The 72089-nt window shown below is 43.1% G+C and overlaps 1 protein-coding gene across 4 annotated transcripts; it reads right to left on the reverse strand.

Moving 5' to 3' along the window:
- Positions 1–3434: 3434 nt before the first annotated feature.
- Positions 3435–32104, reverse strand: Sc5d (sterol-C5-desaturase). Of its 4 annotated transcripts, XM_060372101.1 has the most exons (7): positions 15738–15885; positions 15288–15398; positions 13722–13806; positions 11964–12181; positions 10792–10924; positions 8076–8176; positions 3435–7709 (listed from the first exon to the last, which is right to left on the reverse strand). In XM_060372101.1, the coding sequence occupies exons 4-7, from the start codon at positions 12171–12173 to the stop codon at positions 7257–7259; spliced, it is 897 nt and encodes a 298-aa protein (XP_060228084.1). In that variant the 5' UTR covers positions 12174–12181; positions 13722–13806; positions 15288–15398; positions 15738–15885; the 3' UTR covers positions 3435–7256. The 4 variants fall into 4 exon arrangements, with proteins under 4 accessions (XP_060228084.1, XP_060228071.1, XP_021483379.1 ...); XM_060372088.1 differs by lacking the exons at positions 15288–15398; positions 15738–15885 and adding an exon at positions 32049–32104; XM_021627704.2 differs by lacking the exon at positions 15288–15398 and having other exon boundaries at positions 15851–15988.
- Positions 32105–72089: the final 39985 nt, after the last annotated feature.

A 72089-nucleotide genomic window follows, 5' to 3' on the forward strand; every position in this document is an offset into this window, starting at 1 on the left:
CAAACAGAAGATCAGTCTTGCAACACCAGTGTTGACACCTACATGAGTTTCTCATGATCTGAATCCATTAAAAAAATCTGCTGGTAACTGGACTTCAGTTCTCTTCAGCTCTTAAACATGGGGTCATCTCTCTAGCCTCAGTGAAGTCTCCACTCTGAGGTGAGACTACCCTTCTTTGGATGCCAGGATCCTTCATTGTGGAGTCACACATGCAGTGGGCCCAGAATTTGGAAACACAGAAGGAGATCTGACAGGAAACACAGGTATGGTGGCCAGCTGCCTCAGGCCGGCCAAGTAATGAGGCAACAGCTGAACAGCTTCCTCATCCCAAGGCCTAAAAGAGCCACTATCACACTTTCACCTTCTAAGTCTCACTTGAAATTGCCATGTACCATGCTGAAAGTGATCAGGAAAGCCTCTGTGAGAGCCACGACCGTGGCTCAGATGAGGAAGCAATGTCAAACTACCATAACGCTGGTGAGGAGCAAAATCCCACCGAAGTCAGAGTACTCAAGTCAATAGCAAAATTGTGAGCTATAGCCATAGCAGTCCTCCGGGGGAACTTTGTTGCACCAGATGTTTATATTAATAAAGGCAAATGTTAAATCAGGGATCTGAGCCTCCATTTGAAGGAGTAAAGAGAGAAATGAGCAACCAAAAGGTAAAATAATTGAAGGGGGAAGTGGAGAACAGACTTGATGAACCTTAAGATAAACAACTAAGGAAAATCAGTGAATCTTGAAATTGGAAGCTTAGTCCATCTGTGTTTCTGCCACAATATATATGGAATGTTGGCTGTTTTGTTACTTTATTTGAGACAGGATCTAATGTACATCAGGCTAGCCCTAAATGCCTCATGTAGCCAAGGATGATTTTGAACTTCTGATCTCCCAACCTCTACCTCCCAAGTTGTAAGATCACGGGCACACATTACTCTTAGTTTTGCTGTAACAAAAGCTGAAAATGGAATTTTATTTCTCAGTTCTGGAGCTGAGAGCCCAGTCTTGCCTCCTGAATGATGTTGTGAATGTTTTGTCCTCCAGAGATGAGCACAGGTCCTCAGAAAGGCTGGGAAAGGGTGGGGAACGGATCTCGGGAAATGTTCTCATGGTGTTTATAGCCTTGACCTTACTTTAGGACTTCTTAGGCTTCTCAACTTGTAGACCTTTCCACCATAGAAATTTTTATGTGGCCTTGAGTATACAGGCATATTAAAAAGGCATACAAACCAAGTATCTAATGATGATAAATCATAAATAAATTCAGTTAAAACACTGGTAGTTTAGGAGAACCGGTTTAGATAGAATTTTACCATTTATTGAAGAAGAAAGTAAGTGTTTATACTAATGACATGGATGTACTTATTTTTACATGAATAATTTTTACATGAATAGTGAAAATGATTTTTTCAAAGTTGACTCATACTTTAGTTTAATTTACGTGTATGTGTGAGTGCATGCCACGGATGCTCAGGTGCTTGTGGAGGCCAGAAACTGGAGTAATAGAGGGGGTGGGCCACCCAACATGGAGGCTGGGAACCAAGTTTGGATCCTCATCAGTGCTGAGAGCACCGTTCCTCATAAATACACACCACAAGCACTTTTAGGGCTATTTCAGAAACTGTTAACACTTCTGTTCCACTCCCAAGCCCAAATTTACTCCACAATTTTTATGACACTCAAGTGAGCACACCGAACAGCAACTTTGGAAAGCAAACATTTTGACACACTCCAACCAGAAGATGTGCTGGTTTGATATTCACGTTGAGGCGTGATAGTAGTAAAACACCAGAAGTCTCTGTGTTCCAGAGACCATTAAGTGTGAGCAGAAGACTTTGTCTGCACTATAAACACGTTGGTTCTAAGACACAGTAGGCTAGAAGCTGAGCCAAGGTGCTCAGGCGTGTTTGCTGGGCATGCACTGGGCAAAGTGTGTGTCATCTAGACTCAAGGCTGCAGTCAACGTGCACAATGTGCTCCCTGGCATGATCTTTTGCCTGACCACACCCAAACAGAGTCATGTGACATGAACTGAAACTTCTGAGATCATCAAATCATTAGGAGTCACACCCAAACATGGAGGAGAACGTACCTCACGTAGCCACAGCCGTGAAACCTAATGAATTTTGAACTGTCACATGGGAAGGGAAAGAGAAGAGAGGGGAGAGCTACACAGTGAGATCCTGCCCAGAAAAATGAACAACAACAAAACCTTACCACAACTTCCAGACATGCTTTGGGGAAGGTTAAGATGTCTTAGAAAAACAGGAAATGCAGTTGCAAGAAAGACAAAAGTTGTCAAGTTGCTATTAACCTAAATTCAACATTTTTCCTTATAAGACATTATTATGAAAAGACAAGGCAGATTGGAGTAGATTCTTTAATAAATACACAGAAAAATTTGTGTCACTACATAAAGAATTCTCATAAATCAACAAAGCAAAACCGGGAGTGCGGGTGGTGTGTTGGCTAGTTTTCTGTCAACTGGACACAAGCTAGAGTTATTTTGGAAGAGGAGACATCAATTGAGGAAATGCCCCCCATCAAATTGGTCTGTGCTATGTTTCCTTGATTGATGAGGCAGGGCCCAGCTCACTGTGAGCGGTGCTGCCTTAGGCTGGTGGTCCTGGGTACTATAGGGCAGTTTTTTTAACAAGCTATGAAGAGCGAGCCAGTAAGCAGTGTTCCTCCAGCAGTGTTCCTCTGCCTCAGTTCCTGCCTCCAGGTTCCTGCCCCATCTTCCCTCAGTGATGGAAGTGTACACTGAAGAGCAGCTTTGGGTCAGGATCTTTTACACAGCAACAGAAAGCCTAGCTAAGACTGGTTGGTACATACTTGTAATCCCAGCTCTCAAGAGGAACGGTTGAGGCAAGTTCAAGGTCAGCCTTTCTACACTGAGAATCCAGCCCATCTGGGAAAATTTAGCTAGACTGTGGCAAATATCATTACTAATACTAACACTAAGACTCTGGCAAATATTACTGCTACTGGTAATAATAATGAGGATAATAACAGACTCTGGCAATTACTACTACTATTACTAATAGTAGTAATAATAATTACTACTAATAGTAATAGTAATTACTACTACTACTAATAATAATAATTTGTTTTTTTTAACTGGCCAAAAAAAATAACAAATATTACACACACAAAAAAAATGCATGAACAGGTTTTGTTGTTTTTGTTTTTTAAAAAGTGTTTAACTGTACTACTCACAGGAAAATGCAAACTGATCCACAGTAATGCCTTGAGAATAAAGACTGTCAGTAGTGTGAGTGAGGCTGCAGGGAAAGCGAGGTTCTCAAGAATCCGGCTGACAGTTTCTTATAAAAACTGGACAACAACACAAGAGATACCCTCTCTTGAGAAACCAAAAAACCAAACCAAACCACCACTAACAAAAAAATGAAATGAAAACACAGGTCCACACAATTTGTTTATAAATGTCTGCAGTAGCTTTATTCAAAAATAGTCACGCTGGAAATAACTCAAATACCCATCAACAGATATACAGATTGGCCAATTATAGCATATTATTTAGCATAAGTATATCATAATTGGAATACTACTCACCAATAAAAAGAACAAACTATTGGTAAATACAACAGCACACATGTCAAAACATGTTAAGCTTAAAAAAAATAAAACCCTCAATACAGGAGTATATCTCATCTGATTCAACTTAAATGTAATTCTAGAACAGGCAAAATAAATCCCCAGGGACACACTAGATCAGTGGTTACTTGGGGTGTGTGTGATTCAGGGGGCACCGACTGCAGAGGGAGACAATGCATGCTGTGATGAAGAAAATGTTCTGTCCTGACTTTCAGTGATGGCGGCATTGGTATGTCAAGGCTGAACTATACAATTAGGGCAGGCACATTTAACTCTATGAAAGCAAGCATACTGCCAGAATAGACAAGAGCCATCGGCCCAGGGCCCGCCTTAATAGGTGGATGTACACCAAGTTTCTATTTGTTTCTTTAGCAGCATGTTGAATTTTCATCCAATGAATGGCTGACTAAAATTACAATATTCAAGGAGATGGACATAAATGGTGGAGGAGAATAACAAAAGCTATGAGATAGCTGGCTCCATGAGAGGGCACAGATGGCTTCAAGTCAAATGACTAACTTCTGATACCATCCCACTTTTAGGTGGTTACCTCCGAGTGATGGGATGCTGTCCAGGTACCTGGACACAAGTCTGACCAGGGGACTGAATCAAAATGGTAAGTCTCTTACCAAATTTAAGAAACTCTCATTATAAAAAGGCAAATGGTTACAAGTTCAAGAGAATTTGATAGGCTCAACTTAGGAGTTCACTGTTAAAGAACCCAGAATACAACTTATTTTTATTTTCTACTACACTTAGAATTAATAAAAACCTCCCATTTGACTTTAGAGATATAGGAAGAAAATATTTTTGTGAGGCTGGGGATGAATCTGAGGCCTCAAACATGGAAAGCATGGACTCTACCATTAGCTACATGCTGGCCCCTGAATAATTAAATTATCCTCAATGTATTTTCACGAAGCAAGTATATATTAAGACAAGTTTTTATGAATTTTTTTTCTTCCTATACCAAACCCTGCCTTGGTGGTAATGCCTATTATCACACACTTCCTGTTCTTCTTAAGCAGTTTATTCTATTTTTGGGAAAAACAAGCTTCTAGTTTGTCTCTCAATTTTATTGTGGACTGGTTTATGACATGCAATGCTACAGCAACAAAAATCCTAGCTACTTTACCTCTTCAAGGATAATTCACAGTGAGTAATATCTTTTCAATTTTACTTACATATTCCTGTAACTCATCTCAGTGTCTCTACCCTCCAGTGTGAAGGGGAGATAGCCTCCTCCACCATCCTCCTATTGGGGATCCAGCAAGAAGACTAAGAATGACCGTCACTGAACCCAGAAAACAGAAGCCACCATTCTCCGTGCCTGATCCTATTGGGAGACAGTGACTCATTCTCTCTGAGATGGGGAAAGCAAAGCTGGAAAGGGCACCTGCTGTGACTCACACTTCCTAACCCCAAGGCTCTTAGCAACTCCTGAGGTGTTGCTGAAGATTAGCAGCGCAGGTGTGCCTCTGAAGTTTTCTTTATTTCGCACATATACACGATGCCCTCTGATCATACCCACGCTACATTTTCCTCACCCAACTTCTCTCAGATGCCCTCTTTCAATTTCATATATTCTTTTGCTTTATAAGCCAGAGTCGAAGTAGAGATGCCCCTCGCCTTTGGGGTGCAGAGACACCCACTGGCCCAAAAGCAACTTAAGAGATTGCACTACTGCAAACTGACTCTCCCTTCCCTGGCAGCCATCAACTGTCCATAGCTCTTCAGCTGGAGGTGGGACCCGGTAGGGCCCCACCCATCCATCACCCCACCCGCCCTGGGATGTTCACTGATTGGATTGTGTACAGGCGTCCACAGGGGCAGTGTGTTTACAAGCACAAAGGCTCCTCATGTCCAGAGTCTTGTGGCATTCTTCCCTGGCCGCTGCTCTCAAAATCTTTCTGCCTCCTCTTCCTTCATGTTCTCTGATCCTTGGAGGCTAGGGGAGAGAGATATGTCCCATTTGGGGGGTTAGCCTTTTCTTGATGCAGTATCAAGTGGTGTGTATTGAGGACCATTTTGCAACCACAGCACACTGCTAAGAGCTGGATGTCAGTTTCATCCAACAGCCCAATCAGTCCTTGACTTAGTGATGCTTATGTATTCAAAACCCAGGTGGACTGTATTTCCAGGTAAAAGGAAGTCTAGATCCTAACTTCTCGTTTCTACTCCCTCAGAACACTTTAGAATGCCAACTTAATGAGAAAGGATTTGCTGAGTAAAAGGCATCCTTGCAGTAACACTTTCATCCTGCACAGCCTGACTCTGAACATCTAGGATGCTCTCAGTTTTTAATGCCCCACATCACCTCTATGCCTTCAAAGTGACGCTAATTTATACAAAGGATGTTTTGTTCTATAACACTTAAGTGGCTAATAGCAGTTGTGACTAACTTTTAATGGTTTTTGTATAAATAGGCAATAGAATATCTTTACAAGAACACATTTCCTACCATTGAGAATATACTTATAACCCTCACCTTTCTTCATGAAGGTGTTTTTGAGGTTTTTTGTTTGTTTGTTTGTTTTTTGTTTTTGTTTTTTTTTTTTGCAGAGGCTGTAGAAAGAGAAGACAGAAATAGAGGATGAGGTTTCAAAGCGTATCTCAGGTAGATTTAAGTACTTGGCAATTATTCCCTTCACAAAAAAGTTAACTTTGTAACTTAGACATATATCAAAAGTACAGTGTATCCGCTTTCTTAAAAAGAAAAGTGTCACCTCCGTGCCACAAGTTTGGGAGATAACGTTATCCAGATTCATGTCTCTGGGCTTATTAAACAGTGGTTTTAAATGGCCCACATCAAGTGGGGCAGTGGTGGCCCATCAATCCCAGCGGGGTGAGGCAGATCTCCGAGTTTGAAGCCAGCCTGGACTACATAGCGAGTTCCAGGACAGCCGGGACTATGCAGAGAAAGCCTGTCTCAAAAAATAGAAAATAAAAAATGATGACACTCATCAAGATCTTTAGTTAAATAATCTCCTATCTAGACTGAATCATGGAAGAGCTGACATTCAAAAAAAATTACCATTTATTTATTCATTATTAAAATCTGATAATGCCTCCAAGTAAGGTGCCTATGTGTAGGAAGAAAATACAATCTTATTACATCAGCCGTTAAGACAATCATATACATAGTCACTCATGTATTAGATTGTTCAGGCTGATGTTCCTATTTGATTAAAGCCCTGCAAGTCCTCTACTCCCACTGCAGAGCCAGCCGCTCCTGGAACAGGAGCCATCTTTACATTAGTATTTCCAGGCTAGTCTCAGTTTTGTTAAGCACAATGGGTACTTTTTTTCCTTAACGAGTATGAGTGGATTAAGGCAAAAGGACGCAGACCAGCTTCTTCCGTAGCTTATTTTCTATCATCTTTAAAGTTGTTGTTGGGCTGTACAGGCTGCAGAGCTGCTCACTGGAAAGACACAAGTTGTTCCTGGACCAATGTCTGACATATTAGTCATGAGATTACAATCTCGGTGCTCCCAGCATCTTCCCTCAGTTTACCACCAGAACCATTCCTCAGCACGACACGCCATGCTGACATTCAAATGACACCACTTATTTGCTATGTATCTTGACTGTGTGTAGATAATTTCCTTATTGAGAATGGCTAATAACTGGGAAATAGTCTATTTATTCTTTGTAAACTCTCCGTTGCATAATTCCTTGCTTTTACAGCCATTCTCTGCATGGCTCTTGGAGTCTTCTGCCATCTTCCGCACGTAACTATGCGGTCCCTTCCCTTCAAAAGAGGAGGGGTGTTTAAAAGAGCCCCCAATTCTATCCCACAGTGTGAAATACTGTCCGTAGTTATAGTCAAAGAACATGTGGTGGTCCGTGTGGTGAGCTGACCCGTTAATAAACGGCCTTAGGATCTGGGGAACACGGAAATCACCATCGTGAATAGAAATTGTCCAGACATTAACCAAGACATATAAACCTAAGTAGACCACCTTGTGCAGTGGAAAGACAAAGGGGTATATGTGGTAGGGCAGACTCTGAAGGAAGCCGTCCACAGGGTGAAAAGCGTGGCTTGCAAATGGAGTGGGGATCTTCCACACATGATGAGGCTTATGTATGCGCTGAGGAAGAAAGGGATATAGTTAGAGCCACGAGCTTCACCTGAGGCGACAGCAAACTCAGCTTCCTTTCCTGGTACAGACGTGATCTACCTGGAACTGGCAAAGTCACTCCTTCTTTGCCCCCAGTGTTGAAATTATAAAACAGTCCCTCCAGACACACATACACACACACACGCACACACACACACACACACACACACACACACACACACTACAAATAAAATGTACACAGGACCTAAAATGATTGATGACTAGATCCCTTCGGGCCTTTGATACAGGCAAGAGAAACTCCCAGAATGTAAAGTACAGTATTGTAACACTGAAATGTGTGACATCTCCCCTTCCATCCCCTTTAAATAACTCTACCTTGTAGACCAGTCTGTGGTGCAGGCCCCTATGGATCCAGTAGATCAGCATGTCCGTGAAAAAGAGGAAGGATACCACGCTCATAATGAGATGAATCCAGCCTAAAAAAGACCATGCAGAAAAGACCATGCAGAGTCAGCGTTCCCTTTCCACATGTCCACACAAATGCAAAAGGGCATCCAAAACTCAACCTGATCAACACATTGTAGGTTCGTCTCCTTCTGCTACCTAGAACTGCTTACGTCCCTCACTCCTCACCTAACAACTTGAAATGTTCTACCTGTCATTAATTTTGTAATCTTTAATTGAAATTTGGCTGCTGTAGAGAACCATAAAATTTGCCCATGCAATATTTTTTTTATTTTATGATTTAAATAATCATCATCATCATAATAACAACTTTGTTTTATTTTCCAAGACATGGGTTCTCTGTGTAGCCCTGGCTGTCCTGGAATTCACTGTAGAACAGGGGTGGACTCAAACTCAAGAGATCCTCCTGCTTCTGCTTCCTGAGTGCTAGTATTAAAGGCTTGTGCCACCAATCCTAGCAGTTAACTTTATTATTTTTAATTATGTGTATGCATGTGCACGTGAAGGGCAGAGGCTCTGGTTCCCTTGTGGCTAGAGTTACTGACAGTTGTGAGCGACCTGATGTGGGTGATGAGAACTGAACTCAGGTCCTCTTGACTGCAGATCTTTCCAGCACAAGTATTTCTTAATTAAACTACAAAAATGCCTATGAGACAGGACATTCCGCTGTTTTCCTTCATATTAGCATTCCTAAATCCTATCATTGTACACTACCGCCTTGTCTGAGGCCTAATTTTCCACTAAATACTGTCACTCTAGACATTCGACCCATAATCAGCCCCTTTCTGGCATTTCCAGCCTCATCCTCCTGGGACTTTACTCCAGTGGCTCTGATGTACTCAACCTCCCCCAAGGCCTGAGGCATCTATCTCACCTCCGGCTCACACTGCCCTCTCCCTGATTTTGTTCATTCTCTCACTCACTGTCAAAGCCTCTTGTAATTAACCACCTTCTACTTCGAGAGCAGAGCTCTGATAAGGCACGCCCGGGCTCAAGCCTCTGACCTACCACCTATTTGCTGAGCACATAGGCAGATTCTCCACACTCTGTTCCCCAGGTGCCCCTTTCTAAGAGCAGCCTAGCAACAAGACCTGCCCTGCAGAGCCGTCGAGGAAAAGCACTGGGCTGACACAAAGCCGAGCGGAGAAGTCCTGCTGGCACATGTCAACCTCAATGAATGCTATTATTCCTTCCTATGTTCTGGGTGCCAGGAATGTGTCTTGAAGTAATTTCAGAACTACATACGAGTCAAGTCAGAGCAAGACTGCTTTTAAAAGAAAAGAAAACAAAACGAAACTAAAGCTCTAAATGTACAGGTGTAGGGGTCAATTTCTAAATTCTGGACAGAGACACAAGGAACTATAACTGATATAGTCCACGACAATAGTTACAGATATGAAACAATGAGCACTTTTATTACAACCATCAGAATGTAAACTCCAGGAGCAGTATTGCCTTTCTGTGATATAATCAAGGGAACAGCAGGCACAGATGAAAGACAGGGCAAGACAGACAGGAGGGAGGACCAGACAGACGTGAGGGAGAATATGGCAGAGAGGAGGGAGAACAAGACAGACAGAAAGGACAACACATAGACAGGCGAAAAATGACTTGTAGTTTCTAGGCAGCAGGACAGCAGACTGTGATTTGCACATACTACTGGAATTACTTTCCCAGCAGTGTGAAGTAACAATCATAGGAAATAAATACAAGGGCCCATCCCAGGTCAGTATTTCCCTTAGACACAATGTCATCCAACACTGACTGTGAAAATGACAGTGAAGTTGAGAAAGTGCAAGTGTGTAGCAAGACACGAACTGCAGAAAGCAGAAGTGAGACAACTGGGCAGTTTGAAAGAAAGAAGAAACAGGCAGGTTTGGCGTTTAAACATAGTAAACACAGTGGAGGCACACTATGCAAATTTAAAGCCAGCCATGGCTACCTAGCAAGACCCTGTCAAGAAGGAAAAATTGAAAGATAAAGGAGGGGGCAGAGAGGAGGGAAGGAAGGAAAGCAGAAAACAAAGGAAAGGTGAGGAGAAGGGAGGAGGGCAGGCAGGCTAGCTGGGGAGACAGCTCAGCCAGTGCAGCACTGAGGACCTGAGTTTGATCTTTAGGAACCACACAGAAATGGCAGGTGTGGTAATATGGATTTGGAATTTCAACACTGGTGAGGTAAAGACAAACTGGGGCTACCTGGCCAGCCAGTCTGGATTAAGTGTAAAATCCAGGCCCATGAGAAACCCCGTCTAGACTTGGCCAGGAGCATATGCCTTTAGTCCCAGCACTTGGGAGGCAGAGGTGGATGGATCTCTGTGTGTTTGGGGCCAGTCTGACCTACTTAAGTGAGTTCCAGGCCAGCCAGGGCTACATACTAAGGCCCTGTCTCAGAATAAACAAAACAAATCAACAGGAGGTAAAGAGTAATCCTGAAGGTGACATTTGAGGTAACCCTCTGGCCTACTGTGCCCATGAACATACATATGCACATGAATGAACGCACACATGAACACATGCACACACGCACACACAAGAATAAATAACAAACAACAGACAAAAAGGGGGAGAGATGGGCAGAGAGAAAGGCCACACTACCTTGTATTTAGACCCTCCCGGTATCCACTCACCGTTTGGAAAGTCTCCTATGTCATCGTAGAGTTTGCTGTAGCCCCTCAACTCCAGCAGGAACAATGAAATGGTGGGGATACTGATCCATGGCAAAGACTTGACAGTGTACATGATCTCTCGAGAGACCTGATTCTGAAGATGAGAGGTCCAATTATTTAAAAGCCATAAAATCTGTTCAACAAAGCTGTCATGAAGTTGATTGGGGATGGACTTTTAAATAGTCTCGTCTGCGCCTAGGCCCAGGCTCATGTCAGTCAAGAATATCACTGAACTATGTTCCTACCTCTCAAATTTTCTCTCTTTTCCTCTGATTTTACTTTACATTTTATTTTTAACTGTGTGTACATGTGTGTGTTTATGTGGAGATATCTGCATGTGAGTGCGATGTCTGCAGAGGCCAGAAGATCCCAGGGAGCTGGTGTTTCAGGCAACTGTGAGCTGTCAACATGGGTGCTATGTGCGGAGCTTGGGTCCTCTGCAGAAGCAATATGCACTCTTAGCTGCTGAGTCCACCCTTCAGGTCCACTGAATTCTCTTTTATACTAAAAGTCTTACTCCCAAACTTTTCGTGTGAAAATTTTATTGCATGGGAAAGTGTAAGAAAAGCATTCCTTGATGCCAACCAAAGGTGGCAAGTACCGTGACTTCTGAATTCTTTTCTCTTCACCAAATCTGTATGAGCTTCTACTTATGGAATAATATTTAACTGAGTTTCCCTCCCCAGCTCCTTTCAGTTCATGGACTATCTGACTAATGATCACAGAAAATTGTTCCAACCTGATTATGAAACAGCCTTAACTGTTGAACTTAAATCCCCAGCCCAGCCAGAGAAAAACAGAGATGGTAAAAGCACCTTTCAGCTTGCAAAAGCCAGAGAGTAAAATATTCACATAAGCATAATGATTACATACATACATTTATTCATCAATATTAGCAAAGTCATTCTCATCTATGTACCTGGTGACGAAAGATTCCAGGCTATCAGAAAACAATGAGATCCACTTATTATTTAGAATACAAGAAAGAAAGAGTGATTAACCCCTTATAAAAATACCCAACACTTTCAGGGACTTGTTTTCAAAAAGCTTTACTTACATAAAACCACCCTAATTAACTAAAAACCTCACAAATAGTTATTTGTATGATAACAGAAGCTAGAAAAACCTCTTACCTTTAAAAACTGCGGATGCTTCATTAACGAATGATCATAGACTAAATAATAGCTGAGGGTTGCACAGAAGAAATAGAGAATATAAGCCCCCAGGTTGGTGACTATCAGGAGACTAATAGTTTGCCGGATGATGTTGTCCTCAGGCCATGTGGCTGGGTAGACGTACGGGGTGAAGAAGTAGTAATCTGCAGCGCTGAGAACGAGGTCCATCGCGGCCCCTGCAGGACAAGCGTGTGGCAATTCACTCCTCTCATCTCTACGTTTCAGAAAAGCTGTCTGCGGTTTCCAGACTAAGAACAATCTTAGGTAGCATGTGTGTGGCTGTCAGCTACATCTTTGGCAGCAGAAGAGGGTATGGAGATGTATCGTTCCTAGTCTGACCTCTTCATAGTATAAACAGTGTTGAAATTAGACACTGGTCACACAGCACAGTCAGGATTCCCAAGCGACGGAGCAACATGGTACAAGATACCTTTGACAGGATTTCTTCCCCTTTGTTTATCATCCTACGTTTTGGCTTAAGCACTAGCTATTGCCACAAATGTCTTTAGCCATCCATGCTGCCATGCTATCCTCACTCACACTTAATGGCCTTCTAGCACTTTCCCAAGCATACCACCAGAAGCAACATGATCAGCATTTAGCATTTCTTCAAGAGTAGCCTCCCCTGGGTTATTTACGGCCTGATGCGGCTAAGTATCACTGTCTTTTTAATGTTGGACAATCCTTCAGCTAGGCTGGGTAGAAGGCTTAGTCAACAAAGTGCTTGCCTTGTGAAGACAATGACCTGAGTCTGGACCCCCAGAACCTGGGTGAGGAACAGGGCATGGTGGCTTGCATCTAAATAATCCCACAGATGGCAAGATGAGAGGGAGAGATAAGAGGACCCTGGAACTTTCTGCAGTTGGCTCAGCTGTGCTGTGAAGCCTCATAGAGAGTTTTAGGCCAGTGAAAGGCTCTATCTCAAACAAAAGATGGAAGGCGCCCAGGAACAATAACTGAAGTTCTCCTCTGACGTGCACACACATACACACACACACACACACACACACACACACACACACACACAGAGGAAACTCTTCCAATCATCCACTGGCTTATCACTGTCTGCTCACATAATAAACATTACTTTTCAAACATTTATTTTTATTTTATTTTATATGCTTATTTGTCTGAATATATGCCACATGAAGGCTGGTGTCTGCAGGAGCTAGATATTGACTCCCCTGGGGCTGGAGTTACAGGTGGTTCTGAGCTGCCTGATATGAACGATGGGAACTGAACTCGGGTCCTCCGCAAGCGTTCCTAACTGCCAAAGCACCTCTCCAGCCCTAGTATACATTTATTAATGCTGATCTACCAATACCGTTTTACTCAGTAATTCTGAGAACAGCTCTTTATGGATGAGCTGTTCCAGAAAATCATGATTGCCAGGCCTATGTTAACTATGCAGGACCTAAACACTTGCTTTTCTAAGCATGACACAACTTAGTGAGAAAGGCTGTCCTACAGTTACAGTGGAGGAAAAGAAAACGCTGTAAACATTCTTTTTAATAGGAAGGAGAAGAATGTCCAAAAATCTTGTCTAGGAATAGACTTCCAGGTATTTTTCATTGTCCCGTTTTCTTTGTTTCTAACCCCTCCCTTCTTAATGCTGCTCTTAGCACACACCAGCCTATTAATACGCATTGCCATTCCTGCATTTACATAGTCTGGTTTCAGGATCAACGCAGACACTGGTGATCCAGACAGGAATACCTGGTATGTGACCCAAGAAGCAGTGGGTGCGTCTGTCAGTCACTCGGCGTCAGGATCTGTCATCAGCTGGGTCCCGGTGCTGAGGCTGTGCGAAAAACAAAACCAACTGTTTGGTTCTCAGGGCTTCCAGGCTCTGAGACAATTGCTCCTGTACTATGTAAACTCTTCCAGGCACAGTAGTTCCAAGGAGAGACTGTGTGTGGTAATCTGGTGCAGGTTGCTCAAGTGCTCCCTGTAGGTACTGAACTGGGTTGTACATCCTCAAACGACGGAGGGCAATGTCAATTTCTCCACAATCCCCGGGGTATCTTCAACTCAATAGGAAAGAGAAGACGCCTCGGTGCATGTTTACTTTGACTCATGTTTACCTTGAGTGGTATTAAGCACAACTTCATGTAATTTGTAATGAATTATAGTTTTTCTGTGAGTGGGTGGTAGCTTTATCCTTTCCTCACTTCTGCCTGGGATCTTTCAGTTTCTTCATTTAAAAAAAAAAAATCTTTCCTACCCCTCCTCTTCTCCCTCCATCTCCATTACGCAAGCCATCCTTCCTCCACAGTTCTCCTAGGAGCCTGGACCATAGGCTCGCACCCACCCCCAGCTAGGAGCTTATTTAATAAGAAGCTCAGCCCTTTGCTTTTTGGGATGAATCAAAAAGTTTTTCTCTTATTTCACCATGAAGAGAAAAATTCACATTAAATATTAGGTGTTCATTTCTCCATCATATAGGCCACTGATAATTCGATAAACAACTTAACAGGTAACCAATACAATGTGGTGATAAACACCCACACGTTCATATGATTTTGTATGTCATTTTAAGGGATAAATCCCTCAAAGTCAGAGAGGCCGCATGGACTCTAAGTTAATTAGAGATTATTGCTTGAAACTGAAGTTTACATTAAATCTTATACTGCCTTTGCAGAAAAAAATTTTTTTTTCTTTAAAACATGATTCTCAATTAAATGAGCCTGGCTGTGGTTCAGTGATGCTCCGCTGGCCTAGTATGTCCAAAGCCTCGGTTCCTTCCCCAGCATCAAATAAGTAAATACACTATCATACTTAAATGCCTTTAAACGATTATATTTTTCTTAACTGGAAAAAAGCACAGAAACAATTGCTAGTATCTATCTATCTATACATTTTTTTAACCTACATATTACTTTAAGCCCCGCCCACCTCCCCCTACCCCTTTCCTTAGGGTACTGGCTGTGTGGCTTGGAACTTGAACTCTTGGATTCCCTGCACATCTCATCTGGCTTTTATACATTTGTGGATGTAATGGTTAAGTTCTCTCATCTAATAATGTATGTACTTGTATAACCTTAATATGCGGGACAGTGAAGGCAGGAATAACTTAAATCACTTTGCTCTGTAAGGAGTCGACGTGACGTAAAGCCCAGCGGCTGTTTCTTCTCCAGCATTACCCCTCTAGAGTCACACATACGGCTAAGGAATTCTGAGTTCTCCACACTGATACATTACATAATGAATACGAAAAGCCGGTAAGAGAGCAAGGGTCAAATGGCAAGCACTTTAACAAAACCGATGATGATACATACCCACCTAGCCCACAAAGTGTCCACCAAGTAACTTCTCCACCGAGGCCATGTTCTCACTTGTACCACCTTCAAATTGATTCGGCAATAAAGCAGGGATGCCAGTATGCCCGACTATCTAAAGATGGTTCAAGTACGCAAGCTGCCGCTTGCAGTCCTCAAAAAGGCAGGGAGCGCCGGCCCACCCCCCTCCCCAGGTCGCGGGGAACTGTGTCAGACACTGGTTCTCAACTTCAGGACTTCTCCTGTCGCCAAGCAAAGCACCAGCGCTTTCCCTCTCCCCCTGGATGTGGGATCCCCAACAGGTAACCCCCAACACCGGTGAGAAGCCCGCTCTCCCGGGCCGGTGTCCTTCCCTGTCCTGCCACAGCCCTGTCTTCATCGCAGGCCCCTGGGCCCAAGGTGTCCACGGGCCACCACCCCGTGCCATCTGCGCTTTTGGCGGGGACGGACACACCTGCGCCGAGGATGCCGTACACCTGGGGAATGCCCGGAACCTGGGAGATCCCTCGCGGTCGCTCGCAGGTCCTTCCACTCGCGGCTGCCCAGAGGCCGGCGCACGGAACCTACCTGCAGGGCCGGAGCTGCCCGGTTCGCCGCCGCTATATCGCCTACGGGAGGCTGGAGACGGAGAGCCCCAGACACCGCCTGCTCGGCAGAGCCCCGCCCCCGTGCAGGCGGCCCGCCAATCAGCGGCCGGCGCCATAAGCTGATGTGACGGCGGATCGCGCGACCGGGACCGGCGCAGCCTCGGTGGTCACGTGGTCGCCGGGCGCGGGCCCCGCCCCCTGTCCTCTCGGCCCCGGCAAACCAGGCGCTGGGGCGGCGCGTCTGGAGGGTGCTTAGGAGCTGGATGCTCTCCCGCCCACTTTCAAGTTGACGAGATTCATGCAAACAACCTGGCGTGAGTGTAAAATAACCCTCAGCGTGAAGGAAGATCAGTGACGTTTCCTATGACGTTAAGGGCAGAGTCGTTTGTCACATTCAGATGGATCAAACAGTCATCGATTTTCCGTGTTTTGTTTTGTTTTTTTCCGACCTTTCCGGGGAAAGTTCTCTTATGCAGCATTAGAATATGTAAATTGAAAAATATGTGTAGCGTAGTAAGTGAAAAAAAGCAGTTATTAACGGCAAAAAAAAAAAAGAGAAAGAAAGTTATGATCTGGCCGAACCTGTTTACGTAGGTGTTTAAATACTGACAAGACGAAAATATAGATAGGAAAAAGCAAATGCACTTAAAAGATCAAGTTGGCTAATTATGACTCAGGACTCCAGAGTGCAACGCATTCTTTATAAAACACAAGAGCTCAAGAGCTCGCGAAGGTGAGCGCTAGAGATTGGCTGTACCAGCAAAAAGGAAAGGAACCTAAGAAGGAAGGGCAATTCAGAGGATTTGCCTGTTTTGTTTGTGGTAACAGGGCCCTTCTGATCGGTTGCTGGGTTTTTTGTTTTGTCTGTGCTTTTTGATGGAACGGGCAGGGTATTTCAGAAGCCATGGTTAAGTGGTATTGCGCATGAGAGACTATTCTGGCTCTGTCTGATCCCCTAGAGCTCTAAGGCAAGAGCCTAGTTCAGAATAATGACTGTATAAATTTCGCTTAACAAGTGCTTGTCAGGGTTCTCTAGAGGAACAGAACGGATAAGATGAACACATACATCAAGAACTCATGCAACCAGCTTATAGTAAAGTAATAGCAGTTGTCTCACACCTGAGGGGCTAAGACCCAAGTAGTTGTTCCATCCTTGAGGCTGGCTACCGGACCAGCCCGAGCAATCCTACAGTGGCTGTCTCACATTGGAAAAATGAACTGCCTGGTACAAAGTCTGTCCACCAGGCTGGGTACCTCAGCAGTCTATCACAAAAAACCTGGGAGGTTCCTGGAGAGGAACTGGTCCTTAGTCAACATTGGAAGGTTGGAAATACTGGTTTGGGTATGAACAAAAGACTCTACAACAGCAATGTCAGAGGCCAGGAGAAGATGGAAGGCCAACCAGGCAAAAGGGAAATAATCTTCCTTCTTCCCTGCCCCCTCCCCCTTTTTTGAGACAGGGTTTCTCTGTGTAGCCGTGGCTGTCCCGGACTTGCTTTGTAGACCAGGCTAGCCTTGAACTCACAGAGATCCGCCTGCCTCTGCCTCCCTGAGTGCTGGGATTACAGGTGTGTGACACACACACCTTTTAAGTCGGCATCTATTACCAGAAATGCTGCTCACACTTAAGGTAGCTTCTTTGAGATCAGTTAAACAATCAGGGCAATGAGGCTCCCTACCCAGATGATGATAGTTTGTGGCAAGCTGTCATTAGAACCAGTCACCACGCTAAGCTAGAGCAAACCCGTGCAGGGTTAGATAGGAATATGTGGGTTCTAGAGGTGTGCTTCAGGATGAAAGTTTTAGGTTTCACTTTTTTGCAGGGGAGGGATCTGGTACTTTAACTTTCCCCTGGGGCTTCAACTATTGTGGTTCCCAAAGTCCCATCTCCCATCTCCTACAACATCTGGGCGATTGCTGGAAATGTAGATGTGGGTATTACGTTTCAATCTAAAAAGAAAAGCAACCTGGTGATTTCCTTTCTGATTCATTCTGTAAACAAGATGTTAACCCCACACCCAGAGGAGCCTTCCCTCGGTTTATGGAAGAAAGGGCTGTCCAACGCTAGAATGCCAATTGAAATGAAAGCCAGTTCAGTTTCTAAGCACATCGTGTCATTTTCTCATCTAACATTCCTAGCATGCTTAACCTTGGTTAATCTATTGGATTAACAAATAACAGGGGGCCAGAGAGATGGCTCAGTGGGTAAAAGCACTGATTGCTCTTCCAGAGGACCTGGGTTCTTTCCCCAGACCCACATGGCAGCTCACAAACACGTAACTCCGGTTTCAGGAAATCTGCTGCTATTTTTCTGGCCTGTGCAGGCACTGGGGGCACCTACAGCGCACAGACACACACCCAGACACACACACACACACACACACACACACACAAACACACAAATTAAGAAGAAAAAAAACCACCTAAGAGGTTATCGAGGCATAGAGCATTGCATAATTGTGAGGGCATTTCTATCAAATCTTGAGGGGTCTGACTTAATAATGGCATCATCCACTGATGGATGCAGAATTTAAGGATTTTGGGGAGACACTGGTGACGGAAGCCTCACCCTGACTTCCTTTTCTCTGCTTCCAGACCACTTCCTCCTCACCAAGATGGACTGACACCTCTGAAACAGCAAACCAAAGTTAAGAATTCACACTCTCAGCTGATTCTGTAAATTATTGTGTCCCAGTGATTCGAAATCTGACTACTGTAATCACCTTTGCTTGACTGGATTTCACATTAAAAAAATAAACATTTCATAACCAACTGGGAAATGTGACCAGCCACTGTTCCTCTGGCTTAGAAGAAGCACAGCTCTTACTGACTTCCTGGGGTAGCTAAGTTGTGCTATTTCCCTCATAACCACAGTCATTGAAGTGTGTACCCTTTGACCTGGCATCTTGGTATCAAGAAGAGAAAACAGTTTCCATATGAAACTTAAAAGAAACAAGAATAAATGGTGAAATAAGGGCACATGTGTGCATACAGTGTGTATGCAGTATGTGTGTGTATGTATAAATGTGTGTGCAAGTGTGTGCATGCAGAGGTCAGAAGACAACCTTGAGGAGTCAGTGCTCCCCTTCCACCCTCGTTTGAGGAAGGATTTCTCTTGTTCCTGCTGACTCCATGCTGCATACTCAAGGGTAGGTGGCCTGTGAGTTTTTTCAATCCCCAACACCTACATAAAAAGCTAAACATATTGTTACATAATTGTAATCTATCTCCAGGGAAATGGCCACAGGAAGAACCCTGGGATTTTTCTGTCTAGCAAGCGTAGCCTAATAACTGAGTCTCAGGTTAGTGAGAGACCCTATCCACAAACACGGTGGATGATTATAGAAAAATGACATCTGAACTTGATCCTTGACCCCATACACACCTGCATGCACACACACACATGTGCACATGAACACAAGACAGATATTATACAGGGGCTTAAACACCAGAGAGGTGAGTCATTAGATAGTATTTTTTTTAAAAAAAGCTATCTAGCACAATTGTTCTAGAGAAACAGGAAAATAAAGTTACAGTTTGAATATGGGTAGCATCCCCCAAGGCCCATGTGTTAAGGCCTTGGTCCCCAAGGTGGTTCTAGGAGGTGCTGCAGCCTTTAGGAGGTGGCATAATTAGAGGTTCATAGGTCACTGCAGACATCACCTATGTGTATATTTGAGGGCTTATTAGAGTGGCTTACAGACCGTGGTCTAGGTAATCCAACAATGGCTGTCTTAGCAGTCCCAACCAGGTGCTGGAGGCCTGGAGGATTCCTGAAGGGCTGCTGGTCTTCAGTCTACACTGAAGAAATGCCTCAGCAGCAGAATAAGTGAACTTGCTATGGAGAGTAAGGGGAGGCAGGCAAAAAGGAAAAGCTTCTCCCATGTCCTTTTGTGGGGACTGCCACCAGATGGTGTGGCCAAGAGTTAGAGTATTTCTCCCCTCCTCAAATATTCCACTCAAGACATCTCTCACAGGTGTGCCTAGCTGCGTGGGTTTTAGTTGATTCCACATTCAGCCAAGTTGGCAACCAAAATTAGCCATCACACCCTGGAAGGGAGCTATGAAACCCTGGCCCATTCTCCCAAGCCCCTCTCTGCCTTCTGTCCCCTGATATGAGCAGTTTACTCCACACATGCTCCCGCCCCCCTCCATTGTCATCTGGCGCCATCACCACAGTCCCAAGGCTTCAGGATACCCATTTAAGGCTGGATACTTGCACACATGTGCTATACAAACCTTTTCTCTTGACCAGTTAATTGACTGGCCGAGGAATATAAAAACTTGGTACCAAACAACAGGGCCATTATCATTCACTTAGAGATGTAAGGGGCCTTCGGGATTGATTTATAAGAAGAGTATGAAGGGCTCTGGATGACCAAGCTAGAAAAATCCTAAAGTGTTATTAAGAAGATTGGGTAGATGGTTCCATGTTTAATAGCATATACTGCTCTTCTGAAGGATCTGAGGTTATTTCCCAAATACCTAGCTCAAGCAGCCCACAGCCACTTTTAATTCCATCTGCAGGGGATCTGATGTAGGCTTTTGGCCTACACACACACACACGCGCGCGCGTGCGCGCGCGCGCGCGAGAATATACACAGAGATACACACATATACAAGATTAAAAATAAAATAAATCTTAACAAATCAATAAAATCACTGTTAAGAGGACCTTAAAGTGGGACAGTTGTGGCAACTTTGAAGAGCAGATTGCTGATAACATTGTGAATAGCGAAAGCCATGCGGGCAACATTTCAGATGGAAACAAGGATTGTTTGTGGGACTGAAGAAAAGGCTCTTTTAGTGACAGCATGGAGCAATGTTTACCCACACCGGAGCTATGTATGAATGGCTAAGCTTAAAGGCAGCGAACTGGTTTGCCTGCCAGAGATATTTTTTTCTCTATTGTTTTTCATTTTTGAGTAGTTTTTTGATAATGTACAATATATTTTGATCATATTCACCTCTCCCCAGCTCTTCCTATATCTGTTTCCCTTCTCAACCTACTCAACTCTGCCCTCTTCACCTCCCCTCAAACCCATTAAGTTCAGTTTGTGCTGCCCATATACTCTTGGATGTGTGGGTGGGGGGCCCTTAAACCCTGAAACCTGTAAATAAGCCTGAAGCAAGAGTGAGGTCCAGACCTGTCCAAACCCTGAAAATCTCATCTTGAGACCAGCAAGAGTAGAGATTGTTTCCTCCCTGTTCTTGGTCTGTATGTCCCAGTGCACATAGTCTTGTGACCCCCATCTCAGCCACCCTTGAGGGGGTCATGTGTTCTGGTGACCAGGTTTCAGGTTTCCTCATAAGGATGTGCCCAGCTCGCACATGGAATTCCTCTCCACACCAATGAATCATTCCAGCACGTCAGCCCCAGGCAATGATGTCCACTCACATGAAAACCCCTACTCATGTCCCCAAGGTTTGCATAGCCCTTATTCACCCCCAATAAAGAAGAGCTGAGTCACTGGAAGAGCTGTATCTAACCCACCTGCCTCACTAAGCTTTCTTCCTTTGAGTTCAGCATCTGTATGTATTAGTGCCTAGACACCACGAGGGGAAGAAACAGGACCTGGGTTCCAGAATGACATGTGGGTAGAGGGTGTTCTACCTACGGATTGCCCTTAAAGACACCTGACTCTCTCTCTCCCAGAAACTATTAATTGCCCAGAGTTCCTTAGCTGTGGTGGGACTTCATGCCAACTTCCCCTCTTCACGTTGGAATTTTGTCTGGCTTGAGTTTGTGCAGGCTCTGTGCATGCTGTCCTACTGCTGTGAACTTATATGTGCAACTCCCGTGCTATGCCCTGAAAGTCCTGTTTTCTAATGCTCATCCACCACCTCTGGCCCTTATCATCTTCCCTCCCCTCTCTTCTGCAATGATTCTTGAGCCTTCAGAGGAGGAGATGTGATATAAATGTCTCATTTAGGAGTCAACATTACTCCATCTCTTATTCTCTGCATCTTGACCAATTGTGGGTTTCTATGTTAATCATCATCTACTGCAAAAGGAAGTTTTTCGAATGAAGGTTGACAAATTCTTGAATCCATGTCCATGCCACATACCTTACAGAGAATTTAGGACATCAAAGCAAAGGAATTACTGGCTGCTTTCAGCCACATTCACAGTGATATTAGAAAGACCAGCAGTTTAGTCCCTGCCCCAAAATGCATAAAGATGTGAGTAGGGGGTTGCACTTACTAAAGCCTTAGCAATTTTGCTGGCTAGTCTTAGGTCAACTTGACACTTCAGGACAATAGGAAAGATGCTGCAAGAGCTCCCCAGAAATCAGCAAAGCAACAGCAAACACCCCACAAGGTGCTAAATTGAAAAACACAGATATTTCCAAGACGTTCTCCTGTAGACTCATTTCAAAATAGAGATCCAGGGAACCCCAGTGGGCCCTTGGGATTTTATTTATTATATTCAGCAATAGCCATAAACTAAATGGAGCCAGGAATGGCTTTGTTGCAAGCAGCACACTTTGGTGTGTCTACACCTACTAGCTTTATGGCTGTGGCAGACTACAAGAGTTACACAGTCATGACCATTTCAGGAAGATCTCAAAAACTCTAGAAGATCAGCCAGTGAGTTGCAGAGCTGAAGTTCCTCCAGATAGTCTCTGCATGAGTGTTGCAGGGTGTTGTGATGGGCGTCAAGTGAATGCTGCAGCGGTGACTGCAGGGAGGAGTGCCAGTAATGTACAAAGTGCCTGCCAAAGAAAGCTGCACCCAGCATGCAAAGGCAGCCCAAGACGTCAGCCAAGATGACAATTGATTTTAACTACTACAAGTATCAGCAAGTAATATAGAAACATAAGCATACCAAGGACATGCACATGGACCCACATGAAAATAGGCTCAAAGACTATATAGCTGTCCTTTAGAGTCACCATTTGCCCATTTTTAAAGATTAGATTGGCTCTGGTTATTTCCTGCATAGCACTAGTAACCTTTACTCAAAGAAAAAAAAACAACAACTGTGCTTCCAAGAACATCTTTCAGAATTTCCTTAAGTTAGACCGAAGGTCAGCAGGTGCAGGTTGTTCTGTAGACATCAGGCAGTGTTTTCAAAAGCTAAGCAGTAAAAGGGTGAGTGTCCTCAATAATGGGAATTTTTTCTGTAATATCAATTTTAGGTCAATTTCTTTTTTTTACATTCTAATTTATAGTTACTTATATTCCCTGTGCAGTTCTGTGTCTAGAAGAGAAAGAAAAGGAAGAAAGAAAAAAAATAATGTAAACCTGGAAATCTCACACTTCATTCTCACCCTACCCTAGGCATCATTATCATTAGCCTGTTCTGTGCTGAAACTGGGATACTCATCATGAGTTTCCAACCTGCACTGGACACCATTAGTTTATCCACAGTAGCGAATTACTGGGCAGTGAAGCTGGCACTTGGGAAGCAGAGGCAGGCAGATCTCTGTGAGTTCATGGCCAGCCTGGTCTACAAAGTGAGTCTAGGACTGCCAGAGCTCTGTTATACAGAGAAACCTGTCTCAAAAATTAATTAATTAATTAATTAATTAATTAATTAATTAATTGGCACTGAGCATACCAGTGGCTTGGTGGCTAATTTTCAGATGATGTCCTTGGATACTATCTTGGAATATAGCAAATTTTAACGCACACATGTATTACAAATGAAGAAATAAATCCTCATACTTATTGACTCTATGTAAGAGAGTGTTCATGAGTGTTTACACACATGTGTACCTCTATGTTACAGCACATGTGTCATGGACACATGTCAGAGGTCAGAGGACAACTTGCAAGAGTTGGTTCTTTCTTTTCATCATATGGATTCCAGGGATAGAACTTAAATGTTCAGGTTTGACTGCAAGCACCTTTATCCATAGAGCTACCTCAATGGCCATCATTTGGTTTTAAAAACATAGTTAGATACAGACAGCAGCTGGGCAAATGAAAATGCATGGACTCTAGAATAATTTATGTTGGTCTTAGAAAGCTACGGAGTTCTCTCCTCAAACTACCACTTGGTGATAAGCCAGAAACAGACAGAAATCAGTCATAGTGGGTAAAAGACAAGCATTGTAAATGCAAAGTGAGGAAACAGTCTCGGGGAGGAGGTCAGCAGGAGGCTCAGAAGTACAAGCCACAAGTTTCACAAGGAGCCTTAAAGTAAGAAATGTAGGGAGGGAGCATGGAAAGTGAACAAACTGGGGCACAGAAACAACTGTTCTTAATGTGTTTGGGGTCCAGGGTGTACTGTTTCATGAGGCTTGCTCCTGAGTGTTGCCCCATGTCAGTTCACCTCAACAGGGTATCAGGTGGTATCTCTTGTAGGCAAAGGATAGCTTGGGATATTGATGGATCAGTCCCTTTCACCATGTCCCCCTTGACAGTCATGCATTGTTTTCAGGAACAGGGAAGGGATGGCTCCAAGGACATCCAAGTCTTTGGCCCTCTGATGACATTCATCAACTACCACTTGAGCCACTGGCCTGAAAACAAATGTGAAGAAACCAAATCAACATGTAGGCCAAGAGAAGAGCTGAGCAGCTAAGTGCCAGTCAAGGGCACTCACCAACTGCTTCAGAAAATCCCTGTGTGGGCCATCAGGGATGTCAGAGATCCTGCAGTGGCAATGGGAGAGAGAGTTCCACATTGCCACCTGTAGAAGCTTGAGGAATTTGGTTCAGAGACTTTCACTCAAGTGAAGCTGAGATCTTCAACTTTATCACAGGAAAGCATTTCTGGGTAAGTCAGTCTGAAGCAACATTGAGGCTTGTTAGAGGCTCTCAGGCCTGAGGAGAAGAGATGATAATCTGGGAAAATGGCCACTGTACAAGCATCAAACCTGAGTGTGAGTCCCCAGAACCCATTGATAGAGACAGCTTGACAGGACCAGGAGATATAGGAAGGGCAAACACTCCAGTTGGCTTGTCCAGCATCCAATGTTCTGAAGCTGCTCTGTATTTCAGGACATGGGTTGTGGATGCTCTAGGCACAGAAAAGTGAGGACAATTCAACAGGGAGGTTGGCAAAGCCAGGGTGTGCTTGTTGGCCCACAAGCTACAGTCACCTGGGAAGAGAGAGCCTCAGTTAAGAAAATGCCTTCATCAGCCTGGCCTGTATGCATGTTGTTGGGGGAATTGTCTCCATTACAGATTGAGGTAGGGGGCAACTCATTGTAGGTGGTGCCATCCCTGGGCAGGTGGTCCTGAGCTGTTTAAGAACACGGAGTAAGCCATGAGATAAGCCTGTAAGCAGTGCTCAATGATTTCTGCTTACATCCCTGCCTGGGATTTCCTCAGTGATGGACTGTGAGCAGGATGTGTAAGGCAAATAAATTTCTTTCCCAGTTGATTTTGGTTATGGTGTTTTATCACAGTACTAGAAAACAAACTAAGACACGGGCCAAGGCTTTTTACAAGTGAAATCTTAGTTTCCAGGTCATTACCAGCGTAATTTCCCAATGTTTCATGACTCAAGTATGTGGTGTGTTCAACAATAGGGTCTAACCATCAAGTTCTGAATGGCAACCAAGAACAATGGCAATAGTCTATATTTTTTTGGGGAGAGGAGGTCTATAGAACCTCGCTTACCAACAACTCCAAAGTAGGTAATCCATTCCTGTCACTGGGTTTTTATTTGTTAGCCTGTAATATCCAGGAAGGATATCATACCCCATTATAGAGTAACTCCATTTACATTCTAAACACCTTTAAAAGAATCATGTGAAAACTTACTACTGTAGAAATATATGCACATGAACATATAAAAACATTTACATGGAATCAACCCGGCTTTTCTAAAATATGCCATTAGAAACAGCTTTGCCACCAGGATTTATAACGTATTTCTCAACGGAGAAGACAGCAGGTGATAACTCTATCAACTTCCTTGTGTTAGTTCATTTACATGTCATTGTGACAGCACACTTGACAAAAGAAATTTAAAAAAGGAGATATGGTTTGGTTAATGGTTTAAGGAGATATGGTCCATCGGTTGGTGGGGAAAGTGGTTGTGGTTCCATCTCTGGCAGTGGGAACTTGCAGCACACATTCTGTTCTATCTCAGAAGATCAGAAGACGCAGGGAGCTGAGGCTGGTACGGTGGGTCAGGCTCTAAACTTTCAGTTCCTCCCCTCAGCGCTCACTTCCTCCAGCTAGCTTCCACCTTCGAAAGGTTCCACAGCTGTTCCCTACTGTTGTATGACAGACTTTTCCCAGGGAAATGCAGCATGCACGCACACACTCACTCAATATTCACTCGCTCCAGAAAGGGAACCGATGACAGATCAAGGTCTGCATACCACCAAATGTGACTTGGTGATCCACTGAGTTTCAATGGGGTTAATATGGGGGAGAAGTTACTTAGAGGAACAGAAATGGCTCAAAGACAACTGAATCAAAAAAGCACAACCAAGCAGCTTTTCAAAGCTGGGAACCTGAAGCACACCACACAGCCTGCAGGCAGCTTAACAGGTTTCGGAGAGTCCTTTCCAGGTATGTCATTTAGCTTGAGCCTCTTCCAGATAGCTCTTTGTTTCTCCTAGGCAGTTTGGCTCTTTTCTTCCTGGTGCCTGGGCTTGTGTGAGATTGACTCTCAGCAGGCTTTACTGTTTATGTTCAGGATGGAGGGACCTATCTGGTTAGTTTCAGGGACTTCCTGAAGCTATCTCTGTTGTTTACTTCCTGTCTTAATGGAGCCTCCCTGCAAGATTGAATACCACCCTCCAAACGTCCTGTGTTATCACCTCACTGTAAACATTCCTGCCCTCTCTAACCTGTTGTTTCACTTTCCCTTACATTCTATGTCCTAAGAAATTTCCTTTCAATGTACAGGACTTTGTCCTTGGAAGAAAGTGCCACATAACACCCACATCATCACACATAATTAGCTGGAAACCCAGTGTTAGAACATTAAAGCCTATGGAAGATGTCTCCTATTTAAGCCATAATATCCTCCAGAAGGTACTTGCTTCACCATGAAGCACTCAGAGACTATTGGCCATTGGAGCCATGTGAGGAATGATAAAAGAAGAGGAGACATCCTTGCGGGTGAATCAGAAGTAGCACCATAGTGTAAAGAGCAGAATGAAGCAGTCCTTTGCCAGAAAGACAATGTGAATGGACGGGTGTCAGGTGTCAGCATCCCAAGACCAAGCTCTCAGCACAAAGGAGATTTATTTGGCCCTGAGAGACAAAGGGCAGGGTGGAAGAGACAAAGACAGGAGATAAAGGATAAGGGTGAAAGGGAAAGAAACAAGGGATATTGTGTGTGCGTGTGTGTGTGTGTGTGTGTGTGTGTGTGTGCGCGTGTGTGTGGCAAAGGACTGCCTCCATATAGAGAGGAGACAGACCTGGCCCATAGGCAACTGGCAGTTTATAAAGGTAAAAGGGGAAACCCTGTGTTAGGAAGAGGTGTTTAATTTTATTGGGCATGTTAATTAGGCCAAAGGGGACTTTTGATTACTGGACTTCAATACTTTGATAGGTGGACCTTGGTAATCAGCATCAGGCGTTGGAAGTGGCCAAATAAGAAAATAGACTTTGGTGGCTAGCTTTAGGAATGGAAAGTAAATGGAATAGTAAAGCAGAGGAAATGGGGGAAAAGGCCAAGGCCTTCCAGAGACGTGTTTGCCATGCTCAAACTAGCTAGAGTCCTTTCATTACCACTTTTTTGTTTGGCTATTGGGTCGCTAAGTGTTGGGTAAGTGGGCATCAGAGTTCTCTCTGACAGCTTCCTGCTGGTTTTGGAGTGTCCTTGATAAAGGGCCCAAGGAAGCTGGGTTGCTAGTCAAGGTCGGGAAGAGCAGTCTGCGGTGTCAAATGGATGTCCAGGTTTACTGTCAGGTGTGGTGAATGTCAGGTTTCATCTTCGTGAAGGCAACATGGTCTTGTGAGTGAGCATCCAGGAGTATTGAGAAGAAAGTGTCTCCAATATTTAGGACTGAAAGGTGAATGGTGTCAGAGATAATGGAGAGGACATTATAAGGGTTAGAGGATGTAGAGGGACAGCCGCAGCATTGATGGAGGAAAGGTCCTGGACTAAGTGGATGAGTCCAGTAGGTTTTCTTACTGTCATCATGGGAGTACTATAAGGTTAAGAGGTGGTAGAGAAAGCATTTGGATAAAAGAAAATGAATAAGGGGTTTAGGCCTCAGAAGCTGGTTAAGGGTAGAGGATATCGGGGATTGGAAATATAGGCAGGTCTTTGGGTTTAATCTAAAGAGTCTTCTGATGTGCAGCAAGAGAAGGGAAGTGACTGACTGGATGGGACTGACTAGAGAAGGACACAAGATAAGAAGGGTTGGAGAATTTTGGAGAGTGAGAAGGTGCGCAAATGGAGGCCAAAGAAAGGAAGAGGAGGGGTGTGTTGCCATGATGGAAAATTAAGTTCATGCCAGTTTTGAAGAGAACATCCCTTCCTAACAAAGGAATAGGACATGAGGGTATAAGGAGGAAGGAAGGAGGAAAAGAAAACCTTTGAAATAACAAATTAAAAGGGAAGAGTCTGGAGGACTGACCATACACTTCAACTATGGATGAGGAAGAGGGGTGAGTGGGACCCCAGAGTTCTTTTAGGACTGAGAATGTGGCCCCAGTATCTAGAAAGAATGTGAATAGGTGAACTGACCCTAGGTTTCTGGAAGATATATTTAGTCAGAACTATAGTAGAGCCTGGGCCTGGCAGTGAGGAAGGGCCCCATCAGTCCTTGAAGGCTAGGCCTAGCAGGTATAAAAGAGGTGGCAGAAGACTGAATGGCACCCCAGGCTATGCCTTGGAGGCAGTCCAATGCCCAGTGACACTGTTGTTGACACACTTAGCCAAGGCTGAGTAGGAGTGTGAGGATTTGTACAGGCACCAGCCAAGTGACCTTTCTTGACACATTTGAAAGCAAGGACATAGGGGGCTCCTTCTGATGTGGCCTTTTTTTCCGTGGGGTGATCTCAACAGCAGGAATTTGATTGAGGGACTTAGCTAAGAGTTGTTATTTGTGTTTTTGGTTGCATTCATCATGATTGTGGGCCTCTGAATGCTGGGGTCAGAACTTCAGCCTGCAGTGCAAGTGGGCTCATAGCCTTTATGTGTAGGCAAAAATAAACAAAACAAAACAGTAAGTCATAAGGAGTCGTTGGCCATCAGGGAGTCTCAAAGTCCAGGTCTATGTACTGGAGCAGGGCCTGTGTAAGGTGTTGGAGAAATTGAGAGGAATTTTCAGACTACTTTGAATTACCTTCTGGACCCATATGAAAGTTTATTGGTTTAAGGGTTACTTCCTTCATGGCAGAGAGACAGATAATAAAATGGTTTCTAGCCTAGCTGGTCTGTCTGGCCTTTGTGAAATCCAGTTGGCTGGAGGAGATTGTTGGTAAGGCAACTGAGGAGGAGGAAGAAGAGGGAGGGCTTGGAACACAGAAAGGAGAATGCAGAGACATAGAGGATCTTTTCCCGCTCACTACTGTTGAAAATTAAATTCTACAGAGATTTTCTATGATGCAGCTAGCTTCTAAATAATTGATTAGAGACCTATTCATTTATTTAAGCAAACCTTAACACAATATCTGGGCAGATACAATTTAAACCAATTTTCTAAGCTAGACTGGCTACCTCCCAGCTGGATTCCTTGACAATGTGTCGTCCTGTCTAGACTGGATCTGCTTCATCAGGCCGTGTCCCCTTTCTCCATCTTTATCTCCTTCCTCTCTCTCTCTTCTCTTGCTTCCTCCCCTCAACCTAGTGGTCCCTGCCTCAGCCCCCTGTCCTGGGGATAGAAGTTCCACCTGTCTCTATTCTGCTAAGTAATTGGCTGTCAGCCTTTTTAATTAACAAATCAGAGATAATTTGGGGAGCAGAGTTTACACAACATCATTTGGTGTACAAGAGAATGCACTCATCTGGACTGCTATCAAATCTTGGGGGCCAGTAATGAGCATTTGCATACATAACACCAGGCCAATCCCCAACATTTCCCCCTTCTTCTCTAAATAAAAAGGCACTTTCTCTTACTTACAAACTATATACAGTGAGAACCATTATGAAACAATTATGAAAACTATCATGTAATAATTACATTCACAATGCCCATTCCATTTGTATTTGGCAATAGGTGAAAATACTCTACTATCTATCCTGTCTTGGTGAGTATAGAGTTTAGAGTACTGTACCAAATGTGTAAAGATCCTGAATTGTGGCAGCCTTTTTGGAGTTAATGGCAAATTTGGAGTTAATGGCATCTGAGCAGTGGAATTCGGCCTCTTGGCTCTGGCTATATTCCAAAGTCCAGTCTCTCATAAACTGACGTTGGTGGTCCTACAGCAGACTGCTCTGACCCTGAGAAACTGTGCAACCATAGTAACCAGACAGCAGGCTCTGTGTAACCTTGAGTAAGCTCTCCTATGTTTTGACCAAGTAAAACTCCTACGTGAGAAACTGCTTGTGCTTTTTTGCCTACTTAAGTGTTAACCTGACATCCATTAAATCGACACCTGGATCAACATATAGACTTGGTGTCCTTCTCTGTGTCACCCTGTCTCTCTCTCTCCCAGCCCTCTCTCAGGTGGTATTCAGATGTCACTGCTGGCCAGTGACACTGAATAATGTTAGGATCCAGAGAGCCTTTAGGTGGCCATTCAGATTGAATATCTAGCAGATATAGAGGTCTAGCCTGGGTGCTACAGTGGACAGCTTAGAAGAGTTGATGTCTGCGCATTTTTAGCCATTTGAGATTCTGGAGGAGACATCCCAAAGTGAGTCAGTCAGAAAGGAGGGCCCAGAGCCTGTTGCCCTTGGTGGTCGGTGGGACAAATTGGAAAGACCAGGCGTTCCTATGTGTCTTGAGAGGCCAAAAATGAGATCTCAGGGACCATCCAGACTATGTCACCAAGAGAGAAGCCCCAGTGGGTCTGAGGAAGCATCTGGGAGATCTGCTGAAAGGTTTTTAGGAGAGGGAAGGGCTCTGAATTCCAGTGGTGCAACCACCAAGAGTGAAAGGAGATTCCCCCCTCCACCCCACCTGATTCACCTTTCCTTTACCACGCACTCACAATGTAAAAACACACAAAAAAGCATACAGAGATATAGCCCAAAATGAACAAAAAAAAAAAAATAGCAAAAAAGTTAATGGTGGGTCACACTGTCTACTCCTAAGATAGCTAGTAGAATGATTATTAGATATAGATTATGGGGGGGCCAAGATGGCGGCGCCAGGAGAATACTGTGTCTGAGAAGCAGGACAACACACTCCGTGCAGCGACCAGGAGACTGAACTCTGGGCCCTAAAACTGCAGCGATTGTGTTTCCCAGGTGAGGGGAGGCTCCCACAGCGTGGGAATTTGTCGGGTCCACTCTCGGCTGCCCAGCCAGAACCCAGAAGAAATCCCGGGTAACTCGGGCTTTGGGTCTCCAGACTGGTGCCACAAGCCTGCATGTCCCGATCACTTTCCCAGGCTGATTGGTGGGCACAAGGGTGCCTGGGACTGGGAGTCCCAGTCGCAAGAAAACCCCACGGGGAAGCAAAGTGGCGAGTCTGATCACGGGTCACCCAGTCTTTCCCTGGAAGGTCTCTTGGACCGTGGGTACCCACCCCCATCACAACTGAGCTCCCGCTACATGCGGAGAGCAGCTGCGTGCCCAGCTCAAAATCCCTACTCCCTCCTGGGAAGAGGCAGGAGGCGGCCAGCAGAATCTGCCACAGACCACATTGTCTGTACCCCAACCCGAGATCGGGGCTGAGAAAACCCAATCCTTTTGTGCACTCCCCCAAACGCTGCCATAACCCTGCCACAATGGAGCGGAAGGATAAAGAGGCGCACAGCGGCTTCACAGTGCCGGAACTCCAGTGCTGCCGGCTGCTCCTAGCAAACAAACCTCAGCTCGGGATCTGGGACTCTGGTCATTCTACACGTCCTGAGATTCTCCTGGGTCCAGTGCAATAAGGTCTACCAGCAAGTTCTATGACTGGCGCCCCCCATCCCCCGACCCCTGGGAGAGAAACCCCGGCTCAGAATCGGACCAAGAAGCCCCAACCCCTTCTGGCACTCCCCTGAGAGCACCTCCATAAGCTTGCCCTAGCAGAGGGGAAGGTCAGAGGTGAAGGACAGAGAGGCAGCCTGCCAAGGACACAGCACCCTCTCTCCAGCTCACCCAGCAGCCCCTAGCAGAGAAACCCCAGCTCTGGATCTGAGGACACTCAAACCTACCTGGTACTCTCTCGGGATCAGCAAACATAGGTTCTACCGCCAGGCTGCTTCTGGCAGAGAGATCTGGGCCTGGGATCTGGGATTGAGAACACTCAACCTAACTGTTTCTGGCGCCACCCCGGGACCAGTCAACATAACCCCTCCTGGCAGAGGGAAAGGACAAAGAGACAGCACACAGGAAAGGTAGACACCGAGTCCTGTGGCCACAGTGTCACAGAGCTGTTAGCCTACCCGTGCACTCTCCTTAGCAGGACCAAATCAGAGAGTAGTGAGCAAGGGGAACCCCTGTGCATTCCAACTGGTCCTGAAAGAGAGTGAGTGAGCCTTCAAGGGAGAGTTTGCCCCAGACCCATGGCCTCTCCACAGAAGCAACCAGACGAGATCCCTGCCACCCACACCCCTAGTGTGGGCATCATAGGGATTCTTGGGATAGCGACCCCAACATTGAAGCCTCTGCCTTGCGGGTCCACCAGTGTAATCCAGGCAAACAATCCCTGGATCTCAGACAGAACTACGTAATAGTGGCTTGCAGGCCACTGCAATAGTCAGAGAATCCGCACATGCACACTGCACCCACTAAAAGCACACGAGAATAACACCAGCATCACATTCCTTACTTAGGCAAAACTGAAACCACAGTGCACACTCCCAAACCAGTGAACCTCTCTCATCTTCCTGAAAAAACAGTCCAGAAAACAGAAAGAGACGATCATAGCCCGAACTACAATCTCGAGGAACAAACAGTGAGGATTATAAATAACCAGATGGCTAGAAGCAGACGTAAGAACAATCCCAACAAAAATCAGGACATAATGACCTCACCAGCAACCCTACAAAACAATGGACACTTCAATTCACTAGATATACAAGAAAATGACCTCAAAACTATGTTTCTCCAGCTATTAGAGGCCCATAAAGATGAAAGGAACAAAGCCCTCAGAGAAATAGCCAAAGAAATCGAGACTAACCAAGAGGAAACAAATCGTGCTCTCAGAGAAATGACCACGAAAATTGAGGCAAACAAAGAAGAAATGCACAAAGCTCTCAAAGAAATGTCCACACAAATGAAGGCAAATAAAGAAGAAATAAACAAAGCTCTCATAGAAATACAGGCAATTATACCCAAAGAAGTAGAGGCACAATTAGTGATACATAGAGAGGAAACGGACAAAAAAATAGAAGCTGTCATTGAAAAGCAGGACTCCACATTCAAACAGATGAAGGAAATGGTGCAAGACATGAAAACAGAATTAGAATCAATAAAGAAAACACAAATAGAGAAAAACCAGGAGCTGGAGAACATAGAGAAAAGATCAGGAACCACAAAGGTAAAAGGAAAAGATCAGGAACTCTCAAAGACAAAATAAAATCAGAAAAGTTCCAAACACAAAACATCCAAGAAATCAAGGACATCATGAAAAGACAAAACCTAAGAATAATAGGAGTAGAAGAAAAAGAAGACATCAGGCTCAAAGGTCCAGAAAATATTTTCAAGAAAATTATAGAAGAAAACTTTCCCAACTTAAAGAAGGAAATGGCCATAAACATACAAGAGGCCTACAGAACACCAAGTAGACTAGACCAGAAAAGAAATTCTTCACATCACATCATAGTCAAAACACTGAACCTACAGAACAAAGAAAAATTCTAAAAGCAGCAAGGGAAAAAGGCCAAGTAACATATGAAGGTAGACCTATCAGAATCACACCAGATTTCTCAACAGAAACTATGAAAGCCAGAAGGGCCTGGACAGAAATCATACTGTCCTTAAGGGACCACAGACTCCAGCCCACACTACTATACCCAGCAAACCTTTCAATCAACATAGACAGAGAATTCAAAATATTCCAAGACAAAACCAAATTTAAACAATATCTACATAGTAATCCAGCTCTACAGAAGTTACTAGAAGGAAAACTCCAAACCAAAGAAACAACTATATCTAAGGAAACAGAGGAAATAGATAACTACACAACAACAACAACAACAACAACAAAACACAAAAGAATACAAGCAATGAAACTCAGTGACACCACCAACCCCACATCTAAAGTAAGTAACAATTGTCGGTCATTAGTTTCTATCAACATCAACGGACTCAACTCCCCAATAAAAAGACACAGACTAACAGAATGGTTGCGGAATCAGGATCCATCATTCTGTTGCATCCAAGAAACACACCTATGCAACAAAGATAAACACTACCTCAGAGTAAAGGGCTGGAAAAATGTTTTTCAAGCAAATGGTTCCAGAAAACAAGCAGGAGTAGCCATACTAATATCTAAAAAAATAGACTTTCAACCCAAGTTAATCAAAAAAGATAAGGAGGGCCACTATATTCTCATCAAAAGAAAAATCCACCAAGAGGACATCACAATTTTGAATATCTATGCCCCAAATACAAGAGCACCTACATTCGTAAATGAAACAATATTAAAGCTTAAATCACACATTGATCCTAATACCCTAATAGTGGGAGACTTCAATACTCCACTCTCACCAAGGGACAGATCAACTAGACAGAAAACAAATAGGGAAATAAAAACACTTACATAGACCCTAAATCAAATGGACCTAATAGACGTCTACAGATCTTTTCATCCAAACTCAAAAGAGTATACCTTCTTTTCAGCACCGCATGGAATCTTCTCCAAAATAGACCATATAGTTGGTCATAAAGCAAGCCTCAACAGATACAAAAAGATTGAAATAATCCCTTGTATTCTATCTGACCACCATGGACTAAAGCTGGACCTCAACAATAACAGAAATAACAAAATGCTGACACGCACATGGAAAATGAACAACTTGTTACTCAATGACAGCTGGGTTAAGGAAGAAATAAAGAAAGAAATTAAAGACTTCGTAGAATTTAATGAAAATGAAGGCACAACATACCCAAATTTATGGGACACATTGAAAGCAGTGCTCAGGGGAAAATTTATAGCACAAAGTGCCTGCAAGAAGAAATTTGTAACATCACATACAAACAACTTAATGGCCCAACTGAAAACCCTAGACAAAAAAGAAGCAGATACACCCAAGAGGAGCAGACGGCTGAAAATAATCAAACTCAGGGCTGAAATAAATCAATTAGAAACAAATAAAACTATTCAAAGAATCAATGAAACAAAAAGCTGGTTCTTTGAGAAAATCAACAAGATAGACAAACCCTTAGCCAAACTAACTAAAAAGTAGAGAGAATCTATCCAAATCAACAAAATCAGAGATGAAAAGGGTGACATAACTACAGACACTGAGGAAATTCAAACAATCATTAGGTCATACTACAAAAGCCTATATGCCACAAAATTTGAAAACCTAAATGAAATGGACAATTTTCTTGATAGATTCCATCTTCCAACATTAAGTCAAGATCAGGTAGAAAGACTAAATAGTCCTATATCCCCCAAGGAAATTGAAGAGTCAGTCACAGTCTCCCCTCCCAAAAAAGCCCTGGGCCAGATGGTTTCAGCGCAGAATTCTACCAGACCTTCAAAGAAGTGCTAACACCAATTCTCCTCAGACTATTCCACAAAATAGAAACAGAAGGTACATTACCAAACTCATTCTATGAAGCGACAGTCATCCTGATACCTAAACCACACAAAGACCCAACAAAAAAAGAGAACTTCAGACCTATCACTCTTATGAACATTGACGCAAAAATACTCAATAAAATACTTGCAAACCGAATCCAAGAACACATCAAAGATATCATCCACCATGACCAAGTAGGCTTCATCCCAGGCAAGCAAGGGTGGTTCAACATACGGAAATCCATCAATGTAATCCACCACATAAACAAACTGAAGGAGAAAAACCACATGATCATCTCCTTAGATGCTGAAAAGCATTTGACAAAGTCCAACACCCATTCATGTTTAAAGTCTTGGAGAGATTAGAAATACAAGGCACATATCTAAACATAGTAAAGGCAATATAAAGCAAGCCTATAGCCAACATCAAACTCAATGGAGAGAAACTTAAATCAATCCCACTGAAATCAGCAACAAGGCAAGGTTGCCCACTCTCTCCATATCTCTTCAACATAGTACTTGAAGTCCTAGCCAGAGCAATAAGACAACTAAAGGAGATCAAGGGGATACAAATCGGAAAGGAAGAGGTCAAAGTGTCACTATTCACAGATGATATGATAGTATATATGAGCGACCCCAAAAATTCAACCAGAGAACTCCTCCAGCTGATAAACACCTTCAGCAAACTGGCAGGATACAAAATCAACTCAAAAAAATCAGAAGCCCTCCTGTATACCAAAGACAAAAGGGCCGAGAAAGAAATCAGGGAAACAACACCCTTCACAATAGCCACTAATAACATAAAGTACCTGGGGGTTACACTAACCAAGCAAGTGAAAGACCTGTTTGAGAAAAACTTCAAGTCTCTGAAGAAAGAAACTGAAGAAGATATCAGAAGATGGAAAGATCTCCCGTGCTCATGGATTGGTAGGATTAACATTGTGAAAATGGCCATCCTGCCAAAAGCAATCTACAGATTCAATGCAATTCCCATCAAAATACCAACTCAATTCTTTACAGACCTTGAAAAAAAGATTCTCAGCTTCATATGGAGAAACAAAAAAACCAGAATCTCCAAAACAATCCTGTACAACAACAGATCATCTGGAGGTATCTCCATCCCCGATCTCAAGTTGTACTATAGATTAATAGTAATAAAAACTGCATGGTATTGGCATAAAAACAGAAAGAAGGATCAATGGAACCGCAGAGAAGACCCAGAAATAAACCCACACACCTATGAATACTCGATTTTTGACAAAGAAGCCAAAACCATTCAATGGAAAAAAGACAGCATCTTCAACAAATGGTGCTGGTCCAACTGGATGTCCACATGCAGAAAAATGAAAGTAGATCTATATTTATCACCCTGCACAAAACTAAAGTCCAAATGGATCAAAGATCTCAGCATAAAACCAGATACTCTAAAGCTGTTAGAAGAAAAAGTGGGGAACAGCCTAGAACTCATTGGCACAGGAGACAACTTCCTGAACAGAACACCAACAGCACAGGCTCTAAGAGCAACATTCAATAAATGGGACCTCATGAAATTGAAAAGCTTCTGTAAAGCAAAGGACACCGTCATCAAAACAAAACGACTGCCTACAGATTGGGAAAGAATCTTCACCAACCCTCTATCTGACAGAGGGCTAATATCCAGTATATATAAAGAACTAAAGAAGCTGAAAAGCAGCAAACCAAGTAATCCAATTAAAAAATGGGGAACAGAGCTAAACAGAGAATTCTCAACAGAGGAATATCAAATGGCAGAGAAACACTTAAAGAAATGCTCAACCTCATTAACCATTAGGGAAATGCAAATCAAAACGACCCTGAGATATTACCTTACACCCATCAGAATGGCCAAGATGAAAAACTCAAGTGACAACACATGCTGGAGAGGTTGTGGAGAAAGGGGAACCCTCCTCCACTGCTGGTGGGAATGTAAACTGGTACAACCACTCTGGAAAGCTATCTGGCACTTTCTAAGACAATTAGGAATAGTGCTTCCTCAAGACCCAGCTATACCACTGCTAGGTATATACCCAAAGTTTGCTCAAGTACACAAAAGGGATACTTGCTCAACCATGTTTATAGCAGCTTTATTTGTAATAGCCAGAACCTGGAAACAACCTAGATGTCCATCAACGGAGGAATGGGTACAGAAATTGTGGTATTTTTACACAATGGAATACTACTCAGCAATCAAAAAGGAGGAAATCATGAAATTTGCAGGCAAATGGTGGGATCTAGAAAAGATCATTCTGAGTGAAATATCCCAGAAGGAGACAGACAAACACGGTATACACTCACTTATATGATAAACATAATGAAATCTATACACCTAAAAAAGATAATCAAGAGAGCGGACATGGGGTAAGATGATCAATCCTCGTTTAGAAAGACAGATGGGATGTGCATTGAACGTATGACAGGAGTCTACTGAGCGTATCTGAAAGACTCTAACTAGCAGTGTTTTCAAAGCAAAGACTCATGACCAAACCTTTGGCAGAGTACAGGGAATCATAAGAAAGAAGGGGAGTTAGTCTGATACGGAAAGGATAGGAGCTCCACAAGGACCAAATATATCTGGGCACAGGGTCTTTTCTGAGACTGACATTCAACCAAGGACCATGTATGGATATAACCTAGAACCTCCGCTCAGATGTAGCCTGTGGTAGCTCAGTAACCAATTGGTTTCCCAAAGTGAGGGGAACAAGGACTATTTCTAACAGGAACTCAATGACTGGCTCTTTGGTCTCCCCACCCCCCAAGGGAGGAGCAGTCCTGTTAGGCCACAGAGGAGGGCTTTGTAGCCAGTCCTGAAGATACCTGATAAAACAGGATCAGATGAATGGGGAGGAGGTCCCCCCCTATCAGTGGACTTGGAAAGGGGCACAGTGGAGATGAGGGAGGGAGGGTAGGATTGGGAGGGAATGAGGGATCGGGACAGAGTTAATAAAATGTAACTGATAAGAAAAAAATAAAATTAAAAAAAAAGATATAGATTATGTTGAGAATGTCTAGTCTATCTAAATTTTAACATCTTACATAAATAGAAAAAGTTTTAAATATTCATTTTATTATTTTTAAAAAATTATGTGGACGTGTGTGCATTTGTACATGAGTGCAGGTGTCCTCAGAGGCCCAAAGGATCTAATATGTAGAGCTGCAGCTATGGGCGGCTGTGAGTTACCCAGCTTGAGTGCTGGGAACTGAACTCGGGTCCTCGGCAAAAGCAGTGTGGACTCTTGATTGCTGGGCCATCTCTTTTGCCCAGAAAGTTTGTAAGTAATAATGTCAAATAAAGAAAAGCAAGTCTAAATTCATGGATCAACAACCATGATGAATTATTAATTAACAGGTACTCTAAAAATTCACTTACAGTGTATGATATATTACTAAGTTTGTGTGTATGTGTGTGTGTGTATGAGAGAGAGAGAGATCTTAGAGCAGTTAAGATGCACCTTATATACCAACACACACGAACCTCAAAATAGATAAATGGAAAAAAAAATGTCAGAAAAAAAATACATACAACTTGATGATCTTTTTTTTCAACCATGTTTGTAACAGCTTTATTATTTTTTATTTATTTATTTTCTTTTTATTATTAGTTACATTTTATTAACTCTGTATCCCAGCTGTATCTGCTCCCTCATTCCCTCCCAAACCCTCCCTCCCTCCCTCATCTCCTCCCTGTCCCTTTCCAAGTCCACTGATTGGGGAGGACCTCCTCCCCATTCATCTGATCCTGTTTTATCAGGTATCTTCAGAGCTGGCTACAAAGTCCTTCTCTGTGGCCTAGCAGGACTGCTCCTCCCTTGGGGGGAGGGGAGGTCAAAGAGCCTGCCATTGAGTTCCTGTCAGAAATAGTCCTTGTTCCCCTCACTTTGGGAAACCAATTGGTTACTGAGCTACCACAGGCTTCATCCGCACAGAGGTTCTAGGTTATATCCATACATGGTCCTTGGTGGAGTGTCAGTCTCAGAAAAGACCCCTGTGCCCAGATATATTTGGTCCTTGTGGAGCTCCTATCCTTTCCACATCATACAAACTCCCCTTCTTTCTTATGATTCCCTGCACTCTGCCGAAGGTTTGGTTATGAGTCTTCGTATCTGCTTTGATACACTGCTAGGTAGAGTCTTTCAGGGGTCCTCCGCGGTAGGCTCCTGTCCTTTTACTTGTTTTCTCCTATGTCCAATGCACCTCCCATTTGTCTTTCTAAGTGAGGATTGATCATCTTACCCTGGGTCCTCTTTCTTGTTTATCTTCTTTAGGTGTATAGATTTCATTATGTTTATCATATCTTATAGGACAATATGAATGGGTATATACCATGTGTGTCTTTCTCCTTCTGGGATACCTCACTCAAAATGATCTTTTCTAGATCCCACCATTTGCCTGCAAATTTCATGATTTCCTCGTTTTTGATTGCTGAGTAGTATTTCATTGTGTAAAAATACAATTTCTGTATCCATTCCTCCATTGAGGGACATCTGGGTTGTTTAAGGGTTCTGGCTATTACAAATAAAGCTGCTACAAACACGGTTGAGCAAATGTCCTTGTTGTCAACTTGATGATCTTAAAGTCAAATCAACCTCTCTCTCACACACACTCACACAGAAACTTGGTAATATGTACTGTAAGTAAATATTTGGAGTACCTGTTAATTTATAATTCATCATGGTTGTTGATCTATGTGCAAAGAAGAATGAAATGAGAGAGAGCACTGTTGGCCTCAAGGATTTATTTAGTTATAGTTCGTTCCTTAAACTTGGAGATGTAGACATTCAGCTGGGCAGGCAGCTCAATAGTATAGCATTTCAGTAGTCAGATATTTGGAAAGCCATGACTTTGACCCTCAGAACACACACACGCACACACACACAAGCTCAGACATCACCAAAATCACCTTGTCTCAGAGTTGGACATGTAGCTCAGTTGTAGAATGCTTACCCTGAATAACAAACCTCTGAATTTGTTCTCCAGCACAGGGTAAACAGGGCATGTTGGCTTACATCTGCAATTTCAACAGAAAGCAAAGGCAAGAGGATCAGAAGTTCAAGGTCATCCTTGACTACATAATAAGTTTGAGGTCATCCCAGAATACATGAAACCCAATCTAAAAAGGAATAATCCCAAATAAACGGGAAACCAAACATTTTGCCTCTGCAGATACTTGTTTTGATTGGCACTATTTAAATACATAAATACATTTTATTCATTATTTTATACAAGTGATCTTTTGTTTGTTTGTTCTTTTTAAAAACCCCAAGGTTAAGTATTGTTTTAAAAATAGTCTAAATCCATGTCAGAAAGCCTTCTTTAGGAAATTGGTGCTTTTTCTGGGAAAACAACATATCAAATGGGTCCATCTAGTGGTGAGTACGAGAACTCCAGTGTGCCTGATGTAAGGCTGTGTCTAGATCAATACAGACACAACAATCCTTCATCTATAAAGTGAATAACAGCTTTACAGAAACATGGTAAAACTCTTCACTTCATCCACAGCTTGTTTAATGATTTAAAATCAACTTCCCACAACTCTGAGATCCCCCAAAGCCTTTGATTTCCACCATTCTTAGCTCTTCCTGGAAGGATTTTCCCCTCACTTCAGCTGTTAAAGCACTTACCTCCTGTGTGACATGCTTTCTGGTGGAGTGAGGGATAACTTCTTCCCACATGTTCCTTCATCTGTACGTAGGTGCTGTCCTTACTTCCTGTCCTTACTTCCTGTCCTGGTCTTGAGGTGTATCCACGCAGTTATGCAAGGTTCTGGTTACTCTGTATGAGCTTTTTATTGAATGCAGTGAGCAAGGTGCAGAGCCCTACGAAGCATGTGCGCCCACATGGGCATAGCAGATTCCAACTTCTCATCATTCCTTTGATGGCTTATTTAAAGAGAGTGAAGGCTCCTGCACGGTAATAATTCGGATCCCAGGCTTAGAGTAGGGTTTAGCACTTCGCAGCTGTAAGCTCAGCCTGTGGGCAGTAGAAGCAGGGACATCGGGAATTCAAGGTTGGTCTTGGCTACATAGAAAGTTTGGGCACAGCTACATGTAACCAAGTATCAACGACAACCAGCTAACCAACAAACAAATCAAATAAGCGTTGGTGCCGACGCCTGGGCTCAATCCCATCTTGACGCTTATTAACAGTGAAACCTTGCATCACTGACCTCTACTCTTTATTCTTCAGTTTACTCACTTGTTAAATAAAGGTTGTAGTTATATTAATCTCATATGGTTATTGTGAAGATGAAGTGACTGCTAGGTATCACATAATTATAAAAATGCCAAGAATATAATAAGCAGTCAATAAAGGTTAGCTATTACTGCTGTGTCTGCAAATCTGAAAACATTAAAGTTGTGTGTTTGTTTGTTTGTTTGTTTGTTTTGCTTTGGGAGCCGGGGACCCAGATCCTTAATGTGTTGAAAGAGTTTAAATCAACTTTCTGCAATTTTTTGAGCCTGGAAGGGCTTTGATTTCTACTATTCTCACCCCTCTTGGAAATATAGGCATGTACTATGGCACCGGGCTATGTTATTTTTTAATGGGGTGGGAGTGCAGGCGGCGGATATTTCCCTTTGTCTTCTTGTTATATGAAGAAAGTCTCTAATATGACTTTCATGTTTCAGATAGCGGTGCTGATGTTTGTGTAAGCTCTCTGGTCTACCACATTGCTGGATATACACTCCCTAATCCCTCAATTCACCCTATCACCCCGAGCTTGGAGTGTCTTAGGAAAGTGTCCCAGCCATTTGCTTTTGATTTCTATCCCCCTACCTCTTCACTCCGTGTTTTCCTGCTGCTTTGGGACAACACTTTAAATTCACTAATTCTTGAGGTTTGGCTAGGAAATAGAGGAAGAAGGCAAAATGGGAAAAGTGCCTCTGCATGTGTATTTTTAAATAATATATGTATTTTAAAAATGTATTTCTTGCAGATATTTGGTATTTCTAAAACTGAATAGACTACCTCTGTGTTCTACTTCTGAATTTTTTAGAAGTCTGGCTGAGTTGAGCCTTCCTGGTTTTAGCCTTGTCCTCTCCTATGGGACTTGACGTGCATAAAAACTGCAGCTGCTTTGCAACTTAGCACCCCCAAAAGATTCATCTGCCCCCCCCCCAAGAAAGAGATTTCTGCCAAAGATAAGAAATCTGTTTGCTTAGTTTGAGATCTCGGGCCACCTTTGCATCTCCACACCTGACCAGATGACTACATGCAGTTTGCAAGTTGTGTACTGAACAGGTTTAGACAGTACCTTTCATACCATATTCACCACAGATTTGTATTTCTTGAACTAGAGTACAGAGGCAGGAGTCACTCAAATCGTGGGACTTTCACAGCTCACACAGAGACATAACAGAAGCTAGAAACACTCGTGCACACAGCATTGTGTTCCCATATGCTCATCCCGTGGAGGCATGTGAAGCATTTGTGACATGGGAACTGGGAATTAGAAACCTTTTAAAGTAGTGTCAGCCAGGTATGTGGTGTAAATCGCAGTAGAAAGGTGTGCTGAAGAATTCAGCATAACCGAGGTCTATTAGACATTTCCCTTCTATACTGTCCGCTCATCCAGACTCAGGGGAAAAACTGGTCAAGGACACAGCTCTTAAGCAAAGCGCTTTCTCCCACACTCCAGCCAAGTGCCTGAGGGCACAGCCAAGAGGTTAAACACTACAGATTTTAGATCCAAGATGCTAGTGGATATGGGAGTGTATCTCCACTACCCCCAAAGCAGAATAGAAATATGGAAGGAAGGGGTGTGCACCCCCTTTCCTCCTTCCTCTCTTCTCGTTTATATCATATTGCTTTGAAAGTTACCATGAAATAAAGAAGCAAATTTTTATGTCATGATTTGAAAGAACACAGAAATAGTATTTATAGATGATATTAATAAACTTTAACCAAGCAATTGAAAAAGCTTTATGACAAGAACTTCAAGTGTATGACGAAAGAAATTGAAGAAGCTATCAGAAGATGGAAAGATGTCCGATGCTTGTGGATCAGTAGGACTAACAGAGTAAAAGTGTCCATCTTACCAAAAGCCATCTACATATTCAGTGCAGTCCCCATTAAAATACCAACACAGTTCTTTACAGAGTTTGAAAAGAATAGTTCTAAACTTCATATGGAAGAACAAAAGACCCAGAATAGCTAAAACAATCCTATGCATTAAAAACCTCCTGGTGGTATCACCATCTCTGACTTCAAGCTACAGAGCAATAGTAATAAAAACTGCATGATACTGACATAGAAATAGAATGGTGGATCAATGGAATCAGATCGAAGACCCAGAAATAAACCCACATACCTATGATCACTTGATTTTTTGACAAAGGAGCCAAAATCATACAATGGAAAAAAAAGATAACAACTTCAGCAAATGGTGCTTGTCTCACTTGATGTCTACATATAGAAAACGGCAAATAGATCCATATTTATCTTTCTGCACAAAAGTCAAATCCAAGTGGATCAAAGCCCTCAAAATAACACCAGATACACTAAATTATTAGAAAAGAAATTAAGGAAGAACCTCAAATTCATTGGCACAGGAGACAACTTTCTGAACAGAACACCAATTGCTCAGGCTCTAAGATCAAAAATTAATAAATGGAACCTTTTGAAACTGTAAAGCTTCTGAAAGGCAAAAAAACATTGTGAATAGAACAAAATGACAGTCTACAGATTGAAAAAAGATCTGCACCAATCCTACATCCAATAAAGGGCTAATATCCAAAATATATAATGAACTCAAGAAATCAAACACCAATAGACAAAATAACTCAATCTTCACCAACCCTTTATCTGACAGAGGGCTAATATCCAGTATATATAAAGAACTAAAGAAGCTGAAAAGCAGCAAACCAAGTAATCCAATTAAAAAAAAAATGGGGAACAGAGCTAAACAGAGAACTCTCTGTAGAGGAATATCGAATGGCAGAGAAACACTTAAAGAAATGTTCAACCTCATTAGCTATCAGGGAAATGCAAATCAAAACTACCCTGAGATTTCACCTTACACCCATCAGAATGGCCAAGATGAAAAACTCAAGTGACAACACATGCTGGAGAGGTTGTGGAGAAAGGGGAACCCTCCTCCAATGCTGGTGGGAATGTAAACTTGTACAACCACTCTGGAAATCAATCTGGCCCTTTCTCAGACAATTAGGAATAGCGCTTCCTCAAGATCCAGCCATACCACTTCTAGGCATATATCCAAAAGAAGCTCAAGTACACAATAAGGACATTTGCTCAACCGTGTTTGTAGCAGCTTTATTTGTAATAACCAGAAGCTGGAAACAGCCCAGATGCCCCTCAACTGAAGAATGGATGCAGAAATTGTGGTACATCTACACATTGGAGTATTACTCTGCAATGAAAAATAAGGAAATCATGAAATTTGCAGGTAAATGGTGGGACCTGGAAAGGATCATCCTGAATGAGCTGTCCCAGAAACAGAAAGACACACACGGTGTATATTCACTCATATAAGCATAAAACATAGGATAAACCTACTAAAATCTGTACATCTAAAGAAACTAATCAAGAGAGAGGACCCTGACTAAAATGCTCAATCCCCATCCCAAAAGGCAAAGAGAATGGACGTCAGAAGAAGAAAACAGGAAACAACCTAAAAACCTGCCACAGAGGGCCTCTGAAAGGCCCTGCCCTGCACACTATCAAAGCAGACTCTGAAACTTATGGCCAACGGTTGGGCAGAGTGCATGGAATCTTATGTAAGAAATGGGAAATAGTAAGATCTGGAGAGGACAGGAACCCCAAAGAAGAGCGACAGAACCAGAAAATTTGAACACAGGGGTCTTCCAGAGACTTATACTTCAACCAAGTACCATGTATGGAGATAACCTAGAACCCCTGCACAGATGTAGCTCATGGCAGTTTAGTGTCCAAGAGGGTTACATAGTAATGGGAAGAGAGACTGCCTCTGACATAATCTGATTGGCCTGCTCTTTGATCACCTCCCCCTGATGGGGGAGCAGTCTTACCAGGCCATAGAAGATGACAATGCAGCCACTCCTGATGTGATCTGATAGACTAAGATCAGAAGGAAGGAGAGGAGGACCTCCCTTATCAGTGGACTTGGGGAGGGGCATGCATGAAGAAGGGGGAGGGGAAGATGAGACCAGGAGGGGAGGAGGGTGGGACTTATGGGGGTGGTACAAAGTGAATAAAGTGTAATTAATAAAATAAAATTTAAAAAATAAAAATAAAAAAATGGGGCGCAGAACTACACAGAGAATTCTCAACAGAAGAATCTCGAATGGCTGAGAAGCACTTAAATAAATGTTCCACATCCTTACTCATCAGGAAAATGCAAATCAGAATGACTAGGAGATTCCATCTCACACTGATCAGAATGGCTAAGATCAAAATCTCAAGGAATAGCACATGCTGGCAAGGGTGTGGAGAAAGGGGAACACTCCTCCTTGCTGGTGTAAATTGTACAACCACTTTGGAAATCAACCTGATGCCTTCTGAGAAAATTGGGAATAGCTCTACCTCAAGATCCAGTTATACCACTTCTAGGTCTATAACCAAAAGACCAAGGACACTTGCTCGACTATGTTCATAGTAGCTTTATTCATAATAGCCAAAATCTGGAAACAACCTAGTTGTCCCTCAACCAAAGAATTCATAAGGAAACTATGGCATGTTTACACAGTGGAATACTACTCATCTATTAAAAACAAAGAAATCATGAAATCTGCAGGCAAATGTATGGAACTAGAAAAGATTATCCTCAGTGAGGTAACCCGGGCCCAAAAGGAAGCACATGGTATGTATTCACTTATAAGTGGATTTTGGCCATATAATACAGGATAAGCATACTGTGAGGCACAGACCCAAAGAAGATAAGTAACATGGAGGATCCAAGGGAGGATGCATAAATCTCACTCAGAAGGGGAGGTAGAATAGACAAGAGGTAGCGGCTGAAGAGGGAACTAGGTAGGAGAGGGGGCACAGAGAGTTAAGAGGGTGGAGATAAGAGCTTGGAAGAGCGAGGGCAAGAGGACAGAAGGCCTGTAGAGAAAAGAAAAACTGAGGGTGGGGCCATCTCCATGATAAGATGTAGACCTAAGTCAGGGTAGGTAGGCTCCTGGGAGAATATGAGGGGGACTCAAGCAAAGACTCCTAGTAGCAGAGGCCATAGAGACTAAGCTAGTCTCCTAGCAGAGGGAGAGGAACACCAACTCACTCACAAAAACTTTGACCCAAAATTTACTTTGCCTACAAGACATTGTAGACCATGCATAGGACATGGACTCACATGCTAGCTTTTGATAATGTCCCCCTGGCAGGTCTGATGCAAATTGATTAGCTGGGGTAGATAAGAAAGGGAGCTCCTCTTTTCCTCAGAAAAGCGGAGGGTGGGAAAGAGGGGAAGGGAGGGTGGGACTGGGAGGGGAGGAGGGATGGGGCTACAACAAGGAGGTAACATAAATAAAGAAATTCCTAGAGTAGCATTGTGATTGGCAATCTTTGTAGTCCACGTGACTGGGTTTATCATCATCTAGGGGCACTTCCAGAAAGAATTAACTGCGGTGAGGAAATCCACCTTGAATGTGAGCAGCAGCAGCAAGATCTGGGGTGCCCCTGAGATAAAATGGTGGGAAGAGGAAGCTCAGAGGCCACAGCCCTTTCTCTGCTTCCTACTCATCCACGAAGCATGCTCCTCTCCTCTGTGCCACCATCCCTGCCATGGTGAACTGGCTTCTGAAACTGCTTTCCTTTCAATAAACTGTTCTGTCACCAATCTGGTCATGGTGACAAGAAAGGCAATACAGGAGTACACACAAGATAGTTAAAGAAAAATATAAGTAGCTTTAAATGTATACTAGTAATTATAATATGTGATTTAACTGAGACTTTAAAATCAGTTGGACACATTTCTTCTTTTCCTCTTTTTAAAATCATGATGCAAACATTCATTGTGGCGGAACTCTTATAAGAAGAAGATATTATTTTTAGTTAACTCAGAGCATGAAAAATTTTCTCAAAACTCCTAAAGACATTGGCGACTCCATTTGACAAGTTAAAGTGTAAGCTATGAATTCGCCGGGATATGCATGGCTGCTGAAAGTTAATGATGAAATAGCAAGGAACAGTGGTGCATGCCTGTTTAAAGGTAAACAAACATGCACCACTGTGCCTGGCTATTATTTTTTTATATTTATTGATTTTGTGCTTATAAAGTGTTTGCCTGCATGTATGTTCACCACAGGAGTGCCTGAAGAAGCCAGAGAGGGCAACAGATCCCCTAGAGCTGAAGTTACAGGCAACTGTGAGCCATAATGTGGGAGCTGAAAATTGAATGCAAGCGCAGCATGTGCTGTTAGCTGCTGATCCATCTCTCCAAGCCTGAAAATTATTTCATTTTAAACTGACTTAAGCGTCCTGTGCTACTACAAAACTAAGAGTGTTGAGTTTGAGATGCCTGGCACCATCTATTGAGCTCTTTCTATGAAGCAGATCTCTCTCTCTCTCTCTCTCTCTCTCTCTCTCATACATACACATGCACGGCCGTGCACACACACACACAGTCTCTGACTCTCACGATCACTCTGCATCACTCACACAGACAGCACAGATGGTGAGGGATGAAGCTGCCCTCATTGCCCGCCTCACCCATACCTGATCAAAGGGAGTGAACCTTGCTCAGTTCCTGATGAACCATCATTCCTTGGCAGGTTCACTGTGACCTATGATTTCTAACCCCGTATCCAAACCGACCTTCCTCCCCAAGAAGTCTAACATTGCTCCGGGAGCAGCCAATCCAACCCCAGCCTTGTGACTCATGTTACAGGCTGACGTGCAGGAACTGCCCACATTGTCTCTTTCTCATTGGATTTTTAAAAATAACCGATTAGGTGCTGGTGGGGGCAAAAGCTTGCAGAGTGTGAGATAAGTGTTGAGGGTGTCATTAAATAAAGAATTAGAAGAAGCCATTGATTGGGGCTGAATTTCTTCACAGGGTTTCAGCTGACCAGGCTAGTACCCAAAGTGGGCTCACTCACACTGGAGTCCCATCTTCTGAGGAACTGGGAGAAAAAATAACAGCTTCAAGCTAGTTCAGTTTAGAGTATGCCAATGAGCTTGCCTCTGCCTTAATATTCACCAAAAAAGTACTTCAAGTTAACCAGCTAATTGTTTTTCTTGTGTTCGTCCTCTGTGTCCTGCCTTGAAGGAAAATAATTGAAATGATCAACCCTCTTTGTGGTTTTTGGTTTTTGTTTTGTTTGTTCAGTGTTGGGAATTGAGCCTGGCACCTCTTGCATTATAGACAAATGTTCTACTTCTGAGTTGACTCTCCCAGCCCTATGCTCCCTATTCCTAATCCTCCTCGGATTTCCTTTGTTTGTAAAGCCAGCTTTCTCTTGTTCAACTCCCTGAAATGGTGATTCTGTTTCATGGAGTGAAACCTTGCAGGCTTCTAGATTCATGAAGGGCCCAAGCAGCTGTGCTGCAGCAGCTGTGCTGCCATGACAGGCTTCATAAGACACTGTAGGCCTGAGTTTCTGTTTCCTGGTAAAGTTCCCACAGTTGCTTAGATCATGCTTCTTTCTCACAACATGAAACTATAGTCTACAGAAACAAGATACAATAACTCAATAACCTCCCTGAAATTCAGAAACAATAGTCTAGTAACCGCCTTGAAAGGTCCCCAAGCACTTGACCAGTACCTGGGCACTTTTCATTAGCACTTTTTTGTTACCTGGGCTCAGCTTGTTACTTGGGCACTCCATTAAGTCTCCCCCCCACGCAACGCACTAGATCAGCACCAACCAATCAGTTTATGGCAAGCTTGACTCTGCTAAATGAGAGCCAATCATGTAACTGTCAAGTTGGAAAAGTCCCGGTCCTTGCTGAAACCATATTAAAAGCCCAGCTATGCAGCTACTCAGGGCTCCCTCCCTAGTCCACTGCATTGGATGGCGAGGAGTCCAAGCTTAAGCCTGTAATAATAAAAGCGTTTTGTTCTTGCATATGCAGTTGGTCTCCTGGTGGCCTTTGGGAGCTTTGCTATCTGGGCATAACAATTCATAAACCAATCCAACTGAGAGTACACCTAAATCTATCTTTTTTTTTCCTTCTGAAAAACCAGTCATGACTCAAGGGTATCCTCCAAAGTTTTTGTGTTAGAATTTTAACCTTTAATTCAACACTTTTGTGAGGTGAGACCTTTGAGAAATGACCAGGTCTTGAAGACTCTGCTCCCACAAATGGATTAATATCATTTTGGAGATACCTTGTTACTAATACTCTGAGCGTGGGTTTGTTATGAAAAGTTATCATAGCGCTGTTATGCTCTCATACCTTCATTTGAGGGATAAGGCAATGCAAAGCCCTACCTGTAGCCCTAGATCTGGGACTTTCTAGTCACAGACTGTAAGAAATTAATTTATCTTCAATATAAATCACCCAGTGTGGCACTCTTACAGCAACAGGAAAAGGGTTCTAGATTTCTAGGCTCTAGATGACCGTAAGTCATTACTCATATTTAGAAATTCATGGGATTTCTAAGTATTGAGCCAATGATAAATAAACAAAATGTTAGAGGGAGGGTTAAGCATCAGCTCTCACAAGTACTAGAGCTTTAGAATATCAACCAAAACACATACGAGAAGACAATATCCCTTCCAGATACTAAGGGTGCACCTGGGTTATAGTCATCTACATGTCTTTGTTTTATTTCCAGGTTAAAGCAAGTACATTCTAAGATTCACGTGATAACGTGTGTGTGTGTGTGTGTGTGTGTGTGTGTGTGTGTGTGTGTGTGTGTTATTGACTCTGGAGGAGCATACTGTTAATCCATTTGCAACTCATAACAAAAAAGATCTTGTCCTAAATTAATGAGAATTCCCCCTGGAACAGACCATGTGTTCTTGAGACAATTCATCTGCACTACAACCAAAAAATTGCCCCTAAACCTGTAAGGCAGCTCTCCAAGTCCTGCAGAGAAATGATGCAAATTCATCCAGCTCTCTGCCTTGGCTTTATCCATTTGCTTGACCAGTTTGTGAACAAATTTATGTATGAAATTTCCAAAGCTGGCACAGGACTCTAGACTGAAGACAAGGTAGTGGCAGCAGTTCATGCTTGTGTAAGTAGAGTAACTGTTCCAGATAATCCCATGATTCCAAACTATTTTCTTTTATTCCTAGTGTAACACCAAGAGCCAGGGAGGCATTACACACACTTAAGAGAATGATTCAGTAAGAACTCTTCCCAGTCGTCTTCATTGGTCTGCACCAGATGCAGGTGTTGTGACTTGAACATTCTTAAGCAATGCTTCTTTTAATCCAGAAATTTGGTTTTTCTCCAACTGATTATTTGCCACCCATCAATTCATCTACGGTGTCCAAAGATTAACAAATACTGAACTTGAAACTAGAAATGAAAGTGATAAGGCACAAACTTTGTAATATAAGAAAGTTAATAATTACTTCTTTATACCTCTTTTACAAATAAGATACATTTTCTTTCATGATTTTAAGATGTTTTCAATGAAGATTTAATGCAGGCTAATTGTTTAAAAGTAAAACATTAAAGGTGAAAGGAATAAAATGAATCCATGTACAGTCTTAACTCTCGAGAATAGCAGTTATCAGCTATTGGTGTATTTTTCTCCCAGTCTTTTAAAGGTGCTCATATTAATATATAAAGCTTATGTGGTTCATACCAATCTTACTTTTGAATGATACATTGCTGTAGGCTTTTATTTTATTTTTTAAACATTCTTTATTTGTGGTTCCTTAAGCCTCTACCTCCCTTCCAACCTTCTAACTCTAGGTAGTAGGGACAGGGAAGGAGACCTCTTTAGAAGTAGTTCCTTGGGGCGATTCCACTCTTTGTCATCAGGATGCCCAGCATTTCAGCAAGCCAGCCAGCCAGCCAGCCAGCCAGCCAGCCAGCCAGCCAGCAATAGCAAAAGCAGCAGCAACCTCCACCACCAGCAGAGGCAGCAGCAACCTCCTTGAAGCCTTCTCTGAAAAGTTTCTCTCTAGAAGCATCTCAAAGCACAGTATTCTCTCTCGTTCTCTCTCATTCTCATTCTTATTCTCTCCCACTCTCATTCTCTCTCTCTCTCTCTCTCTCTCTCTCTCTCTCTCTCTTTCTATTCATACCTTCTCAGAGTTTGCACCAGAATGTTTTTCAGCTGGCAAAACCCACACCCCTGTACGAGACAACTTCCAGCTGACAAGGACTACTCGCCTTCTCACGAGGCTGTTATCAGCTGTGGAGTCCCAAATCCCACCCTTGGGATTAGAACAAAAACATTCTTACATAACATAACTAAAACTTGCACTACACATCGCATTTTCTAAAAGTGATGAGTATTCTTCACAATTTGCATTTTAATGACTGCAACAATTGAATGTTATTCTTTAACCATATCTGATCATACTTCTGCCACTGCCACCAAAGAAAATTGACAAATTATACTGTACTTAAGCTTCCTTCTACCTCATCTCTTCCCTTTTCCTCCTTCACATTCTAGACTCCAGTAACACCCTGTGGATTTCTGTGCATCATGCTCTGTCTGACATCCTGCATTTTACATGTTGGTCATTCTGAGACATCTTACTTTCTTCGCTTCTCCATTCTTTCCATCTATTCCCACTTTGGCTTTTACCCTTAGTAATTGCTGCTGATCTCTGATAACCATGATCAAAGGGGTTGGGGGTGGTACATGGATAGAAAAAAAGGAGAGGGTGAATTAGAATTCAGTCCTCAGTCCTCAATTTTTAGAAGGATATGTACAAAAGAAGATGAGAAGAGGACCCAAAAGAAAGTCAAGAATCATATGATATCATGGGAATGTATTGGGAAAATTTGTCAGACTTTATAGATCAACGGAAGCCAGGCACAGTGGAATACTCCTATGATCACAGCACTCATAAGCCTAAGGCATGAAAATCCTGAGTTGGAGCCTAGCCTGGTGTATTTGTTACTTTTCTATTGTTGTGGCTAAATACCATGACCAAAGCAGCTTATGAAAGAGCGGTTATTTTGGCTCCCAATTCCAGAGTGATGAGTGCAGCCTAGTGAGGAGGCATGGCAGCAAGTGTCGGGCATGACAGCAGGGGCAGGAAGCTGAGAGACTGCATTTCAGCCATAAGAACAGACACACAGAGACGAACTGCCAGTGGGGCAAGACTAGATATGCTTAAAACTTACCCCCAAGTGACATACCTCCTCCAGGGAGACCACACCTCCTAAATCTTCCCAAACAGCATCACCACCTGGGGACCAAGTGTTCAAATGCTGAGTCTATTGGGACATTTCTCATGCAAGCTACCACACCTGGGCAATACAACAGGAATGATTAGGGTCAACCCTGTTTTAATTAGGGTTTCAATGCTGCGAAGAGACACCATGACACTTAGGGGCCTATGGGGGGCATTTTTATTCAAATCACAACATTCCACTCCCTGACCTTCATAGGCTTGTAGCCATATCATAATATAGCATGCTTCTATGCCAGTACCATGCAGTTTTTATTACTGTTGCCCTGTAGTACAGCTTGAGATCAGGAATGGAGATACCTCCAGATGATCTGTTGTTGTACAGGATCGTTTTGGAGATTCTGGGTTTTTTGTTTCTCCATATGAAGCTGAGAATCTTTTTTTCAAGGTCTGTAAAGAATTGAGTTGGTATTTTGATAAGAAAGAAGGGGAGTTAGTCTGATGGGGAAAGGATAGGAGCTCCACAAGGACCAAATATATCTGGGCACAGGGTCTTTTCTGAGACTGACATTCAACCAAGGACCATGTATGGATATAACCTAGAACCTCCACTCAGATGTAGCCTGTGGTAGCTCAGTAACCAATTGGTTTCCCAAAGTGAGGGGAACAGGGACTATTTCTAACAGGAACTCGATGACTGGCTCTTTGGTCTCCCCACCCCCGAAGGGAGGAGCAGTCCTTTTAGGCCACAGAGGAGGGCTTTGCAGCCAGTCCTGAAGATACCTGATAAAACAGGATCAGATGAATGGGGAGGAGGTCCCCCCCATCAGTGGACTTGGAAAGGGGCACGGTGGAGATGAGGGAGGGAGGGAGGGAGGGACTGGGAGGGAATGAGGGATCGGGACACGGCTGGGATACAGAGTTAATAAAATGTAACTGATAAAAAAAATAAAAGAAAAAAAAATAATATAGCATGCATTTAGTCCAACTTCAAAAGTCCCGATAGTCTACAGCCATCTCAAATGTGTGTAAAAGTTTAAAGACTTAAGCCCAGTGCAGTGCTGTATGCCTGTAATCCCAGCACGTGGGAGGCAGAGGCAGAGGCAGAGGCAGAGGCAGAGGCAGAGGCAGAGGCAGAGGCAGAGGCAGAGGCAGAGGCAGAGGCAGAGGCAGAGGCAGAGGCAGAGGCAGAGGCAGAGGCAGAGGCAGAGGCAGGCAGATCTCTGTAAGTGTGAGGCCAGCCAGGTCTACAAAGTTAGTCCACAACAGCCAACACTACATAGACAAACCCTGTCTTGAAAAACAAACAAACAAACAAACAAACAAAGGTTCGAAGACTCATGGCTATCTCTTGACTGTAACCCCAGTGAAATCAAAATGAAAGAGCAGATCACATATTTCCAACATTACAATGGCACGGGATATACGTTACCATTCCAAAAAGGAGGAAAGGGAACCTAATGAGGAAACAGTGGACTAAAAACGAGACTGAAAACCAGCTGGTCAGACATCAGACTGCATCTCCAATAAGATGTCAAAGCGCTCTTCATCTCCAGCTCCTTTCAGCATTATTGTCTGCATTGCACTCTTTCCCTTGGGTTGGTTCCATTCTCTGTTAGCAGCTCTCCTCAGCCGGTATCCCACAGCTCTGGCATCTTTAACATCTTTGGGTCTCCAACACAATCCAGGCTTTGCCTTCACAGTGCCACACAATGGCCCCTCTAGGCTTCCATGCAGAAACACTCCTACCATATGCCTGGCCTCAGTGGCTTTCCTTAGTTGTGAAGGGAGACTTCATAACCCCTTTCTTCTATACTTGACTCCAAAGCTGGAATCATACAGCTGACACTGTCAAGTTTTACTGCTTGCTGAGGCTGGAACATGAACCCTTTGTTCAAATGCATTTTCATCAGCTTTCTGCTTTGGATGGCTTCCTTCACTGCCTAAGTTTGGCTGTCCTAGAACTCAGTCTGTAGACCAGGCTGGCCTCCAACTTAGAGATCTGCCTGTCTCCAGAGTGCTAGGGTGATAGGTGTGCTTTTCTTTAATTTGTTTCACAACGTGGAAAATAGCTGTGTGGGATCTTGCCAAGGTCACCATTCCCTTTATCCCATTTAACATTGGAATTTTCTTTAATTTGTTTATCTCCTTGAACACAGGACTTAGCTCCATTCTACTTCTTGGTATTGCTTTTCTCCTCAAGCAGTACATTTTGTAATTTTCCTTGCTCAGCTTGCTCCTTTTCATTATAGATCTGCATAAGCTTGGCCACTAATACCAAATGACACAATCCAAACTAGGCTCTTTTGAAATCTTTGCAAATGTAGTTAATCCAAAAACTCTTCAATTTAGCTTCAGAATTTTTTTTGGAGGAGGATAGAATACAGCCACATTCTTTACCAAAGTATCACAAGAACTGTCTCTAGGCTGTGTATTAAAATTCTCCTCTGAAACCTCTTGAGACAGGGCCCCACAGTTCAAAATCACTCTCACCACAGTTTTCTATGTTCCAACTAGGATGGCTCATTAAGCAGCACTTAAGGTATACAACTGCTTTCCTATCCCAAAGTCTCAAGTACACATTTCTCAAAAAAAAAAAGCATGGTCAGACTTACCACAACAATATTCTTGTCTTAAGTACCAACTTCTGTCATAGTTAGAATTTCTATTGCTGTGAAGAGACACCATCACCATGACAACTCTTATAAAGGACAACATTTAATGGAGATAGCCTACACTTCAGAGGTTTAGTCCATTGTCATCACGGCAGGAAGCATGGTAACACACAAGCAGACATGGTACCAGAGAGGTAGCTGAGGTTCTACATCCAAATCAGCAGACAGCAGGAAGAGAGTGCCACGTTCAGCCTGGCTTGAGCATCTGAGACCTCAAAGCCCACTCCCAGGGACACACTCTCTCCAACACCACACCTACTCCAACAAGGCCATACCTCCTAATAGTGCCACTCCCTATGGCCTCTGGAGACCATTTTTATTCAATCTACCACAGATCCAGATCCATACGCCTCTTTTTTATCTAAAAGAGGGATTAACTACTGATATATTTAACACATATACATTTCAAGAACATACTAAGTGACAAAGTAAGAAAAGGAAAATATATAGTATACAATTTCAGTAATTGGATGCTAAAAATCTAAAATACACCCTTTAAAAATACATCAGTGAGTGTCTAGAATCTGGGTGAGTTTGAGGCTTGATTGGATGGGGCAGAAAGGTAACTTTTGAAATGTTGGAAATTTTCTGTATGTTGATTGTAGTTGTGGCTGTTTTTAAAGATTTATGCATTTGTCAACATCCATCAAATAGAAATTTTGTCTCGGCACACTTAGGTTTTAGGAAATTATATCCAAAGCTATTAGAAAGTTACATAGGTCATGAACAGAGACAGGAACTTTTGGAAATGACATTGTTAGAAGCCCTGACATTTGTGTTAGGTAGGGTTTCTTCTCTGAGACAAAATATCTAATTGTAGCAGCTTTTTTCATAATAGCCAGAAACTAGAAACAACCCAGTTGTTCCTCAACTGAAGAATGGATACAGAAATTGTGGTACATTTACACAACAGAATACTAAGCAATTAAAAACAAGGAAATCATGAAATTTGCAGGCAAACGGTGGAAACTAGAAAAGGTCTTCCTGAGTGAGGTATCCCAGAAGCAGAAAAACACACATGGTATATATGCACTTATAAGTGGATATTAGACATATAATATAGGGTAAACATATTAAAATCTGTACACCAAGATAAGCTAAGTAAGAAGGAGGACTCTGGGTAAGATGATCAATCCTCATTCAGAAAGGCAAACAGGATGGACATTGAAAGAGGGAGAAAACAGGAAACAGGACAAGAGCCTACCACAGAGGGCCTCTGAAAGATTCTACCCAGCAGGGTATTGTTATGCCCAACAGGAGCCTAATTTCCGGGAAAACTGATGAAGGGAACTCAGGAGACCAAATTGATGCAAACGCAAAAGGTTTATTCAAGCCACCGGGCAATGTGGCTGCCCTCCAAACCAGCGAGGAACAGCAGTGAGAGACAAAAGCCTGGGGTTTTTAAAGGAAAAAGCACGGGGAAGGTCGGGGGTTGCAGTCTTGGCTATCCAGGATTGGGTGAAGGTGCTATAGGGTTGTTGATTTTTAAAATAATTGGTTGGTTTTAGGTGCTCAGGTGCGGTCAGTCCCGCCGTGGACATGAGGAGTGGGCTGTGGGCCTTTGGTCAAAGGTCAGGGGCTTTTCAAGAGGAGAATTGAAGCCATCTGAGTTGGTTGCTAGGCAATGCTATCTTGCAACTGCAGGCCTGGTCACTCTAGGCAATGCTATCTTGCAACTGCAGGCCTGGTCACTCTAGGCAATGCTATCTTGCAACTGCAGGCCCACTACAGGGTGGGCCCACAGATCTTGTCTCAATTTACCGGCTTTTCCCTTTTGTCCCTGTCCTTCTGCTTTCTGGAAAAGTACTGAGAGAACTTAGTTTAACATGGGGTATAAAATTCATAAAGAAACCTATAAAGCCAGCCTGTTCCTTTCAGTATCAAAACATGTGCTGAGATTCATAGCCAAACTTTGGGCAGAGTGCAGGTAATCTTATGAAAGAAGGGGGACAGAGCTCCAGAGGACAGGAGCTCTACAAGGAGACCAATAGAACAAAAAAATCTGGTCAGAGGGGTGTTTTTGAGACTGATACTCCAACCAAGGACCATGCATGGAGATAATCTAGAACCCCTGCACAGATGTAGCCCATGGCAGCTCAGTCTCCAAGTGGGTTCACTAGTAAGGGAAACAGGGACTGTCTCTGTGACATGAACTCAGTGGCTTGGTCTTTGATCACCTCCCCTTGGGGGGACGATGTGTGAGACAGCCTTACCAGGCCACAGAGGAAGACAATGAAGCCAGTCCTGATTAGTCCTGATAGGCTAGGGTCAGATGAAAGGAGAGGAGGACCTCCTCTACCAGTGGACTGGGGGAGGAGCATGGGAGAAGAGGGAGGGAGGGTGGAATTAGGAGGGGAAGAGGGAGGGGGCTACAGCTGGGATACAATATGAATAAATTATAATAAATTAAAAAATAAATACATTTTAAAAACTTAAATGAGGAAATTTAAAAACTTAAATGTGGTTTCAGTGTATGGCAGACTGACTTGGGGCTGCGGTGAGCTAGTACATCCCGGCAGAAAGTGTAGCTGCTCATCTCACAGCAGCTCAGAGTGACAGGAAGGGGCCAGAGACAAAATATAAACGTTCAAAAGCTCCCTCCAATCATACCTCCCCTTCTACAATCTCACTCAGTGTTACAGCATCAGTGGATTAGCCAGTTGATGACTTCAGTACCCCTACGACTCACTCATCTCCCAGCATCAGCACCAGCACTCAAATAACATATAACAACTCAGAGTAATTTTAACCAAGCAAGTGAGAGACTTACATGATAAAAACTTCAAACCTTTGAAAAAAGAAATTCAAGAACATATGAGCAGATGAAAAGATCTCCCATGTTCATGAATCAGTAGGATTAACAGAGTAAAAATGACCATCCATCAAAAGCAATCTACAGATTCAATGCAATCCCCATCAAAATCCCAACAAAATTCTTTACAGACCTTAAAAGGACAATTTTCAACTTCTTATTGAAATACAAAAATCCCAAGATAGCTGAAACATTCCCAAACTTTGAAAGAAATACCTGCTGGAGTAGTTCTGATTTCAAGTTGTACTACAAAGGTATAGTAATAAAAACTGCATGGTTATTGGTATAAAAACAGAGGTGTTGATCAATGTAACCCAATTGAAAAGTCAGACATAAATTCATACACCCATACACCTTATTTTTTATAAAGAGGCCAGAAATACACACTGGAAAAAAAAAGACAGCATCTTCAACAAATAGTGCTGGTCAAACTGGATGCTTGCAGATAGAAGAAGAATGCAAATAAATCCATACTTATCACCCTGCACAAAACTCAAGTCCAAATGGACCAAAGACCTCAACATAAAACCAAATGCACTGAACCTGATAAAAGAGGAAATAAAGATAACGTTGAACTCATTAGCACAGGAAAAGACTTCCTGAACAGATCATAGGCACATTAGCACAGACACTACGCTCAACAATTAATAAATGGGACCCCATGAAACTAAAATGTTTCTGTAAGGCAAAGGACACTGTCATTCAGATAGAGCAATAGTCTACAGAATGGAAAAAGACTTTTACCAATTCTACATCCAATAGAAGACTATTATTCAAAATATATAAAGAACTTAAGAATTAGACATTAAATAACCAAATAATCAAATTAAAAGGGGAGTAAAGATATAAATAGAGAATTTTCAACAGGGAAAACTCAAATGGCCAAGAAAGACTAAGAAATATTCATCATCCTCAGCCATGAGCAAATCAAAATTACTTTGAGATTCTATCTTATGTCAGAATGGCTAAGATAATAACACAAGTGAGATAGGTCATGCTGGCAAGGATAAGGAGCAAGGCGAACACTTCTCCATTCCTGGTGAGAGTTCAAATGTGTACAACCACTATAGAAATCAATATGGAAGTTCCTCAGAAAGTTGAAACTCTATCTGCCTTAAGATCCACCTATTCCACTCTTGAGAATATGCCTAAAGGATGCTTCATCCTACCACATTTGTTCAGCCATGTTCACTGCTGCTCTATTCATAATAGCCAGAAACTTAGATGTTTCTCAAGAGAAGAATGAATAAGCAAAATGTGGTGTATTTACACAATGGTTTGTGCAAATGGTTTGTAAAAACAAGGCTCTTTTAAAAAATGACACTGGTGGGCAGTCATGGCATACACCTTTAATCCCAGGGGCAGGCAGATTTCTGAGTTCAAGGCTAGGCTGACCTACAGAGTGAGTTCCAGGACAGCCAGGACTATATAGAGAAACTCTATGTCAAAAGACCAAAAAGAAAAAAAAATAGTATCATGAAATTTGCAGGCAAGTGGATGGAACTTAAAAAAATAATCCTGAGTGAGATTAGCCAGATCCAGAATATAAACATAGTATGTATTCACTTATTTATAGTTATTAGCCATTAAATAAGTAAGGAACCTACAATCTGTAAACCCAGAGACCTTAGGTAGAGGGGAAGGGACTAGGGGAGACACATGGATCTCCCTGAGTGGGGGTAATAGAATACATTTTATGTGTGGACTGTGGATGGCTTTGGAGACAGGGATTTGGAGGATCAGGTGAAGACAGGGAAGAGAGATAGGTTTGAAGGAGGGGATTTGGGAGGAGATAGCTGGAATTGAGTACATTTGAGGGATGGTATAGCAAAATGAATACAGTGGAAACTTTCTAAAACGTGAATGCAATCATAATAAGGTCGCCTAATAATTGTGGATAAGGAGTTCCAACTGGTCATCTCTTGTCACCAAATGAGGCTTCCAGTGCTGGGACTGGATTACATTCAATTGAGTTGTTGGCCAAGTGGATCCCATGGAAATCCCCAAACAACCTAGACTTTTGACAAAACCAAGGGTTGCTCACTGCAAACTAAGGCAGGGCCCCACTGCTGAGGATAACACCCACACCACTCATTGAACATGGAGAAGTTAGGCCAGTGCCTACACGGAGCCTCCACCCCTACTTTCTAGTGTCTTTGATGGGGGGAGGTATCCTGCAGGCTTCCAAAAGAGAAACATAAATACCAGCCCAGCCACAATCCTTTGATCTACAATATGTCCTGCCAGCAAGATATGCTAGGGCAATCAATTCTAGGGTAGTGGTGGCAAAAGTTTGAGGGAGTAGCCAACCAATGTCTGATTTGACTTAAGGCCTCTTCCATGAGACAGAAACCATGCCTAACACTGCTTGGGTGATCAAGGGCCAGAGACTAGATAGCTCAGAGACTCCAGGCAAAACCAAACACTACTGGTCAATAAAAAGTATCAATAAATGACTCCTAATATTATTCTGCTATGCTCACAGAACAGTGCCTTATTCAGTCATCATCAGAAAAGCTTTCTCCTGCAGCAGACAAGAACCGGTGAAGAGGCCCACAGCCAGACATTATGCAGAGAGAGAGAGTTCTCAGAACAGCTCTAAATGTGATATCTCCTCATCCTCTCCTGGCATGGTTTGGACAGTAGAAGGGAGGAAGCAAAGCCACATTGATTCCATCTGTATCTGTGCTCTAATGGGTCTCTCTCTCTCTCTCTCTCTCTCTCTCTCTCTCTCTCTCTCTCCTGTGTGTGTTATTGATTTCCTACCTTGAATCGCTTACTCATGTTTTGGTGGATGAATAAAGTGAGCGGCGAGATCTGCTGGTGGGATTAGAAATGTTTGGGAGGATTCCCTCCACCATTGCCTGATGCTAGCAGCTGTCACAATGCCGCGAATGAAATTGCTATTGACAGAATTACTTTGCTGAAGCTTGTTAACTGGTGCACACAAGGAGTCAACTGTTTGCTCCCGGTGTGATGCCAAGATCTCCTTCCCCTAGTCATCTGCATGAGGCTGACCTGCATTCCAGCATACTTTTTCTATTAGTACTATCCCTAAATTAAAAAATATATATATATATATATAATTTGTAAGCATAATCATAATGATGACCTTTTATTTAATGCCACCCACATGCCAGGAGCTGTATTAGTTATGATAATGATAAAAACATCCAGTCAGTCTTTTGAAATATCATCTTACTATTACTTATTTATGGGGTGAGGGTGCATATCATAGCACACATACGGCAACCCACCAGAATGTGTTCTGTCCATTTACCATGTTAATTCTGGGAACTGGACTCACAAGTTGTCAGGCTGGGCTGCACATACCTTTCCTCCAAGAGCCATCTCACCATCCATCCTACGGTTTTGTCTTATTCTAGGCATCAGTGCTTTGGTTGCATAATCTGCTCTACCCTTCACAGCATCCTGACGAAGGTTTAAGGCTGCAATAAAGAGATTATAGCTCAAAAATCCTTGATCGAGATAGCATTGTATTTAAAACGGGCTATAACCGGGGACTCTAAGTTGGATTTGAAATGGATCCGCTCACACTCTTGTGTTTGTTTTCATTATACACTGATGTATATGCAAAGATGCGCCTTCCTCTTGAAGGTAGTTACCTGGGAGAGAGAAGCAGAATCATGGAGAAATGGGTGCAAACAAGAGAAACTCATGAGGTGTAAGAGATGGACTTGAGAGACATTAAAAAAGCCATGCATTCCTGGGCTCACTCATTGCTTTGTTACGCCAAGGCCTGTCAGGTGGGAAACCCCAGCACCTGGCGCTTCTTCCTCACCATTCCCTCACTGCTGAGAGCCTATGTTCCTGAAATAGCTATGCCCAACCACTCCTGCTCCCACTTCTCTGCCATTGTATGCTAACAGGTGTCTCGTTTCTGTGGCACTGGAGTTAAGTGTTGGGCAAGTACTGTACCACCAAGACACAGCCCCAATCCCGTGTGCTTAGCTCTCACCCCATTCTTCTTTGTGAAGTCCTGCCTAACTCTTGCTGTAGTAAGCACATGTGGGAAGCCCTGTCTCAAACTGCCTCTCTCTGTAACTGCCCTCCAACCTGTGCGCATGGATGCTGCCTCTCTCTTACTGGCTTCCTCTGCACAGCAGGTGAGGACCTACCAGAGGCTCTGCATTTGATGGTGTGGCTTTCTCCTACAAAAGGGGCCTCACTCGTTATCAGTCTTGATGATGAAAGCCTAGGCTTTGATGGACCAGATGGGGTACACAGTCCTGAGAAAGTGGGTGACCGCCAATAGAGGAGCAGAGGCAGGTAGAAGATATAACTATAATATAAAGAGCATGGTACCAAGCATTGAGAGGAAGAGCCAACAACAGAGTGAGACTTTTTTTTTTAACATGAAGTTTGGGGGAAACTGGGTAAAAGGTTCATACTTAGTAAGGTATAAGGGAATTATTAGTGTTATTTTAATACTTTTAAAGGTACAAATTATGTCCAATTGTTATCTGAAATTATGTCCAACTAAATGTTCAGTCAGTTTTTACAAATGTATGTTTGGCACAATTTTTATGAGTAAAAGCAAGGAGGGGGGCCTGAGTGTTCCAGTTCCCACAGGAGACACACTCTATGGACTTGAACTTTTCCACACTTTTGTAAGGTATGCCTAACAAACCACCGCAGGGCAGTTCAGACTGAGGGCGAGCAGAGAGTGGGCGATGTTATATAATGTTAATAGGAGGTCATTAGTGGTTTTGAGTGAGAGAGAGCAAGATACAACACAGGTGAGGCAGCTTTCGGGGAGGACAGGGGAAGAGACTGCCATTGGATGTCGAAATGGGAAAGAAAGGGAGAGGTGGACTCTAATATTTAAAGGCAGAATTTACAGACTATGCCTTTTCTTGGTGATGCCATCAATAGAAAAGGGGACACTGGACACTAACCAAAGAAGCGGGACTGGAGAGGATACAGAATAGTGTTTGGCATTAGCAACTGAATCTGGGATGCTCAAAAAGCCTTGGAGAGATCATTAGGTAACTACACAGTTCCCAATTCAGTGGTGTGGATCTAAAGGCAGTTGTATGGAAGGGGTTGGTGAAACTGTGGGGTGGATGGGGGATAACAGGAAGCTAAGCCACTGTCTTGGGCTTAGGCCTTAAGCAGAAATCACACATTGGAGGCAATAGTTGAAGGAAGAAAAGCCAGTGAAGGGCAGTGAGAAAAACATGGGAGAAACACCTTCATGCTGAGGATCCAAATGCAAGTGGGACATTTTCAAATATTAACCCAGATGTTCTGTTCCCATCATGACTTCTACACTTTCAGTATCTCCAGGCTGCAGCCATTTCTTTCCTACTATGCTGCTGTCTGGATGTCCAGGGTCACAAGGCCAGCAGCAATGAGGCTTTTCTTGTTGCATCCCAACATGGTAGAGGTATGGCGTGGTAACTCAGACAGCAACTGTGCTAGCTCAGTTGTCTCTTCTGATAAAGCAGCCATCAGTCCCATCTTGTCACCTGCCCCCCCACACACATATAAATCATGTGATGTTTTTAAATCCCAATTCCTTCCTAAAAAGCCCAACCTCTGGACACTATCAATGTACATGTCATGGAGCAAGCTTTAGAAGGCCTTAGGGGCTATTCAAACCATGGCCTATGCCTTGGGGGAAGGGATGATAAGGCAAAAATAGAAGAGCCAAATATTTAGATTCTGAGTTCAGGGTACTTGGTCCCAAAACAAATAAAACAACACGTATTAAAAATGGACCGAAGGACAGAGAGATGTCACACTGAAGCACGGAAGTTCTTACCACCAAGCCTGACACACTGAAACATCATAGAAAGAGAGAACTGACTTCCACCACCGCCCACTCTCTGTGCTCGACCTCTTCCTCAGTCTGTACTGTCTGAGGTGATTTGTTAGGCATGATACCTGTGGGTGGAAAAGTTCAAGGCTATAGAGTGTGTCTCCTGTGGGAACTGGAACACTCAGGCCCCACTCATTGCTTTCACTCATAAAAGTCGTGCTAAACGTGCATATGTTAAAAACTGACAGAACATTTACTTGATGTAATTTCAAATAATGATTGGACATAGTTTATACTTTTAAAAGCATTAAAATAGCACCAGCGACAAATGCTGGCAAGGAGGTAAAGCGACAGGAAGTCTGACTCTGTGTTGGTGGGAACACAAAATGGTGCAGCTACTTTGGATGAGAGCTTGGCAGTTTCTTCTCCAGTGATACACTGTCTTCCCAAGGAGAGAGTGTGGCTTTTTTTAAATGAATTTTTACTAAATTATTATTTTTATATTAATTACAGTTTATTCACTTTGTATATCAGCTGTAGCCCCCTCCCTCATTCTCTCCCAATCCCACCCTCCCTCCCTCATCTCCTCCTTGCCCCTCTCTAAGTCCACTGATAGAGGAGGTCTTCCTCCCCTTCCACCTGACCCTAGCTTATCAGGTCTCATCAGGACTGGCTGTAATGTCCTCCTCCATGGCCTAGCAAGACTACTCCCTCCTCGAGGGGGGGAGGGAGGTCAAAGAGCCAGCCACTGAGTTCATGTCAGAGACAGCCCCTGTTCCTCTTACTAGGGAACCCACTTGGATACTGAGCTGCCATGGGCTACGTCTGAGCAGGGGTTCTAAGTTATAACCATATATGGCCCTTGATTGGAGAATCAGTCTCAGAAAAGACCTCTGTGCCCAGATATATTTGGTCCGTGTGGAGCTCCTTCCTCTCCAGATCTTACAAATTCCTTCTTCTTTCATATGATTCCCTGCACTCTGCCCAAGGTTTGGTTGTGAGCCTCGGTGTCTGCTTTGGCACACTGCTAGGTGGAGAGTATGGCTTTTAAATTGGAAACAAACACACTACTTGGAATGGGTTTGAGGAAACATGCATATTTTCTTGAAGTGGCTAAACAAAGTGTAAAAAAGCAGGTAACAAGAAAAGGAAATGGTTTTAGTGCAGGCCCAGCAGCACAAACACGTCCAAACACTTGCATGCATGACACACCTTTTACAGCTTTATGTACATATGGATGACAGCCAATAGTCCATGTGGTTGTAATTTCACACTGACACTTCCTACAGAAAATTATTCTTGAAGAAGGCATAACGGATATACCACATCTGACCAACTCTAAGTTTAGATCTGTTCAGAAGGCATCTGAAGCAGATTCCTTGGCCAGTTTTCAGGCCACTGGCAATCAATAGAATAGAGAAGGGAAACAACCATAGAATGAAGTCCTGATGGATACACATATGTGTTTTTCTGGTGAGGAAAACTTTCATAGGTCAATTACAGATGGAGAGGAAGCAACGAAAACAATTTTGGCTGTGTTTTAGGTACACATTCCTTGAAGCATCTCGATCATCATATGTACACACTCTTCAGATTTTTTAGGTCAGCTGATGTTGCTGACTCGGTAAGAAAACATTGTAACCTGGAAACAAGCAGAGAGAAGGCTTGTCAGTAACTAAAAGCATAACCACCCCAACCCAATCCAGAGCCAACCAAGATGTCCTGCAGTAGAATGTGGACTGACGAGGCAGTGCATCCATGTTTAAAATATCGCTCAGTGACAAAAGGATATGCCTACGTAGTCACAGCAAGGCATGGGTGGATGAATCGCAATGTACATACGCTAAGTGAAAGAGGCTACATTCTGGATTTGCTACCACCCTTTCCCCCCTCAGTCTACCACTTTTTATAGTTAGCATCTTAAATGTCTCCCATTTGTTAAAGGTGTGGTGTCCAGCTTGGGACTACTGGGATATGGTGGAAGTGTCTATCTTTTCGAAAACTAGTTTTTATTAGTTATGCATAATGGGTTTCATTATGACATTCTCTTAGGTGCAAATTATATATATATATTTGTCATGTTTACCCCCATTACCCTCTCTTGGCTCCTCTTCCACTTGGGCTGATCCTGTTTCCCTTTGCAGCTAGTCATTCTTCTATTATCTTATCTTTTGTGAATTGTTCTACGAAGTTTCCTCGGGGTTACTGACAGGAATATGGGCATCTTACCAGCGGCTTCACCTCAGAAGATAATATTTCTTCTTCACCCAGCAGCCACTCACTGCCCATACATCTTCAGGGACAGGGGGTCCCTCCTGAGGTGAGGCCTAATGACACAGGTTGTAGTTGTTGAAGGCATGTGTATTGGGGCTCCAATTCTCTGTCTTTCTCTTTTGCTTCCTGGACATCTGTATGTGAGCAGCTTTGGCCCACCGTACGTGCCCTTTCAGGATATGGTGCTTCCCCATGGGTCAAAGGGCAGCAGGGCCATCCAACCACTGAATGAAACCTCATGTACTCTGAGACCAAGTAAAGCTTTCCTCTCTGTAAGTTACTTAGCACGACTTTTCTTCCAGCAACAGAAACGTGACTGACTGACACATCTATCACATCCTCGAAAAGGCGTAGAGGATAGAGAGACTACAAAACAACCAGTGGCCTTCGGAGGCTTAGAGATAGAGGGAAGGATGAGTGAAGCATGGGAGGGCAGTGAGACTATTCTGTATGATACAGTAAGATGGATACACAACCCTGCAGATATGTCAAGCCCTACAGAATTTTACAGCATAAAGTGAGTCTTTATGTGTGGAAGGTTTATAAAAAAAAATTTTTTTTTTGAAAGGTGATTCTCCAGGTGCAACTGAGACCACTACAACACAGTTCAACTGTACTATGAGCATAAGCAACAAGAGTTGCCAATACTGGCATTCTTTTAAGTGTGTGCTAGAGGGAAAGTGAGAAAATGGGTGATGGCAGGTACTGTGACCCAGGTTGTCACTGTTGGAGTGGGAGGTAGCAGATAAAAGGATTCACATTTAAAGTCTGTCTCATTTTGGGGGGGAGCCATGTGATTCCACTCACCCCACCCAAGTAATTCTGGACCATCTCCTCATGTCCAGATCCCTAACTGAATCGGGTGTGCCAAGTCCAGTTGTAACAAAGAGTACCACAGCCATGTGTTCTGGGGATGAGGATGTGGACATCTTGATGTCTGCATCAAGCTGTTTACCAAAGGTGGCCGGATAGAGAAATAGTCACAGATGTGTATGTGAGTACAGTTTAGCAGAGACACTTAGATTTTCTTGCTCTGTCAGCTGTGAGGGCTTGGAAGCCACCATAGTAGCAACAGTCACACTTTACACTGGACTTGGGGCTTCTGGAGCAATCTTCTGATTAAAAAAACAAGGAAAGGCCCTTGCAGAAGTAACAGACTATAGACCTGGGCATATTGTCATTCAAGAAAGCAAGTGCCTCCTCTTAGGGCTCTGATCTGATCTATTTCACCCAAGCTTGTGCTTGAAACATGTGTCCCTGTTTGGGGAGGCTGTGGACTCTTTAGAGGTAGGGTTGGCTGCCAGAAGTGGGTCACTAAGCATGGATTTTTGAAGGCTATACCCAGGCCTTGCCTCATACCACCGTCTCTGCTTTCTGGTACTCAGTGCTGTGAATGATGGCTCCTCTGCACACTCCCACTGACATAAACTTTTCTGCCCTGGTAGACTGGAGCCTTTTGAAACCACAAGCCAAAATAAATCTTTCCTCCATGCTGTTTTGTCAGGTGCTGAGGTCACAGTGGTGCAGAAGTGACTAATGTACCCAGCAATGATGGTCTTACAGTGGCTTCTATTTCCACCAGGACTGAGGCACTTGTCCCCAGATGTAGTTCCTACAGAGAGATGCTAAGGTGACAGGTTTGTTGGCAGAAGGCCCCGAAGCACTGGATAGCTGGTGGGCGGTGTGATGGTCCAAGACTGTGCCATCTATGGCTGGAATAATTTTTGATCTCTCATCCTCTTAGTGCCTGGTTCAAACATCACCCAGTTTTTCCAGGGCAGCCTGTGTGAGACTGCTTCCCTTTGACCGTGGTTTTCCCAGTTGTCTCTGGGACTGAGAAATTGGGAATGGAGCCATAGCCCCATTTGCAATGACAGAGGATTGTCTCAGTGCTTGACATAGGGCTGTCAAAGAAGGGGTGGGTTGGCAGCTACTCTGTCTTCACTTGCTTTGAAGGTCTGAATGGGCTTGATGTGAGCTCTTGTCATGAGAACAAAGTGAGATCCAACAATGCTGGAAGTGCTGATTATTAAAAGAACTTTGACAAATCCATCCATCAAAATCTAATAGGGAGAATCTTCCTCACATTATATCATGGAGAGGCTCCCAACATTCTTCTGGTCTTTCCCGTCTCTTCTGACTCATTTATTCTGTTTTTTACTCTGACATCAGAAAGCAACCCACTAGCGGCTTACTCCGGCACTGGCCAACCCAGTCCTTCAATAAAGAGCTCCTACCTCCATGGTGTCTATACTATCTCATGGTGGGTTAGAAACCGATGCCAGCGGGATGAAAGGACCTCCGCCCACTATGACTGCATGCTCTTGCTTTTGAAGAACAAAGGTGCTGGGGAGGGCTGTACATGCAAGACGAACCAGACAAGATGTGTTCCAGCTGCAGCACGAGGCAGCCCTTGTGATTTCCGGATTGTTGAAGAGGAGAAAGACCAACAGCAGCTCCAACTGCTGGATAGGGGCTGTGGGGAGCAGAAAAGAACACATTTTCTTGGCCAGTAGATGTGTGTAAGTGTGTATGTATGTGTATGTGTGTGCACGCTCACATGCACCCAAGTGTGTGAGCTCCAATGTTCCAGTGAGTTCACATACATGCGTGTTTGTGTATATGTGATTATGTTTTAAACGTTTTAAATGGTTCCAGTGATTTGAGGGAGGGATTCTGAGATACAGTCTTGCAATGGACTCTAGGCTAACCTCAAATTTAAGCTAGTCTTATCCTTGCAATGATACTTTTGCTCCAGCCTTCCAAACTCAGGGACTACTGGAGATGAGCCAAGAGGCCTGGCTGGAAAAAAAAAAAAAAATGAAAGAAATAATATGAGGTCCAACTGCTGAAGATTTAAGGTGATGTTGGAAGAACTTGAAAAATAGAATAGAGTAGGGTTATATTACAACTCAAGATGTAAAATAAACCTCGGAGGGCTCAAACTGATATAATGAATGAATGAGTAGGGGATAACAGTAAAATCTTTCAGGCAGAATTTCAGATGTGTGGATGCTGCCAGGTAGTGGTGATGCATGCCTTTGGTCCAAGGACTTGGGAAGTAGAGGCAGATGGAGCTTGAGGCCACCCTGGTTTACCAAGTGAGTCCCAGGACAGCCAGGACTACCCAGAGAAACAAACGAATGTGCACATGCCCTGAACTGTGAAGCTACGGCGAAGTGTCCCATCTTTAGGTGTGGGCTGTGCACACTGTCTTCCTTCCCAAGAGTGTAATCTGGAAAGAAAGGGAATGAATAAAGACTTCAAGATGGAGAAGTCGTACATGACTTCAGGACACGTGAAAATGTGAACAGTGACGGGTCACACCCGTGTGTTGGGATGACAATGGCACGTGGCCCTTGTGATCTTTCTCCCCCCGCCCCCGCCCCCCCCCGTCCTAGTTTAATTATAGAAGGAGCATCAGCGGCGTCCCAATTGCATGATATTCTGTAAGATTTCTGCAGCTGTGCTCCAACAAGCACTCCTGGAATCCGCCAGGGTCATAAAACAACAAGGAAAGTTTTAGAAAATGCCATAGCCAAGAAGGGGCATGTTGCTTAAATGTGCTACGATACCTAACATCAACCTGGACACAGAAGGACATTGGGAAGTGATTATGTGACTAGGAATAAATTATGCACTCTATTGTTGATGATGCATCATTTTTATTAGTTGTTAACACAGGTACCGTGTAAGATGTTTAATAATGGGGAAACTCAGGGAACCTATGGGAATTCTCTACGCTGTAATTTCTCAGTTACAGATAGTTCCAAAATATAAAGTTGATTTTATAAAATTATAATACATGAGAAAAAAAATGCTGACCTTAGAAAATGTTAAACTTAGAAGAACATTGGTTAGGCAATTTTCACCACTCAGAGGGAAAAGATTTTCTTTGTAGGAGGAAAACAAACAAACAAAAAAACAGAAATTACCAGAGCATCAAAACCTTGCATTTTCTCCTTTCCAGAGAAAGGAGCCCATGCCTGCTCACTGACTTCCAGCATAAATCCAGAGAAACCTCAGGATCCAATGGTAGGATCTATACTTTGTTTCTCTTTGGGAGGGAAAGCTGTCCAGTCCTTAGTGTGCCATGGGAGCAGAGCGATGGAAATGACTAGGCATATTGACTTGAGGCAGCTTCAAAGTCTCTGCATGTCTCAGCTTGCCTCAGGATCTAGTAGATTGTTTTCACATGTAGTCAAGGGTGTGGGACTGTGACTCAGCATCCCAGCAGACCTGGAGTATCTTGCTCTGTGAGCAGAGACCCATAGCCATCTCTGTGGCCCAATGACTGGAGACCAAGTAGCAGTAGGGATGCCCACACTATCTCCACAGTAGATAGACACTGAAGACTCCTATACCTCACTAATCATAAGCCTCCTAATCTTGGATAAGGCCTTAGGGGAAAAACAATAGAAGTCTCTTCGTAGTTGGTACTGAATTAACTAGAGCTTGGAATATACCACTTAGAGAATCCAAGTCCAGATGTAGAAAAAATAGCTATATTTTGTATACCCTGAAGAGTATAAGCTGGTAATTCATTTCGATTGGACGAAAGATGGACGTTTTAAGAAGAGTAACACTGATCAATTTTCTGGGCTAGTGATAAATACAGGTTAAAGGATCCTGTATTGGTTTCCTGAGACCATCACAGAGATGCACACTCTGGCTTCCTGGAAGCTGGGAGGGCAAAGCCAAGGTGCCACTGGACCAAGCCCCCTCAGAAGACTCTAGGGACCAATACTCTCTTTTTGGCTAGTGCTGTTGGTTGCTGGATGCTTTGGGCTTTCCTTAGCTTGGGGCTGTGTGACCCCAGGCCCAGCCATGTCAGAGGACTTTCTCATTGTATAGCCCTATCTCTTTGCTTCCGAGTCTCCTCCCTCCTCTCACCTATATAGACCTCAGGCATGAGGCCTGGCCCACTGATCCACTGCAATCTAATTTTAAATGGATATACAGTTCTAAAGGTCCTCTTTCCAAACCATGTGACATTCCCATTTAAGGACTCACACAGCATGTCTCCTTTGGTGACCAATGATGTCTGTCATTGCAACTGCAGCCATGCTAGTAGGGATGTGAAGGTTGCTGCGGCTCAGATCTGCATTTCCTGTCTTTGGGATGCTAAACATCTTTTAACATCCTTTTTGGCCATTTGTATATCTTCTTTGGGAGAGCATTGCTCAGATAGTTTACCTTAAGCACTTTAAATTGGATGATTTGCATTGATGTTGAGTTAGAGAAGCTTATTGCGTATTCTATATACAAGTCTCTTAGATGCATGATGTGAAAGTATTTTCTCCTAGTTTTTGAGTTGTCCTTTCAGTTTCTTGATGTTTTTTACACACTAAAGTTTCACGTTTTGATAAAATCCAACTCGTGTATTTTTCTCTTGTTTGTACTTTTGATATTGTATCTAAGAAAGCATTAGCTAATCCAAGAGAATGGATATTTGTCTAAGGATTTACCTAAAAAACATGAGCTGTGGAACCACGCACTTTGATTCACTCAAAGTTATGCTTAGATGTGACAGAATGTCACACACAAAGGAACAAGGTAACAGCACTTTATACACACTACTATTTAGTTTTTCCAGTATCATTTGTTGAAGGTTAAAAACCTCCCTTTTCTCACTAATTTCTTGGCTATTTAAAAAAAAAAAAGCTGTTTATTTTTAGGTTTGTCTATTCTTATGCCTAATACCAGTCTTAATTAATGCAGCTTTGTGTTACCT

The sequence above is a fragment of the Meriones unguiculatus genome, chromosome 1 (assembly GCF_030254825.1).
Source record: "Meriones unguiculatus strain TT.TT164.6M chromosome 1, Bangor_MerUng_6.1, whole genome shotgun sequence".
NCBI lineage: Eukaryota > Metazoa > Chordata > Mammalia > Rodentia > Muridae > Meriones > Meriones unguiculatus.

Bases quoted from the DNA above. Each gene is read 5' to 3' on its own strand.
- Sc5d (XM_060372088.1), bottom strand. From the start codon at position 12,173: ATGGACCTCGTTCTCAGCGCTGCAGATTACTACTTCTTCACCCCGTAC. The intron at 10,925-11,963 runs GTAAGAGGTTTT...TCTCATCTTCAG, and splicing joins AGCATCCGCAGTTTTTAAAG to AATCAGGTCTCTCGAGAGAT. The intron at 7,710-8,075 runs GTAGAGTTATTT...TTTCTTCCTCAG, and splicing joins ACCACAGACTGGTCTACAAG to CGCATACATAAGCCTCATCA.